This window comes from Prionailurus viverrinus, chromosome A3 (genome assembly GCF_022837055.1).
Source record: "Prionailurus viverrinus isolate Anna chromosome A3, UM_Priviv_1.0, whole genome shotgun sequence".
Lineage (NCBI taxonomy): Eukaryota > Metazoa > Chordata > Mammalia > Carnivora > Felidae > Prionailurus > Prionailurus viverrinus.
This window is the reverse complement of record NC_062563.1, coordinates 28,144,730-28,215,340: the sequence shown is the minus strand read 5'-3', so window position 1 is coordinate 28,215,340 and position 70,611 is coordinate 28,144,730. Positions and strand designations below refer to the sequence as shown.

General features: G+C 52.6%; 1 protein-coding gene across 1 annotated transcript; it reads left to right on the top strand.

The window, feature by feature from the left end:
- The first annotated feature begins 27,301 nt into the window (after window positions 1-27,301).
- On the top strand, window positions 27,302-64,078 carry RSPO4 (R-spondin 4). The gene is made up of 5 exons (XM_047853334.1): window positions 27,302-27,470; window positions 57,367-57,555; window positions 58,090-58,230; window positions 59,980-60,165; window positions 62,533-64,078. Exons 1-5 carry the CDS (start codon window positions 27,392-27,394, stop codon window positions 62,634-62,636), a joined length of 699 nt encoding a protein of 232 aa, XP_047709290.1. The 5' UTR covers window positions 27,302-27,391; the 3' UTR covers window positions 62,637-64,078.
- The last annotated feature ends 6,533 nt before the right edge of the window (window positions 64,079-70,611 follow it).

The following is a 70,611-nucleotide window of genomic DNA, read 5'->3' as shown; positions in this document are numbered from 1 at the left end:
AGTTTCTCTCTCCAAACATCAACGCCCACTCCGCTAGGCTCTGCCTCTCCTGGATACCTCCCTTCCTCTCTGCGGGCCTCAGTTTCCCTGGCTGCCATATGGGAGGATGGACCTTGGGTTGCCAACCTTTCTGTCCAGTCCAATATCCCAGAATCCACACTTCTCTGACTTGAAGCCCCCCCCCCCCCCCGCCCCAGGCGTTTAAAATTCCACGATTCTAAGCTGCCCGGATTTTACGACTGCAGAATTTGACAAGTCAATGACGGTGGGTTCCGAAGTGCTCTGACGTTAAGATTCGGTGGCTCTAATATCCTGCCCATGTAACATTCTATGATTCAAAAACGCTGAGCCTCAATGCTATTCGGCATCTGAAGCAGCACAGCGTCCTCCAGGGCCAGATGGCCTGGGTTTATCTACGGGCAGCTCTACCCCTCCTAAAACTGGGTCAATTACGTGAACTTCTGGTGCCTCAGTTTCCACATCTGCAAAGTAAGGAGCATGATGGTTACGGCCTCGTGGAGCAGTTGCGATAAATGTTTCACTCCTACTATTGTCCCAGGTTGGAAAGTCTCTATCCTCTCAAGAGTCTCAGGTGGGTGCTTCCGGGCCTCCAACGCTCCAGGGTTAAATGTTTCAAAGAATCTATCGTTCAATGGATTCAATGACGCGCTGGCTCTGGAGGCTGGACTTAGGTGTTTCGGTGTTCCTGCCCGATCATGAGATCATGAGGATGTATAGGGCAAGCTGAGGAGCCTGGCTGACTGGCCCAATCCTGGCACTCTTAGCCACCAACCCCAAAAGCATGACAAGCTTGGGATCCGCAAACCCTAAGAAGTCCCCATCTCTGCCCTCAGTACACACATTCCCTTGGAGATAACCTGACTTCCTGTACAAAGTTTCATTGACCCTGAAACCCAGCTGCCTGACATGTTGGGCACACTCAGCCAGGGCTCAGCCTATAGGAAGGCCATCTTCTCACTTCCCTCCAAGGTTCTCAGAGCTCAGGCCAACCAATCCCACTGCCTGTATCAGCCCCCACAAGCGCACAACCTGGCCACACCCTCTCCCCTCTGGGTCCCAGAGTCCTGACGTAAGACCCGAGGAAACTCAGCTCTAAGACCTCGGCTGAATCAGTTGGGCATGATACGAAAGGCAATGGGGAGCCCAGCCTAGCTCTGGAGAGAGAGGGTCTCCAGATGAAGGGCGTTCACTGTCTTCCAGTGGCTCCTATACCCTTTGCGTCTTGTCCTCACAGCTGCCAGGGGCTCCCGCCAACTACTGGCCACGAGTCCCTGCTGTGTTTCGGGGTTAGGTTATTTTTTCATTAAGTTTGCAATTATTAAAAAAATGCAAGTCAAATTGTGACATGCTGAGCTGGGCAGGCTGGAGGTTAAAGCTTTTTCCCTGCCTGCGGCCCACTGGGCCCCCACCCTGTTCTGGGGAAAGGGGAACATTTTCGGGAAAATAAACAAGGAGGCCTTGATGCTTTGGGGACTTTATGAACTTGACCCTACCCCCACTCCATACCCGACTCCATTAGCAGGGCTTGGTCGCTCTCCCTGTTAATTAAAGGGAAGACTGGTTTCCAGGGCAATTTCAGCTCTGGCCAGGCCTATGCCCACATCCTTGAGAGGGAGGCCATGGTGATAGGCTGGCTGGGTGGCTGGTGGCCTCAGAGGTAACAATTTGTCTCAGGATGGAATCCACTCCCCCGAATAAAGCGACTTTGTGTTCTCTCCCTTTCTCATAGCCCCCTGACCTCCAAGGAGAGAATTCTTAGAGGAGAAGCAGCTGTGATTCCCCAAGAGAGGGGGGCCGCCATGGTAGGCAACTCAAGACCACTGCCTGGGCCAGCCAAGACCCTCTCATCCCCCCTCAGCCTCCACCCGGCCTCGGAACTCCTGCTTTCTTGTAGAAACCTGTGCACTCACACAGTCCTTCCTTCATCCATTCGTTCATGTACCAGCTCTTTATTGAGCCTCTACTAATCCACCAGGCAACGGTGCTAGGCACTGGCCATATGGAAGTGAAAAAGAAAAACTCCCTCCCGCCATGGAGCTCACATTCCAGAAAGACACGAAAGATGAGTAAGTCGATGTAAAATCATCACCAGGCAGTCAGACGAGGACAACTAAAACAGAGATCGTAGGTAACAAGTGACGGGTGGGCACGAGTCTCTCTGAGGAGGTGATGTCTGAGCAGACACCTGCAGGCAGGGAGGGGCGAGCTGTGGGGACAGTGGGCACTCCTGCCATAGCAGAGACAGCCTGGCCTTGTGCCTCCACCCCTGTTTTCTATCTCTGGTCTTTTGCCAGGACTTCCTGGACTGCCTTTCTCTCCGCCTGTATTTCCTTTAATATGTGATTTGCTATTTTATTAAGTGAGTCAAATACATTTGTAAAAGCAGAACACAGAGCTGTCTGGGTTATAGCACAAGCTGGGATCCGCAAGCTTGACACGCTTCTTGACACGCTTCTGCTCAATATAATGGTGCCCTTACCATTTAAAACTCTCGAGAAATGGTATTTTTTTTTAGATGGCAGACAAAAGACATTTCTACTCCCCTTCTCTCGTTAAAAAAATTTTCCCTAAAACAGGAAACAGAAACAAAAACTCGGTCTTTGAGAAACCTGGGAGATAGTATAACCCTGAACCACAGTTTACAGAGAAGGGAAGTGGATAAAGAAATGGCCAGTGGCTTAGCAGAGAGGAAGAGAGTCAGACCTAAGTGCCTGGGTAGATGGTTGCTATGGGGATGGATAGCTGCAAAAAGGAACGAGTCGATTTGCCTGAAAGGCTCAAAAATTGCAGATACCAGCTATCACAGAAGGTGCTAGTGAGTGGGATTGCAGTGGGGGCGGGGAGGGGCTTGGGCTGGAAGTCCATACTGGGAGCAATGAACCCTCAGGTCCCTGACTCCTATTCAGCCCGGTCTGCAAATAGCCCCTGTCATATCCAGGGTGGGCCACTTCCGAGACAAAGACCTACAGATAAGATGATTTGAGAGAAGGGAGAATGCTCCACAGAGTGAGCCCAATAGCCTCTTGCTCACCCACTCCAGATGGAAGCCCACCAGTCCACCACCCCCACCCACAGCTTTCCAATCAGAGTGTTAATATGAGTGAGCAGCCAGGGATCACTCCACATGTAAAGAAATTTCCAACATGAAAGAGACCAAAGCAAACCATGGGGGCAGTGGGGGGGGGGGGGGGGAGGGACTTAGAGACGATGAAGGGAACAGAAGAAAACTGAAAAATAAGTCCTACGATTAATGTCCTTTGGGAGATGAAGATACTGCATCCATAAAACATGAACAGGATGTTATTAAAAAGGAACAGAATAAGGAAAATTAAAAGTACATGTAGTAGATTGCACAAATAGTCACAAGTTCCTCCCATCCCCCAATGCCCACCCTTTTGCCCTTCCGGAGATAGAGGCTCTTCTAGTTATCCACTGCTACATTAACAAACTACCCCCAAAATTAGTGGGCTAGTTTTGTGAATTGGAAACTCAGGGAGGGCTCAGCTGGGTGATGATTCTTCTCCAGCTGGTGTCCTCATATGACAATACCCAAAAAGAGAAAGAAAGTGGTGGGGGGGGAGGGGGATAAGTGTAGGTAGAGGGAAGAAACCCTTTCCCAGAAGCGTCTAGCATACTTCCCATCTTGTTTCATTGGCCAAAACTGGGTCACATGACCACTCCTTGCCACAAGGGAGTCCAGGAAAGTATCTGGAGTAGAGAATTCATTCCAGGCATGAGCACTGTCCAGTCTCTGGTCTTCCTTTAAAGATTTTGGGCAGCTCAGGGCAGCTGGGTGGCTGAGTCGGTTGAGCATTCAACTCCCGGTTTCAGCTCAGGTCATGATCTCACAGTTTGTGAGTTCGAGCCCTGCATCGGGCTCCACGCTGACGGCACGGAACTTGCTTGGGATTCTCTCTCTCTCTCGCTCTGCCCCTCCCCTGCTCACTCTCTCTGTCTCTCTCTCAAAATAAATAAATAAACGTAAAAAAATTTTTTTAAAGATTCTGGGCAGCTCAATCTTATATAGTTTGTTTTTCCTTTAGTAAGATTTTATATCCCCCTTCATAAGAATGGCCACCCTGCGTGTGCAGGGCTCCCTGCCAAGGCCTTCTGTACCCACTTCTCTTCAAATGGTATTATGTGGGTGCAGGGCTTTAAGGATGATTATCCTCATTTTATTGAGGAGGAAACAGAGGCCCAGCCAGACAAGAGTCCCGCCTGCCCAAAGTCAGATGACTAGTAAGTACCAGAGGGGGCATTTCAACTCAGTTCCATTCCCCTCCAGCCTCCTGTGTTTGGCCAGGGCCAAGGTTGCTCTCGTGCTCTAGCAGAGAGGTCAGGCTTCCTTGTGGCAGACCCCTCCCAGACCTCTGCAGTGTCCCCAGACAGTACTACTGTTAGAAGTGACGAAGGTAGTCGTCCAGATATGGACCCCAGATCTTCCCAGTAAATACTACCCGGCCACAGGGAAGGCCTGCCTCTGTCCCCACCCCTGGAGCCCCAGTATAGCCTCCTTGGAAACAGGGAGGGCGTATCCCTCCCCCTTTCAGATATGGCCAAGTTTGGGGGTCCAGGAGAGAGGCCAGTGGAATCCCATGGGGTCGGGGAGAGTCACCTTCATGAAGCGACCCGTCACTTCGTCAGACAGCATGAAGATAGACGCCCCCCCACCCCCACTGTCGCTGTGGTGTCTCCATGCTGTCCACCGTCTCGTGGGAGTGGCTCTCACCACCAGCATGGTCTGCCACGTGGAGACAGAGGCCAGCCCCCCAACCCAGAATTCAAACACTGGAAGCCCTCTGCAATCACCTTGCACGTGGGGCACCATCACCCCGAGTCTCCTTGTATGGATTCATCACCTTGTATGGATTCACTCATCCATTCCTTCCTTCATTCATCTCTCCAACAACTATTTTTTGAGTGCCTCACCTCAAAGAGCCTCTGAATTTTAGTGTAGCCCAATGTACCATTTGTGTTCTTCTAAAATAGTCCTTCTCTCCCAGGCTATGCCCTGTTCCTGGCCCCAGGACGACCATGGTGGTCTAGACCGCCTCGCAGAGCTGATGGTCAAGGGGAAGGAAGACTTTAAACAAGTAGTCCCATCAATAATACGCAGTTTGAGTGTGGTGACACTAAAGGGAACAGGGCGTAGGGACAAAACCAGGTGATCCTGGTTAATTTGGGGAGGTGTGGGAGGGTGACTCCCTATGAGCCCCTGGCATTCTTATTTTTGAAATCAAATTGTATCAGATATTTTTAAATGTACCCACACTAAATATATTTTTAGCCGTAAAATTACTTGAAAGGGTTTTTCTAATTTTACCTTTTGTAAGTATTAGCTGTGAACAATGTATTTAATTAACAATTGTTCAGGCTTAACGACAATTGGTCCACACCTCTAGGAGTTCTAGCACAGTGGAAAAAATAGGGTCCACAAGGGTTTTCAACTCCACCTTGAGCAGGATTTTATTTAAGCAGAGATCTGTGACTAAAACACTTTGGAAACTCTCCTCCTCCAGGGCCCCACGCATCAGGATTGGAGGGTTGGGGCCCAGTGGGAAAGGTGTTATAGGATAGTCTGGAGTGGTGGGGGTGGCACAGGGAGCCTGAAGCCAGCATGACTTGGGGGGTGGGAGGCAGGTTCAGCATCTGAGGGAGGTAAGGGGGCCTCTCCTGGGTTGGGGATGGGGGATGATTAGGGGCAGTAACCGTACAACTAGGGCTCACTCTCAGGACAGGCTGCGATCTTGGTCTGGGCCACCTCTACCTATAGCCACTGACAGCTAGAGCCTCCAGGGAGTGGAAGGAGGCATTCCTCTACCCTCCCCTGAAGCAAAGAATATGGGGGGGAGGGGAAGACTCTGGCTGCTATCAGGGAAGGCAGGCCAAGCCCATCCCTGGGCCTGAGACCCAGATGAACTTGAGAAAGGAACCTTCCTTGGAGATGCACGAGAAAGGGAGATTTTTTTTTTTTAATTTTTTTTTAACGTTTATTTATTTTTGAGACAGAGAGAGACAGAGCATGAACGGGGGAGGGGCAGAGAGAGAAGGGAGACACAGAATCGGAAGCAGGCTCCAGGCTCTGAGCCATCAGCCCAGAGCCCGACGCAGGGCTCGAACTCACGGACCGTGAGATCGTGACCTGAGCTGAAGTCGGACGCTTAACCAACTGAGCCACCCAGGCACCCCTCGGGAGATTTATTAAAAAAAAAAAAAAAAAAAAAAAAAAAAAAAAAAAGGTCATTATTATCATCATGGATCAAGAGCTATAGGGCTAAGCTTCAACCATTCAGTTAAAAAAAATTAATTCCCAAATGTAAGAAAAGAAAATCGAAAATTCAGTAAGAAGAAAAGCCAGTGGCTTCAAACACAGGAGCAAATGCTTCCCATCACTCCCAATTCAGAAACTCAGATTTTAAATGTATGACGGGTTTGACAAGGACAGGTGTTTAATGAGGACGGTAAAGTATATCCCTAAAAGTCAAAAATTAATTACAAAAGGAAAAGTAATAACTTCACAGTGGACACCACCTTAGCCAAGTGGTCAAAGTGAACACAAAGGGACAAGTTGACATCCTGTTCCTCTGCTGCCATGCACTAAGAAGGACACGGCACCACTTCTGGGGTATTCCCGACAAAAAGGCATAACCAGAGTCTAATTAGGAAGAAACATTTCACAAACCCAAATCAAGGGATGTGACATTCTGTAAAACAATGTATCTGTGTTCTTCAAAAATGTCAATGTCACGAATGACAAAGAAAGGTCCGGAACTGTTCGGGATTAAAGGAGAATAAAGAGACACAACAACTAATGCAATATGTGATCCTGGGCTCCATCCTGCAGTGGGGAAAAAAAAAATCTATAAAGGATATTATTGGGACAGTTGACAAAATTGGAATATAGACTGCGGCTCAGATGAAAAGTATGAGCTGGCCGGCCAGTGGGGAGCAGGCATTTTGCTACACCGGCTGGAATGTCAGGCCATTTGGCAATATCTACCCAGTTACAAACACACATCCCCTCTGCCCGATTCCTCTCCTAGGAATTTATTCTGCAAGTACACGTATTTGCAAATGACATCGGCATAAGGACAGGCACCGCAGCCTTCTGATAATAGCAAACGGCAGGAAACAACCTGAAAGGGAGCTGTATAATCTGTCTCCCACTGACCCAAGTGGAGACTTTGACCCCCTCACCCCAGAGGAGGACTCAGGGGCCCAGGAGGTCTAGGATGAACCCCCAGGCCTCCTAACCCCCAGGTGCCCCGCCTCCTTCACGCAGACCTTTTGTATTTTGCCCCAGCCTCCCTGACCTCCCACTACCCCATTCTCTCCCCACTCACGCCTCCTTGGTGTGGATTTCTGGGCAGCCACATGCGTCTTGGTTTGCACGCTTTCATCTTTTTTTTGGCTGCCCCTTTCACCGCCAAATCATAACGTACTGGCTCAGAATCTGAAACTAACACAGACCTGAGTTCAGCCTCCACTGCCCAAGTCACGACTCCTAAACCGGTGCCTGCAAACACTTGGCAAGGTGGGGCTCACCACGTGGAAGCTGCTGGTATCGTGGAAAATGAGCACCATCTGCCAAACCTCCAGCTCCCGTGAAAGCCTCGGCCAAAGCCCAAAGAAACCCCACAAAACAGGTCCCAGGCCTCCAGCCGCCTGCTCTGGGGTGAAGGGTCTGGAAGAGCAGCCTGCAGCGTGGTCATCAATCCTGTGCTCCAGTCTTACCTGCGAAACTGCCTCTTGTACTTGGTGAGCACACACTCTCTGTGTTTACTCATTTTAATTAATAAATTGTAATTATCCAACTCACCTATGTAGAATGTAAGTGATACATTCTCTTTGCAAATAGTTGAAATGTATGGAAATCTATCAATGAACACCTAAACAGAACGTTGCGTGAAAACAGCCAAACACAAAATTGTATCCACCTTATGATCCTGTTCACATAAAGTTCGAAACCAGGCAAAACTCACTTAAGATGATAAAGGGGATAGAACAGTGATAACTACCTTTGAGGGGATAGCCATCAGGGCTCCTGGGACGCTGGCCATATTCTCGTCCTTCATCTGAGTGTTGATGACAGGGATGGGTACAGTTTGTGGAAACTTTTCTCGACTGCCACGCTTATCCATGTGCATTTTAAATGTATCTTATACCAGATCCAGGCACATAGACACCCCAGGCACAAATAAAATCTCTAAGTAAGAATAGCTCTTTGCACGCCATGCCATTTTATTCTCTCCTTTAGATCACCACTGTTAAGTTTGGTGCTTCCTTCTGAAATATTTTTCTATTTGTTTATATTGATGGATTGATAGATGATAAATGGATGGGAGGGTAGGTGGATGGATGGATGGATGGATGGAAGGAAGGATAGATACATAGATGATAGCAAGTTAGAGTTTATGTTTTTCCCATGGACACTATACACTGTTTTTCTGTGACTGGCTATTTCCTTTCTGTCCTATGTCTTAGAGATTGGACCATATCATTATCAGAGATCTGATCTTGTTCTTTTTAAGAAGTACAGAGTATTCCATAGTGAGGACAGACCACAGCTTACTTAATCAGCGCTGTTGGGCATTTAGGTTTTTTTTTTTTTTCCAACGTTTGCGGTTTAAACAATGCTGTAAGGGACACTCTTCTACCCAGTCCTTTGGGAATTTGTATATTTCTATTGCGCGGACGCTAAAGGAGGAATTTCTGAGTCAGCGAATGCGCACTTAAAATTCTAATGAATGTTGCCAAATCACCTACCAAAAAAATGCTACACCAATTTACATGCTGTCCATTCATTTCTTTCACTCACTCTTATGCCTGATAAATATTTATGAGACACCTTCTCTGTGCTGGGCATGCGGTTCTAGGTTCTGGGGCTTCAGCAGGGAACAGGAGATAGTTCTCACCCTCATGGAACTAGCAGTCTGGTCAGGCAACAGCCCCAAACAAATAAACACATAAATATATAATACGTCAGGTGATGAGAGTCCCCTTTGCCCATTTTATGATGGAGTGCTTTGCCTTTTTCTTGTTGATTTATAGGAGCTTTCAATATTATGTATTTTAATCTTCTGACCTATATACGTGCAACTATTTTCTCCAGCCGGTCGCTAGTCTTTTATCTTTGCTCCTGATGTTTCAAAAAGTCCTAATTAATGATGGAGAGCCACAGAAATTTTATTTCAGGGTTCTGTTCTAGGAAAAGTGGTTTGGGTCTTCCCCCCACCCCACCCCACGAATCTATGTATCTTTGTATCTTTTTTTTCTTGCTTTGACTATAAGGAAGCTCAGAACAAACTGTTCTATTGGCTTCTAGCAACTGCCCAGAACCTCACAGCAGGATCCTGTAACCTGATCTCGACCCTGGGTTCCTGTTCTTTCCCTTCGCACAGGTTTGTTATCTATTTCTTTTTCTATCTTCTAGTTTGTAACACCTGTAAGCTGCCTAAAACCATTTTTTGCTTGCGGGTGGGGCGTAAATAAATGACTTCATTGCCTGCTCATAGCAGCCCATTTCACAGATGACAAAACTGAGGCCCAGAGGAGGGCAGCAACTTGAGCCAAAGCTGCATTGAGACAGCAGAGAAGGCCACTCAGCTTCTCCATGTTTGTGCTCCTTCCCTGCTGTTTGTTTCTAGAGAAGAGCCTTGTCTGATTTGCCGCCTGTATTAATCAGAAGTCTCTCAGTTGCCTGTGACAGAAATCCTGTGAAACGAGCAAAGGGGATGCGTTGATTCACGTGGAGGACGAATCCAGTGGGCTGCAGGTACGGCTGGATTCAGGCACGTAGACAGTATTGGCAAACCTCCCCCTACACTCAGCTTCACTTCTCTCTGTCTCTCTACTCGGTAGCATCATCCTTTCCTGCTCCACTCCATGTGGCGTAAATGCAACACCAGCAGCTCCAAGATCACATTCAGAGCCCAAAGAGGGAGACCCTCCCTGGAGCCTCAACAGAGAGAAAAGATTCCAACTGGTCCCGCCTGGAAAGCCCTTCTCCGGTAGCCAGGGTGACTGGCATCTTGACTGACAGCTCTACGAGGCTCCTGGAAGTGGAGAGGAGTGCCCCAGAGACAGAGGAAAGGGGGAAAGAAAATGTGGTGGGCAAACAGAGTCTGCACCGACCAATGCCTATTGTCCCGGGGAAACCGATCTCCCGATGGGGGAGGAAAGCGATGCTCGCCCCGAGAACAAATTAGCCCACGGGTGACTGGTCTTCCTTTAACAGAAACTCATCTTTTTTTTCCCCTCCCGCTCTTGAGCGCTCAGTGGCTTTGGGGGCTAACCTACCGTCGTCATTGCCAACCACAGCCTCTTTCGTGCCAGTCCTGACTGCATCCACTGGCTTTTGCCATTTCCACCTCCTGAATGCCCGCTTCTTAGCTTCTAACCAAATCCTAGCACCTCTTCCTTGGAGCCCCCAAGCCCAGGAGGTGCCTCCCTCTTCCGAACTTTCCACACCAACTTAAGACATTTTTACAGTAATGATTGTGGGCTTAGCTCCACGGGGAGAGACAAAGATCCACCCGGGGACGAAGGTGCGCCAGATTTGCCCCAAAATGCCATTTCAGACAGGCGGCTGGATGGTTTTTCTCGAAGGCTATAGTTCATGCTGGAGAAAGCAAACAGCACTCCTACTGTGCCCCCCAAGGTCGTTTGGGAGATGAAGTGAGAAGAGACATAGGAAGGGAAAGCAGTGAATATGTGAAGCTCTTTTTGTGTGTTCAGATCTCCCCAGATCTCTGCCAGGTTCGTATTAATTTACAGACATGGAAACTGGTGCTCAGAGAGGTAAGGTGGCTTCCCAAGGTCACACAGCCAGTGAGAGGTCTGCAGAACCCAGAGTTGAATTGTCCCACTGTCCTGTCTTCTTTCTGCCCGTTCCTTAATAGGCACCCCCCATTATTAAGTGACGACTCACACTACAGAAACGTCTCCTAATTAAATCTGAAAATAGGAAAAGCATTTGGAATCTACTCTGAGGAGGCTAGCCTTAGCAGAATTACTTCCATACCAAAAATTTGTTCTCCAGCTATGTAGCAGCTGGATTTTTTTTTCTTTCATTTCTTGATGCTGTCCATGGGTGGAAAATGTAAGATGACAGAAGATGACCAGTTTCTACCCTTCCCTTCCTTCCGCAGATGCCTCAAATCCTTTGTATAATAGGGACGTAGAAATGATTGATCAATCAATTAAGAAGCCTGATGACGAATTTAATTTTTTTTTTTTTTTACCAGATATGCTTGTTTGGGGGCAGTTATTGACCCAGAGTGGACACAGCAAAGTCCTGGACTCCGTCCCACAAAACGCAATGACAACCAGTGGGGTAGTTTGCTTTGTTTTACAGCCAACAGTCTGAGAACACATCTGTTGTCAGGCTCCAAGTCAGGCCACCAAAAAGTGTGGAGAAAAATATGGGCTCTTTCCCTTTCCTGCCATGTAGAGTTGTGATAAACTAAGCCGAGTCTGAATATTCCAGCTTCGTCTCCTTTAAGCTGTGGGCTCTAAAGGATGAGCCTTCCTAGAGCCTCTGTGGCCCCCATCCCTGGCACCCCCATCCATCCCTGGCCACCCTGTGGCCCCTTCCCCCGGAAGAGGAGAAATCACCCTATTATCGGGGAGATTCTGTTGGTCGACTCGCTTGAAATAAAACCAGTTAAGGGGTAAGGTGACCACAGGGCCTTATGCCATCTTGCTCTAACTGGCCTCTCCAACTTCCCTCACCCTAATTCAGCTCCACCAGCCTCCTTGCTGCTCCTCAGGGCTTTTGCACCGCTGTTCCCTCTGCCTGGAATGCTCTTCTCCCAAGTTGTCCCAGGGCCTCCTCCTTCACTTCCCTTCAGGGTTCTGCTTCAATGCTACCTTGTCAAAGAGGACTTCCTTGATGACCATCTTGCCTGGGTTACTCCCAACGTTGCTTCTTTGCCTGATTTTTCTTTGTAGCACTTACATCTCAGGTACAGTATGTATTTATTTGTTTGTTATCTGCCTCCCACAGCCAGAACGTGAACTCCATGAGGGTAGGGCTTGATCTGGCTCAAAGTTGTATCTCAGTCCCTGGAATAGTGATTGATGGGTGGCAGGGTCTTAGTAACAATTGAATAAATGGGTAGGTGGCAGGTGGATGGTGGATGGGAGGATATATGGATGGGAAGATGGTGGGTGGGTAGATGGGAAAATGGGTGGATGGGATAATAAACCGATGGGTTAATGGATGGATGGGAGAATCGGTCTATGGGTCAAAGGGTCAATGGGCCAATGGGTTGATGGGTTGATGGGTTGATGGGTCGATGGGTAGATGGTAGGTGAGAGGAAGGATAGATGGGAAAATGATGGGCTGGAGGATGGGAAGATGGGAAGATGAGAGGATGGAAGGATGGGTTGATGAGTCAGTGGACGGATGGAAGAATAGGTCCATGATTTGATGGGTCAATGGGTTGCAGGGTCAATGGATAGAGTGAAGAGAGCACTGGATTTGGAATCAGACAGACCTGGGTTTTTGTTCCAATCCTCTCCCCACTCCCCATGTGACCTCAATTGACTTACTCATGCTCTCTGATCCTCTATTCCTGCATCTGTAAAATACACAAACTATTTCTTTGCATCAAGCGTCTAGCAATGACTATGTACCAAGTGCCATGCCGAATGCCTTACAACACAATGTCCTTTAACCCTCTCAGCAATCCTGCAACAAGGAGGCTGAGGCCAAAGGAAAAGACATGACCTGACCGTGGACACGTGCCAGCAACATCCAAGCAGGAACTCAAGCGGTTCACCTGATACCAAGATCCAGGTATTTGTGAATATGGAGGGCTGAACAAAGGAGATTATTATTATTGTTGTTGTTAATCTTATTGATTGTTAGGGCTAGGACTTGACCAGGAAGTATCACTGCGGTACTTTGGAATACACTTGGGGGCCTTCCTACGGCTCTGGGGTCATCCTTTACACCTTGATCTTCCAAGAGGATCGCTGAGGGTGCACTGACTGGGTAAAATCAAGGGACATCAGCAGAAAGCATTGTTTCCTCTGACTTTGTCTTTAAGAGGGAGACCAGATAGTCAAGATAAGACTGAAACAGTGGACCTAGAAAAGAGGAGAGGTGGATGGCGAAAACACTGGGAAGGGAGGCTGGATCGGACCAGTGACTCACTTGACAGAGAATCTCGGAGACGGTGGAATCTACACGTGGATCTGGTAACTGGAGGGAGGATGGGGCCACATCCCCAGCAAGGGAAGGTCTAAATCAAGCCAAAATGATCCTGGATCTCCAGCCACAGATCATTCCCTGGAACTGTGTGACGATTCGGAGAGGCACCCCAATAGTTGGGAACAGGGCTTTGGAACCAGAGGGACCCGTGGTCCAGTCCTGGCTCCGTCTCTGACTCGGGCAAGTTGCGTCCTCTCCCTGAACTCTGATTTCCTCAGCTGAGAAATGTAGATAGTAGTCATTTCTGTCCCTCGAGGATGTTGTGAGAATCCAATGGGGCTCTGTGTAAAGAAGATAGATAGCACGGGGAACCAGCTGCCATGTTGTGAGGGGACTCAGGCAACCCTGTGGAGAGGAACCGAGATCCCAGCCAACAGCCAGCTCCAACTCTTGGCCAGGTCGGTGAGCCACCTTGGAGGCAGGTCCTCCAGTTCCAGACAGACCCTAGGGTGTGAGCGGTCCCAGCCGACATTTGCACTGCAACGTCCTGAGAGATCCTGAACCACTAAGGATTATTGGTGTTGTAAACCAAGGGTCAGTGAACTTTTTCTGTAAAAGTTCAGATAGTGAGTAGTTTCATCTTTGAGGGCCATGTGGTCTCTGTTGAAACTGTCTTGTCATTATAATGCAAAGTCAGCCACAGGCAGTACATAAATAAATGTGACCATGTTCCAATAAAACTTTATTTATAAGAACAAATGACAGCCCTCATTTGGTCCATAGTTTGCCAATCCCTGTTTTAAGCCACTAAAATAAATGAGTCATGTATTTCCCATGGTGCATACAAATAGTTGCTTTCTTTGTGGGGTTGATGGTCTTGCCTGGAATGCCGACCCCGTCTCCTGTACGTCTTCTCCATTGGATTGTTCAGACCTCGGGGCAAGGTGTATATTGACTGACTTCCACATCTCCACCTCTCCCAGCTCTTAGAGCCATGCACAAAGAAAATGCAAACCTGTTTTCTGGAGGAACAAACCAAGTAAAACTCAGGACAGTATTTATTCCACAAGCAGGGAGCAGACTCTTGAGGCTGCGGAAACATTCTGAGGATTAATGTAATCTGGAAGGCTTCCTGAAGGAGGTGGACTTGAGCTGAACCTTGAAAGGGAGGTATACCTCAGATGAAAATTAAGCAAAAGGACAATCATTTCAGAGCAGAGGGAACAGTGTGAGCAAAGAATGGAAGGGCAGGCACATGGTGAAGGGGTCGGTGCGGGCCTTGAATGCCGAGTGAGGGGCTCGGCTGTCATCTGGGAGACCAGGGCCTCTCAAACGGAGCCAGATGGGCTTTAACGATGGGCTCTGGGGAGAGAAGCTGTGACTTTCATAAAATTCTGTGACCCAGAGACAATGAAGACACTGGAGTAAGCTGAAGATTTATGTTTTATTTTAAACAGAAGGGGACATCTTGGTTTGCGTTCCCCCAAAAGTAGACACTGAGATGAGGAATCAAGCAAATGCTTGATTTGGGAGGTAATTCAGGGAAACACAATACAACACAGGGAAAGATGGGGAAGTGAGGCCTGGAAGGAGAGGAGGCCAAAATGATGCGTAATCCAGCAGGCTGCTGATGGGGGCTATGGGATCCAGTCCCAACGGGATCTCAACTGGCCACCTCTGGGAGACAGTGAAAAGCACCTGAGAGCAGGAAGCTGGCCCTTATCCACCAGCTCCCACGGGTCACTGGCTGAGGGGTGCTTGGCCCCTTTGATTCCCAGGCACCTCTAGCCTCGGTGGAGAGCTCAAGTGTCTGCAGGAGGCTCCTTGGGCATGGAAAGGTGAGTACTGAGGGAACAATGACGGCGAGTGACATAGGTGGGGTGTCACCTACAAAGTAACGGGTTAGAAAGAGTAATTGAGCGCCCAGGGCGGGGCAGGCACAGACTCTGACCTGAGACCCAAGGAAGTGGCTGCAGCAGACCCTGAGGCCCTAGTGTTGAGGCCGGGCTGGAGAAGGGGGACCGAGGGCCAGCCTGGCTCCACAGACCCAGGGAGGGGGTGGATGGGCCCCTCCCAGAGCGGGAAGCCAGGAGAGGAAGGGGCTGAGTCGGGCTGCAGACACCCTGGGCTTGAGAGGCCCACAGGACCTCCAGTGGGGCCGTCAGAGCTGGTAAAGGACTTGCCAGACAGCGGAGACGGAGGGAGGAGAACAGAGCCCAAAGGGACGCAGAAATGCAGCAGGGAGTTCAACAAGGAGTGGGAAGGGCGAGAGGAGTTTGCAAAGGAAGGGGGCGGGGAGGGGGGCGGGGAGGAGAGCGCCAACGGATTTGGGAGGGCAGCATTCGGAACTGATGCCTGTCGAGGGTGTAGCACCCGACCCTCAAGCTCTTGGGGGTGGACTTATTGGCTCTCAGATGCCTTTATATGGATTTATGTAAATGCCTGGGACGATGTGGCAGAGAAGTTCTACAGAATCCAGGCACCCAAGTGAGCATGGCTTCCCACCCCTTGCTGGGGGTGGGGGTCACTCTCTTCCAGTTCTTTGCACCCCGCCCCCCACCCGCCGCTAGCATGTCCCCTAACTGGCCCTCCTCACCAAACTCACAGCTGAACGCTGAGGCCAGCACAGGGCCCCGGGGCAGGAGGCCCAGCCGGTGCATACCAGGTCCCTGCTTTCAGGGGCACAGTCAGCAAGACCACAAATCACTGAGGCCAGTCCAGATCCTGGGAAACGTCCTAAAGGGAATGAAGCGAGGGAAGGGGATGGATGAAGGCGGGGGCGGGGGAGGGGGGGTTGACGGAAGGGTCAGGGGAGGCCTCTCTGAGGAGGTGACCTTGGAGAAGACAAGGATGAGCTCACCGCGGGAGATCTGGGGAGCGCTCCAGGCCGAGGGAACAGCAAATGCAAAGGCCCTGAGGTAGTAATGAGTGGGGAGTTGTGTTTGAAGAACAGGGAGGTGACCGGTGTGGAGTTTGGAGAAGAGATAGAGATAAGGGGCGGGGCCAAATCCTATGGGCCTTGAAGGCCGTGATAAGGGGAAAACAGGGGCGGGGGGTGGGCAGTCATGGCAGGTTTACAAGCTGGGGAAGGAGATGGCCTGATGCTCTTTATGTCAAGATCCCTTTGGCTTCTTCGGGTTGCGGGCAGACTGCAGGACAAAACCGGAGGACAATTTGGGAGGAGGCCTTTATATGCACGCAGGCATGAGATCCGGGGACTTGGATGAACAGGCAGTCACGGGGGTGTTAGAGACGAGGGGCTGGCTTTGAGAGCTATTTTGCTGGTGAAACGGACTGGGTGTGGTGATCGCCTTAGCAGACCTAGAAATACGAAGTCAAGGGCAAATTGGTTACTTGGGACCTGATCCCAGAAAGCAGCAGCAAGGAAGTGAAGGAAGACAGGGAAGAAAAAGAAGCAAATATAAGGGGTGGTGAGAATCAGGTTGGACAACAGGGTTTCCATGCCACTGGGAACCTGGAGAGTCCCACCCGAGGTGCCCGAGCTGGGGGCTTATCCACCAACTCCCAACATCCCTGGTTGAGAGTTGTTCCGGGGAGCATTAACTACCCTGAGGGCAGCTGGCCCCTGGGTCTGGGCCAGAAAGTGCCTGAAGGGTGAATGCCAAGCCGGTGTGGGCAGGGCACCCACTGAAGGAGCTAGAGAAGTGGGAAGGAGGAGACTTGGAAGCGAATACCTTGGCCAAGACCTCTCGGGAGCTGACCTGACAAATCAAGAGGGATTGGAGTGAGCAATGGGGGCCATTGGAGTGGGCAATGGGGGCCATACGGTAATGGGGGCCTGGTCCTAGGATTAAGGGACTGAGGGGCACCAGAGAGTTAGTGCTTCTCACTTCCTCCTTGGTCCAGTTTTGGCTGAGCAGCTGGGAATAAGGTGGGTGAGGACTTGGTGGGCGGGGGGAGGTCATGGGTCCTGAGGGTCCCTGGGCTGGGTGGCAGAGGCCAGAGAAGACAGGCGAACTGGAGGCAGTCAGATCTGTGTCCCCTCAGAGTGCCTTCCTGGGACCTCCTTTACCCCATCTGTGAAATGGGGCTGTTGGTAGGATTAAGGGAGAGAGTGTGGAAGGACCCAGAACTCTAGACTTTCTAATGCCAGGGTCCCATCTTGTCTCTCCCCTGTCCAATGCCCCTCAGTGGCTGCTGATGGCTTTCAGAGAGGGTGGAAACTCCCCCACCTTTCCCTGAACGAATAAGACTGCTCCCAAGGTGTCCCGGCCCAGCTCTCTGGCATCTGCCCTTTCCTACCCACCGCCTCCCATCCCCACGGGAAGACACATCCCTCACTCCCTCTGCTCCAGCCACTCTGCCTCCCTTCACTGCCTTGGCCCCACGTTCATTCCTGCCTCTGGGCCTTTGCATCTGCTGTTCCCGCAGCTGCCTGGAATGCTTTATCCAGATCTCCATACAACCCACTCCCTCACCTCCTTCAGGTCTTTGTTCAGTGTCCCCTCTCAGAGCAGCCCGTCCCCGCCCACCCTGGTCCAACCCCAGCTTTCTTCACTGCACTCACCGTCACCGACATCACGTTCCACTCACTCCTTGTCTCTCCCCTGGACCGTAAGCTCCAGGGGGGTCAGATCTGGACCTGGCGTACCATTGGTTGAGTCCAGGACATGGGGACCAGCGCTCAGTAAATATGTTGAACGAGTGAATGTTTAACCGCCACGAGCAGTTAAACAGGACTCAGCTCAGACGTCAGCTCTTACAGGCATCTTTCCGGCCCCTCGCCTGAGCTGCACAACCCCCCCTACTTGCCTGGATTTGAGAATTTCTCCGACTTTGTTATGGTTTCTGCTTTTTCTCTGTCTCCCCACCAGGCCATGAGGGCCTTGTGCCTTTAACGCTCAACTCAATTCATCAATTATCAACTGCTAAGGGTCAGAACCAAGATGGGGGACACGGGGCAGCGGGCCACCAAACTCTACCACCTTTCAGGGGACAAACAATTGCATGTAAATAATAACAACATCTATTCCGCGCACCTGCTCAGTGTCAGATCTGTGCCAGAGGCTCTGCGATCGCCTGGTCTTTTGATCTCCGCCGTCCTCCTTGGGCAAGTGGTATTGCCTCCATTTCATAGGTGAGAAAAGAGAGGCTCGGGGTTAAGGACGCACAGCAAGGAAGAGGCTCCGGGTCTTGGCGACTTCCAAAGTGGGAACGTGTGGAGGCCTGAACCTTGGCTCTTCTCCCCCACCTTTCTGCACTCAGTTCCCTTTCGCCCCGCCCCCATTGCTCCCTTTGTGTTGACCCAGAGCCAAGGCTGGCCCCACGCCCCACGCCCCTGCCCCGGGGCCCACCAGCGACCTGCCTGCCGGCCCTTCCTTATGAAAAACTTCTCTTTGTCCTTCCCTTCTCTCCCCCAGCCAATTACTGTGCGATCAACTTGGTTGTGGATGTATTTTGGAAATATTTTCACTGTTTTAAAAGTTTTTTCCTTTAAAAAAAAATTTAAAAAAAAAAAAAAAAGGGGAGCACCTGGGTGGCGCAGTCGGTTAAGCGTCCGACTTCAGCCAGGTCAGGATCTCGCGGTTCGTGAGTTCGAGCCCCGCGTCGGGCTCTGGGCTGATGGCTCGGAGCCTGGAGCCTGTTTCCGATTCTGTGTCTCCCTCTCTCTCTGCCCCTCCCCCGTTCATGCTCTGTCTCTCTCTGTCCCAAAAATAAATAAACGTTGAAAAAAAAATTTTTTTTTAAGTTTTTTCCTTTGAAAGAGGGCTCCAACTCCAACCGTGCAGGGGGAAGAAAAAACCCTACCCCAGAGGTCCAAGGATGCAAATGTAAAAACCAGAATCGACCGTATTAAAGAATCAGAACTGAAAACCTCCCAAATAATAGAACTCCCCAGAATTCTGGCCTCAGGAGGACATGGGTCTTTGAGGCTGCCCCAGGGTGGGGTTGGGGGCTTTGCAAACACAGAAAATGGGTATCTTCCTCCTGTGATAGGAAGTGCTCTAAGGGTGCCAAGAGAGTTCTCTTCTCCATCATTTCCTGGGCAACGGACTGAAGTCTGGGTACGACGGGCAGTTGGGTTCACACAGCAGATCCAGGATGGGCTGCAAGTAGACTGCAAGTGGGCTCCACGTGGGGCCAGAGCTAGCGCTCAGTATGGCTCCAGGATCATGAGTCAGTATGGAGCCAGGAGTATGACTCAGTCTACACCAAGGATCAGAGCTCAGTCTATCACAAGGTCCAGGGTTCAATCTAAGATCGGGATCTGGGCTTAGTCTGAAGCTAGAGTCTAGGCCTAGTATGAAACAACACTCATGGCCTGACTGAAACCCAGGTGTGGTTAGTGCGGGGCTCAGTCCACGAACAAGACGGGGATCAGAACCCTACTCAGGTCCAGGATTATATCTGGTCTAGGATCAGGGTCAAGTTTCAATGTGCGACTGGGACCAGGATTCATCTCGGGTCTCGAAACCACCAAAAAAAAGAAAGTCTACCGCCTCCTGAGACCATGGGTGAGCCACTGCACCTTCTAGGCCTCAGTTTCCTCTTCTGTGAGCTGGGGATAATCATAACCCCCATCCTGAAACCTTCCATAGTTAAATGTCAGGCCAAGTGAAATAGAGGATGTTAGCAAGCTTTGCAAGTGGTAGGGTGTTGGGCAGATGTTTATATAAACACCGCAGGGGAAACCCCAAAGAAGGCTGATCGTGGAAAAGCCCAAATGTCACTAAGCCTCCCACTCCACCTTCTACCCAAGTTTCTCTTCTGCCTGTAAAACTAATAATAGCTAACAGTTACACAGCAAGGCCTTGTGCTAGGCACTGTTGTAAGAACTTCACATATATTTAATTTAATCTTCAAACAACCCTACGAGGTAGGTACTGTATTATCCCTATTTTCAGAGGGGGAAACTGAGGCAGAGATCGGTTAAGTACTTTGCTTTGTCACCCTTAATATGTAGAAAGTCGGGGCGCCTGGGTGGCGCAGTCGGTTAAGCGTCCGACTTCAGCCAGGTCACGATCTCGCGGTCCGTGAGTTCGAGCTCCGCGTCGGGCTCTGGGCTGATGGCTCGGAGCCTGGAGCCTGTTTCCGATTCTGTGTCTCCCTCTCTCTCTGCCCCTCCCCCGTTCATGCTCTGTCTCTCTCTGTCCCAAAAATAAATACAAATGTTGAAAAAAAAATTTAAAAAAAAATATGTAGAAAGTCTCTGATTCGAACCTAGGCACTTTGGCTCCCAAGTCTATGCTGAGTGTAGGCACTGGGGGTGGGCGGGGGGGAACGGGGGACGGGTCTGGAAGATTCCTCATGGAGCAGACAGGGGTGAGAGATGCAAGTCAGCACCAGGCTGAGGGATGACCCATGGCCTTTCCCCAGGAGGTTGTCTCTCAGCAGACCCCACTCCCACAAGAGGACATAACAGGCTGGGGTTGGGGGGGAGGAGTTGGCGGGTGGCATTAAAGGCATTTCTTTAAATTTGTTTGTTTATGGAAAGAAATTTCAGGCCAGCTGCTGAAAACCTGTATTTTATGGGTAATTTTTCAATTTATTTCACACTGGTATTAAAAACAACAACCCAACCCACCGCGGAGGCTGTGATTCCCCTGGGGTTGGCGAGGGAGGGGCGGCTGGCTTAAAGCGGCTCCTTTGTTTGCCTGAACAACCCAGGGACAAGGCTGCCTGCCTTCCCTTGGGAAAAACCAGACGACGACGTGAAGAATGAAGACAGGGCATGATGCAGAGGGTGTGGTTTAACAGGAGAACAAGGTGAAGTTCAGCGGAGGAAGGTGGGGGGGGTGGTGGTGTTCAATGCCTGTCTTTTATAGATGATGAGCTTGAGACCCAGATAATGAAAATTGTTAGTAAGAACTTATTCTGGAGGAGACATTGCTTTCGCCGCCACTGCCTCATGGGTGGTCATGACAGTTAAGATACTGCCTTGGTTTGGGATTGCTGTGATGCAGACACTGAGACAAAGATCGGAGCTCAAGAAGTTTATTTGGGAATTGATCCTAGGAAGTGTGGGGCAGAGAATAAGCTGTGAAACAGGATGGGAGGATGGCCCAGGAAGGGCGGGTCATCAAGACAGGTACCGATGGGGACCACTGGAGCTCACCCCTGCTGGGCAGTTCTGGGAAACAGCATAGAACATGCCTCGGGCTATCCCACCTGTTAAAAGAGGGCTTTGGAGTAACTGTCCATCATCGGATATCTCCACTCTACTAATGAGTCTACCAGCAAGACTTTTTTTTTTTTTTTTCCCAGTCATTGTACTGTTCAGTTTTATACTTTCTCTTTGGCTCTTTTGAAAATAACTTCTATTTCTTTGTTGAGATTTTCTATGTTTTCCTTCTTGTCCAAAGAATTTATAATTTCTTGGCAAGGCGCTTCTTGGATGGTGGCTTTAAAGTCCTTGACTGATGAGCCCAATATCTGAATCATCCCGGTTTTGGTATTCGTTGATTGTCTTTTCTCATTCAAACTGTGGTTTTCTGGTTCTCAGTACGACAGGCAATTTTGTATATATCCTGGACCTTTGGGCTATTATATTAGGAGACTTCGGGTCCTGTTTAAGTCTTTTATTTCAGCAGGCAGTTTCACTTTTTAGGTGTAGCACGTAGATTCTCACCTACTTTTGGAGGCTGTAGTGGCAATGACCATTTTGTTTCCAGAGCTCTTGCATTTCTATTCTGGTCTGCTTTGTTCTTCTGGTGCTATTGGGGCTAGTATTAGCCTGATACCAAAATCAGACAAAAGACAGCGCAAGAATTATATATAGGTCAATGTCTTTCATTGATGCATGCAAAAATCCTTAAGAAAATATTATCAAGTAGAATTCAGCAACATACAAGAAGAATTATGCGCCATGGCCAAATGGGGTTTATTCCAGGGACAGAAGGTTAGTTCAATATTCAAAAATCAAGGTACTACATCAACAAGCTAAAGAAGAAAAATCACATGATTGTATCAATAGATGCCCCCCCCCAAAAAAAAAAGAAAAGAAAAAAGCATTTGACAAAATCCAACACCCATTTCTGATTGAAAACTCTCAGGAAAATAGCAATAGAGAGGAACTTCCTCAACTTGATAAAGAGTATCTACAAAAAACCTACAGCCAACATCACACCTAATGATGGAACACTGAATGAATGCTTGCACATTAAGACTAGGAACAAGGCAAGCATGTCTGCTCCCATCACTCTTATTCAGCATAGTGCTAGAAGTTCTAGCCAATGCAATAAAGCAGGAAAAAGAAATAAAAGGAACGTAAATCAGAAAGAAAGAAAGAATACTGTCCGTACTTACCGGAGACATGTTATCTTTGTTGGAAAACCCGAGAAATCTACAAAAATACTCCTAAAACTAATGATCAAGCTAGGAGGATACAAGATCAATACATAAAAATCAGTTGTATTTTTATGTACTAGGAATGAACACATGGGGTAACAAAATTGAAAACACAATACAGTGTACAATTCTTTTTAAAAAGGAAAGAAAAATTCTTAGGTGTAAATCAAATAGAACATATGTAGGACTTGAAAATGGCAAAACACTAATTCCATAAAGAATCAAAGAATATCTGAATAAATGGAGACGTATACCATGTTCATGGATTGGAAGACTCAACAAGGTTAAGATGCTAATTCTCCCCAAGTTGATATACATGTTTAATACAATTCTGATCAAATTCCCAGCAAGATTTTTTGGTAGGTATAGACAAAATTATTATAAAATTCATATTGAAAGGCAAAGGAACTAGAATAGCTAAAACAATTTTGAGAAAGAATAAGATGGATGAGATCCGTCTTCCCAACCTCAAAATTTCAGTAATCAGAACAGTAAGGTATTGGCAGACAGAACAACACACAGTCTGCAGAACAGATGAGTCAGAAATAGATTCACACAAATATGCCCAAATAATTTTTGACAAACAAGCAAAAGCAATTCAGTACAGGTAGGACAGCCTTTTCAACAAATCACACTGGAGCATTTGAACATCCATAGGCAAAAAAATGAACCTTGACGTAAATCTTATTCTTTATGCAAAAATTAATTTAAAATGGATCATGAACTTAAATGTAAAATGATATAACTTCTAGAAAAAAATAGGAGAATATCTTTGAGACTTGGGACTAGGCAGAACAAGAGGGCACAAGACTAGGCAAATGTCCTTAGACTTGGAAAGACTCTGGAAAGAAGATGAAGGGACAAATCATAAGCTGGGAGAAAATACTAGCAAACCACATATCCATCAAAGGACTTCCACATGGAATTAAAAAACCCTTAAAATGCAACAGTAAAACAAACAAAAAAAAATCCCAAACAGGGGCGCCTGGGTGGCGCAGTCGGTTAAGCGTCCGACTTCAGCCAGGTCACGATCTCGCGGTCCGTGAGTTCGAGCCCCGCGTCAGGCTCTGGGCTGATGGCTCGGAGCCTGGAGCCTGCTTCCGATTCTGTGTCTCCCTCTCTCTCTGCCCCTCCCCCGTTCATGCTCTGTCTCTCTCTGTCCCCAAAAAAAAAAAAAAAAAAAAAAAAAAGTTGAAAAAAAAAAAATCCCAAACAAAATTTGTGCAAAAGACATGCACAGACATTTTGCCAAAGAGGATATACAGAAACTTGTACACAAACATCCATAGCAGCTTTGGACTTAATAACCAAAATCTGGAAGTTATCCAAATGTTTTTCAAAGAGTGAACGGCTAAAGAAACTATAGTACATTCATCCCATGGAGTATTACTCGGCAGTAAAAAGCAACTGTTAATCATGTAACAAGTTGGGCAAATCTCAAGAAATTATGCTGAATAAAGAAAGCCAATCTCAAAAGGACACGGACTACATGACTCCATTATATAATATCCGTGTTACAATGTAATTATAGGAATGCGGAACAGATTGGTGGTGGTTAGGGGTTAAGGTGGAGGGGAGGAAGTGGTCCAGTGTGGCAGAAGGGCCAGACGTTCACCAAACTCTTATGGTTTTCCTCCTGAGCACGCAGCTAGACTACATTTCCCAGCCACCCTTGCAAGCAGGTGTGGCTACATGACCGAATTCTGGCCAGTGGGAGGTGGGGGGACATACTCTGTACCTCTTCTAGGTGACCTTCCATGCCTTGCCCCTTCTACAGGGAACTTTAAGCTGCATACCAAAAGCGCAGAGCAGAAGCTGGAATTAACCTGAGCCCTGGCTGTCCAAGGAGGAGAAGGATTTGCTCATCTGGAACACCCGATTATGCCTGTAATGTGTTGCAGCCATTATACTCGTCTTCATTTATTTGTGACGGTGTCCTGTCGTTCCTTAACCGATACCCCTGCTGTTCCTTAACTGATATACACCTCCTGGAATGTCATCAGCACCACCGGCCTCGATGTCCTCCCTGGGTGCTTGTGTTGGGGGAGAGCGACCAGATGGCAGGCCAGGATTCCCAGACAGCCCCCTACAGCTACAGAGACCCCAAGACCCTCTGAGCATCTCAGAGCAGGGTAGAGACCTGAATTCCGGCTCACAGAATCCTAGAAATATGGGATTGTCAAAGGATTGTAAAACTCTCAGGGAACACAAAATCCTGTCCATACCACTGAACAGATGGGGAAACTGAGCCCGTGAGAGCAGGAATGAATGAATCAGGGCATGAGTGAGCACTTGTTCGTCCATTCTTTTATCCACTGCACAAATACTTAGTAAGCACTTTATGCGTTAGGCACACAGGTAAAATAGAAGATTCCTGCCCTCATGGAACTTACAAACAAGCCAACGGCAAACATGAACAGGACTATGTACTCGGTACCGTGGAAGATAAGGCGAGATAAGGGGATAAAGGAAATGGGTGTTCTGCTTTATCTGGAGTGGTCGGAGAGGGCCTCTCTGAGGAGGTAGCCTTGAGCGGAGACAGGCCTGGGAGATATCTCAGGAAGGATTTTCCAGACTGAAGGAACAGCAAAAAGTTCTGCTGAGGACACATGGCAGAGTCTGAGAAACACGGGGAGGCTGAGTAGCTGGAGCAGAGGGGTTGGGAGGAGAAGGGGGGGAGGCTACAGCCTGCAGAGCCGTGCGGCTGTCTTGTAGCTGGGGCCTCCGCATGACCAACGCACACTGCTCTTCCCCAGCGCGGCTCACATGGGGGCTGTCCTGCTCTGGACTTTGAGGACTTCAGGACCAGGGGTGGTTGGGTAAGGGCTGACTTTCCAACTGCCTGACGTTTGATCTTCTAGGGTCACCTCATTTCTCCAAACACCTAATTCCACGTATAAACCGGGAGACTCCTGCATTGGGAGAACTCATTCATTCATTTATTCATTCGTTCGTTCTTCACGAACATGCTGACTCCTGCTCTGTGTCTACTGTGTGCTAGCATTCCAGGGCTCTGGGTATGACCTCATCTCTGGCCTCAAAGACTTGATGATTTAGAGAGAGAGACAGAGACATCAATAGTCACCACCTGGTGTGATCCAGGCTGTGATAAAGAGACGGTGGGAGCCTGGAGGAGGCACTGAACCTGGCCTGAGAGGCAGGGATGAGGGGCATATCCAGGGCGGGGTCCTGAATGAGTCAGTGAGGAAGGGGGATGGGAAGCTGGCCAACATTCCATGGAGAGGCCACCTATGAAAGGCTCAGAGGTGTGGGAGGCCTAGAGGCGTCGGTCAAATACTGCAAGGAGTTGAGATCTCTGGGATCAAAGACGTGAGGGGTGGGGGGATGGGGGACACTGAGATCAGAGAGATCAGAACAAGAGGGATTTGTAGGGTGAGGCAGAGGGGATCCATGCTGGAACGCCTGGACGCCCATCCCACCTCTGTCCTAGACTTGCCGGGCTGCCGGAGCTGCGCACCCCCAATCCCGAGGCCTCAGTGACCCCATCTGCGAAATAGAGCCATTTTGGTGGAACCACTCCAACATTCGGCCAAGATCCCAGGATGCCATCTGCCCGTGTCTGTGGAGCCCCACAGAAGCATGGCCAGTGCTGCCTCCCTCTGTAGATTTCCTTCCCCTTGACGTGCCTTCAAACGGCCTCATTGCACTGGGGACTCACTAGGATGGAGAGAAGGGGCTGGAGGCGACAAGCCACACACATAGGAAAAAGGAAGGACAGCTGTTCAGCAAGAGGCTGTCCAAGCGTGAGTTCCTCTGTGTCCTGAGCAGTGGCTAAGAGGGCAGGCGAGGGACCCAGACAGGGCCCTGACCTGCCTCGTGTGGCCTTAGGCAAATCGGTCAGCCTCTCTGACTTCTTTCCTCCCCTGTAAAGTGGGGCTAATCAGAACAGAACCTCACTGAGTTGCTCTGAAGATTATATTACGTGTCAAGGGCTGAGCACAACCCCAAGCACACAGGCCCCGAAACTGATAGCTACCATTAATAGCACGGGGGTTGTTTTCAGTGGGCGGGGCCACGGGAGGCAGGAGTGAGTGCGCTGTCTGTTGGGTAGGCGGAGGGGTCTGGCTCTGCAAGGGTTAAAACAGAACCCGCTGCTCCCAGTCCCGCAGATAAGGTTGGAGGAAACACAGTCCAGGTCCCCCAGACCCTTCACAAGTGAATTTATGAGGTCCTGGTCACTTCCAGGCAAAGATTAGGGGCTCCCCGCAGGCCGCGCAGGAAACATTCAGGGTCAGTGGCCAGAAGGGACGCAGGACTCTTGAAAGAGCAGAAAGGGCGCAGACCAGACGGCCGAGGGACGAGGCCACAGAGTTTGGGGGGCGGGGGGGGGGGAGGACGTGAGACAAAGACAGAAGAAGAGAGGAAGTGCAGGAGTGGCCCTGAAGGGCCAGGCGCAGGAGACAGGAGCCACCGAGAAGGAGAAGAGAGAAAATCGGCGGCAGGCGGGGAGTGGGGGGATCGCGACGTGCCCAGAGCACAAGGATGGGGGTCACTTGGCGGCCGCGCGTCTGTACCTGTGTCTGCCCGGCCGGCGGCGGCGGCGGGGCTGGGGAGAGGGGCAGTGCAGGGGGCGGAACGACGCCAGACCGCGGGCTGCGGGACCCGCCGACCTCCGGACCCCCGCCGGGCGACCCCCGCCCCCCGCCGCGCGCGCCTCCCGAGCGGGTTAACGCGCCGCCCCGCGCGCCGGCTCCTCCCCGCCGGGGCAGTGTCCGCGCTCCGCCGACGCCCTCACTCGACCTGGCGGCCGGCCCCTGGGCGGACGGCGCGTCCCTGGCGGCGGCACCGAACCCGCGCCCCGTGGATGCGCCCGCGCGCCCGGAGCAGCCGTCGGGCCTCCCGGGGAGCCCCCCGCGCGCCCGCCCCGACCAGGCTGCCCAGATGCGGGCGCCACTCTGCCTGTTGCTGCTCGTCGCCCACGCCGCGAACATGATCCCCCCGAACCGAAGGAAGAAGCAAGGTACCAGGGGCAGCGGGCAGGGTGGCAGGTCGCCCACAGCGGGGCCGACAGGGAGACGGCCCTTGGGACAGCTGCATGGTGCCCGGCGCTCTGGGCCACTAACTCCTCCGCGTAGCCGTCAGGCCCGCTTTACAGATGGGGAGACTGAGGTTCCAGGGTACCTGTTGAGCCAGCTGGCCCAAGGAGAATCTCCCAGGAAGGAAGGGGCTGGTAGGGCTCTCTCACTGACCCGTTCCCCGTAGTTGCAACATTGCTGAAAAGAAGGAGGGTGGCTCTGCGCAGAGATAGGAAGCCCAGGATACCGGGACTACGGGACAGAATTTCGGGCTTAGAAGCCATGCCTGGTATCCGTGCTGAGCCAGGAGAAGACATACAGCCCTGGGCCAGGAGTCCAGATGCCCGGACTCAGCCCCAGCGTTGACCCTGACTCTCGCATCCCCTCGGGGAAGGCAGTGATTCTCAGTGGGCTCCCCCTCTGGTAAGGACATGAGCTTTGTGAATTCGAGATCTGAGACCTGAGTTCAAGTCCATTGGTTCTGGGATGACCTGGAAGAAGTCCCAGAGCCTCCCCGCCGCACCACCCCCCCCCAGGTTTTTCCATCTTGACCTCCTAGGAACACTAGGAAGATAACCCAAGGTTCAGACTCTAAGTGTACCTGGGGCACAGAGGGGACCCTTGCATCCTCACTGCGAGAGTCAGAACGTCCTCAGGAGGTGGGTTTGAGGCCGTCCCTGCAGAGTGGGGGTCGGCAGAGCCGGTGGGGCTGAGGAAGGCAAGCAGGCAAGCCTCCTCCTGAGCTGGTGCCGGTCGGAACCAACCTTGGAATGCCCGCCATGGCGCCAAGGCTGTCCTTCATTAAGGGAATCCCCACTGCCTCCTCATGAGAACACCCATGCCATTTTATAAAGCCGAGGCCAAGGCTCAGACAGGTTAGGTAACCTTGCTAAGTTGTCCAGCAGGTGAGTGGAAGATCAAGTGTCTTTCTTCCCAGCTGTGGTGTTAGGTCTCAGGAAGGCTACATGGGAGTAAGAAAGAGAGTCTGCCCTCTAGGGGCTTCTCATCCACTTGGGGAAAAAGCCCTGCCTGGACCCAGTGACTGCTGGAGCGGAGCAGGAAGCAGACGGGCTACGGGAGAACTGGGAGCTGGGATTGGGGGGAGCAGGGAGACTGGCCCAAAGGGCTCCAATCTCGGGTGTCACTGAATGGAGGGACCCAGGGGGAGGAGAAGTGGGTGGGCTTCAGGGTAAGCCGGGGGAAGTTTGGGACCTCGTGGTCCTGTGTGGATGGCCCTTGTATAGTGGTTGATCCCATGGATTCTGGAGTCAGCCTGCCCGGGTCCAAATCCCAGCTTCCCCAGTGACCAGCTGAGTGATCTCGGGGAAGTCACTTTACCTCTCTGAGCCTGGGTTTACCCACCTGAGGTTCTTTTAGAAAATCTCTAAGATTTTTCTCAGTGTTAAAGCAGACCAAAGACATGAAAAAGAGAAACTTTCTCCTCATTGACTCCTCTTGAAAATAGGCATAATGGGGCACCTGGGTGGCGCAGTCGGTTAAGCGTCCGACTTCAGCCAGGTCACGATCTCGCGGTCCGTGAGTTCGAGCCCCGCGTCGGGCTCTGGGCTGATGGCTCGGAGCCTGGAGCCTGTTTCCGATTCTGTGTCTCCCTCTCTCTCTGCCCCTCCCCCGTTCATGCTCTGTCTCTCTCTGTCCCAAAAATAAATAAATGTTGAAAAAAAAATTAAAAAAAAAAAGAAAATAGGCATAGTAATCTGAAGTATCTAACTCACCAGGCAGCTATGGGTAAGACTGAGTGAATTGGGGAGTATGTGAAGGGAGTAGCCAAGTACACAGGCTCCTAGTGGGCATTTGCAACACATCTTCATTTCCTGCCCATGATGTCCCTGGCTATGGGAGGTGCTTTTTATCTGGATGGGGATTCAGAGAGGAAAACTGACTCGTCCAAGGTTGCACAGCAGGTAAGCAGCAAAGCAGGCTCGAATCCCGATCCATCTGACAGGGTGTCGCCTGAGCTGTGTTGGTCTTCCCTCTCAGAGCCTCAGTTTCCCCATCTGAAGAAGAGCTGGTTTAGATCTTTGAGATGTTTCACAGTCCGAAAAAGACAGAGACAGACAGACAGACACAGCACACACACACACACACACACACACACACACACACAGAATAAAGAAAAAGAAAACTTCCAATCCCTTTCCCCGTCACCAGTCGCTTGGTGAGGACGTTGGGCATGGCAGCCCCTGACGCTGCCCCAGTTTGTCAAGGGGGCTCTCGGCGCCCCTCCCGGAAGCGGTTGATGTCTTGCGTAGGGGCCACAAACATGCCCCATCCAGCATCTCCAGAGAGAGGCTTGTGGCTCCACTTGTCAGTCAGGTGCCCCGGATTTCAGTCCCACTCTGGACCCCTTTGTACTGTGTGACCTTGGGCGCGTGGACTCCCCCACTCCTGCCTACAGCCTCAGTTTCCCCACTGGCCCTGGGGTGGGGGTTGGGGGGTAGGAAAACCTTTCCCGAAGCATATTACGCAAGGGGGTCATAGGAATCCTGGCCAAATAGGTTTGGGAAACGCTTAGTTTTGCAGATTTCTTGACTGCAGGACTTACCAGAGCATTCATGGTGAAGCAGTGGGACGAGGCCTCAGGATCCCAAACTAATTATGCAGCAGAGGCCATTTTTCGTCAGATAGCTGCTTGGAAGATTCCACGGGACACCGCTGAGAGTCTTACCCGCTTCGACATTTTCCTCTAACTTTAGCAGGAGAGTGCGTCCCGAAGGCACCTGGGTGTTGGTTGTGCTTCATTCATCGGTTCCTTCACTTGTTCATTCAACAAGTTCCACAAGCTCTGTGTTGAGAAACTTGGAGATGCCAAGGTGTAGAGACCCTGGGCTGCCCTTGAGCAACTGCCGGGGTGGAGGGATGTCCCTCTCCTGACTTCCCCAGCCTCCCCTCCGTGCCAGAGTCCTTAGCCTCTGCCTCCGGCCTGCTCTGCAAGGCCCAGCAGCAGCCCCCCCTCGGGGCCTGACACCCGCACACCCCTGCTTCCTCCAGCTCTGGCGTCACTGTTTTGTTTTTTTTTTGATGAAACCCAATTTTTCTGTTTCTAAGACAAGCAAGAATGAAAGGCAAGGCTTGAGAAAGGTTCTTGGATCTCGAGTGTCTCTTACAAAACAACATGTTGATTAATTAAGTGTAAATGAATCAGAACCAGATGGAAACATTTCTCTGGAAACATGCTGGGGTGTCCTGGCAATGGGACAGTCAGGGAGTGTGAGGGGGCTCTGGTCTGCACCCCCCAACCGCGATATGGAGCTTCATTTAGGCAATGAGGAGAAGACAGGCTGTGACTGACTTCCCTGATGTCCAAGGCTTGCTGGGGAGGGGGCCTGGTGGAGGTGAGAGTTTCCTCCATGTTTGCAGGGTGATTTTAAGATCCTTCTAGACCTGAGGCAGCCAGGGGCAGAGGGAATTCAGGGAATTCAGCTCTGGAATTCAGATAGCCCTGGGTTCAAATCCTGAGCCCTTTCCTACCCTACCATGCCTTCTCCGATCTATGATTCCACATCTGTGAAATGGGAAGTTATACCAGTTGGAAAGATTCACCGCAGTCCCAGAGGGAAGGTGTCCGGAAGCATACAGTAGGTGCCGCATAAAGATTCTCCTCCTTCCCCCCTCCCATTCTACAGCAGGGTGGGATGCTCTCTGGACTTGGGGTAAGGGCATCTCACGTGGGTTGAACCTCACGTCTGCCCTTGTCCCTGCTGTGAGCCTTTCTCTTCATCTGTCAAAAGACTGTGACAGCGCTGACATGGGGGGGGGGAGGGGGAGGATGATCGTACTCGTTCTCTGTAAATTGCAGAGCCCTGCGTGGACAGCCAGGCAGACAGCACTATCCCCTGTGCATAGCAGAGATGCTGAGACCCGGCAAGCAGGTGCCCGGGGCAGTGGCAGAGACGGGGAAGGACCCAGGTTTCTTGTCTCCAGGGCTGGGCCAGGGCTGGACCCAGAACAAGGTGCATCCCCCCCCTAAATGCTGGCATCCGGGTGATGCCAGGTAAAGATGCATGTCAGGGGCGACTCTGGAAGGGGAACTAGTTGCTAAAGGACGGGGAGAGGGCTGCTAACCGCACCTGGAGGGGTCGGGAAGGCGCTGCGTATTGACAGAGTCCTACACAAGACAAGTCATTTTGGCCCCTTTGGGTCTGGGTGTCTTCATAAAAATATGGCTGGTTGGTTGAGGCCAGGAAATCAGGATGCTTGGCACATAGTAAGCACTCAATAAGTTTGGCTCCGCTCACATGCCGTCTCCCTCCGCAGCCGGTTCTGGAGCCCACACTGGGCTCGTAGGAGATGCTGCTTTCACCTCGCGGGCTCCCCCACGCTTGGGGGGGATCCACCTCCCTCTCCAGGGATGGAAACCGCCTAGCTACCACCCAGTCACCAAAGGAGAGCCCTGAGGCCACTTAGCGAGGGCTGGCCATGTGCCAGGAGCTCCACACACGGGGAATCCTCACCGTGGCACTGCCTGGTGTTCTACCCATTTTCCAGACAAAGGAACTGAGGCTCACAAAGGGGCAGTGACCTGCCCAGGAACTCCCAACATGTGGGATGCGGACCCAGGGTTTGGGGGCTCCAAAGCCTGTGCCCAGAAGTACAAATGGGGTCTGCTGATGGCTTGCAAGGTGGAGGTCTCCGAGAGGAGCCTTGTCACGGGTGGGACTTAACCGTTTCTCCATCCATTTTTCCATCTAGTGGGAAAACGGACGCTTGCTTTAATACAAAGTTTTCAAACTGAGATTTACAAGCCAGCAGCGGATCAGGGAGATCCATTTATTAAGTACAGCCAGCATTTTTGAACGGTACAGCGAGGGACCAGAACAGAACGGTATAGAATGTAGAGGGCCGGAGAGTAAACATTTTAGGCTTTGCTGGCCACATTTGACCTGTCACCTACTGTCCTTTGTTGTTGTTGTTGTAGTAAACCATTCTTAGCTCACAGGCCGTGCAAATGCAGGCTGAGGGCCAGCTTTGGCCCACAGGCTATAGTTCGCTAACCTTAGAAAATACCAGAATGTGTTGCGAGGGTTAAAATTAAATATTATTTTGGGAAGTGCGTTTCAGGCTACATGCACATGCGAACGTGTGTCTGAGTAGGTGAGCGCACTTGCTCATGTGCCCATAGATGTGGGTTACGTGCGAGAGTGTGTGTGTTTGTACTAGCGTGTGTATTCTGCGTGCTGTGCATGAACGGATATACAGCTGTCATGTTTACCATTGTCGAGGAAGTGTGGCGGCTGCTGGGTCAGCTGAGCCCAGTGTGGTCCCCATCAGTCTCTCCGAGATGGGTTCTAGGAGGATCCTTACGGCACAGATGGGGACACTAAGGCCCGGGAGGGGGGGTCACATAGCAGGTGCACCCAGCGAGTCTGGCCGCGGAGCTACAAATGCAACACCAAATCGCCTCAATGAGCAGCAACCGCCCCTGACACATTTTGCAGGTCATGTGGCCCTGAATCCGGTGGCTGCGTCCTTCCCAAGGCCTGTGGCTTTTAGTCTCAGAAGGTGGAATGATCGGTCAGGGCCCTGAATTTCCTCCTGCGTCAGACACCCCTGGGCAGCCAGTGGGTGTCAGATACTGCGTGGGCCTTTCTCGCTGACCCTGCCGGGTGGATGTGGTTGCATCCTCTGCCCTTACAGAAGAGGAAGGCTGCTTCAGGGAGGGAGCCTGCTTTGTCCAAGGTCACAGAGGATATGGATGTGTGGCCTGGGTCTTCCAGACTCCAGACCCACCGGAGCAAATCCGGGCTACGACAGACTTCTCTGGAAAGCCCATCCAATGCCAGTAACCATCCTCTTGTTCACACGGCACTTTACAGTTTGCAGAGAATTCCGCTTGCCTTCTCTCTCTGGAGTTCTGGAGAAGGGTGATTCAATCATGGCATGCTGGGGCCGAAAAGGCCGACTGAGACCTCTGAGACCGACCCCTGGGCAAATACGGAGGCTCAATCAGGGCAGCACGTCACCCACGGTCACCCAGCTGGGGCTGGAAGTGAGGGTGCAGTCGAGACTGGGGAGGAGGGGAGGGCGGCTGTGGAGAGGCAGAGGAAGGCAGCCTGTTCTGGAGCCTGAAGGTCCTGGCGTAGGGCCTCTGAGAGCATCAGTTTCCCTGGGTGGCTTGGCTGGGCTGGGTCTTCTGTGCCTTTCTCCCAGATCTCGGGTAAACGTCAGATGAGGAGTGGACTCAAGCGCGCCAAGGCTGTTGGCGGAGGCTTCTTAATAACGAGGGGCCAGCCCAGGACCGGGAGCCTCATATGGGCCCCTGGAGTTACCTGTGTGCCACATAGGTCCGTGGCTTGGCTGTGTCGTTCCTTCCGAGGGAGCCGGCCGAGACCTGGGCGGGACTGAGAGCCATCCCTGCTTCAAGGGCAGACCTTCCCTTAGAACCTCAGGCCACGGACGCCGTCAGTACACAGAGCGGCCCCAGGCTCCGTAAACACCCAGGATCACGCTTCTCACCTGTATTTCCACACACATACAGGTTCCTAAAAACATATATATATGTATTTTTTTCTTTAAAAATACTTAACTCTCAGGGCGCCTGGGTGGCTCAGTTGGTTAAGTGTCTGACGGTTGGTTTCTGCTCAGGTGCATGAGTTCGAGCCCCGCGTTGGGCTCTGTGTTGATGGACCGCACGGAGCCTGCTTGGGATTCTCTCTCTCTCTCTCTCTCTCTCTCTTTCTCTGTCTCTGCCCCACCCCCCACCTCTCAAAATAAATAAATAAGGGGCGCCTGGGTGGCTCAGTCGGTTGAGCGTCTGACTTCGGCTCAGGTCACGATCTCGCAGTTCGTGAGTTCAAACTCCGCGTCCGGCTCTGTGCTGACAGCTCAGAGCCTGGAACCTGCTTCGGATTCTGTGTCCCCCTCCTTCTGCCCCTTGCCTGCTCATGCTGTTTCTCTCTGTCTCTCAAAACTGAATAAACGTTAAAAAAAAATTAAAATAAATAAATATAAAATTTAAGAATGAATAAATAAATAAATAAATAAATAAATAAACTAAAAAGAAAAATACTTAACTTTTGCTGACATCAAAGGTTTCAAAAAGTCTGTTTTTGATCTGGTTTTACGTTCAAGCGTTAACTCAATGCCAGGTGCCGTTACCTGTATTATTTTATTTGATTTAACAAGACCAGGCCCTGTTCTAAGTACTTTATATATATGAACTGATTAAGTTTTCTTAATAAACCTACATGAGGTGGGCCCCGTTATGATCCCTGTCCTACAGATGAGAAAACTGAGGCACAGAGAGGTCAAGTAACTTACCCAAGGCCACACAGCCGAGGCTCAAATCCTGCCCGGTCCCAGAGCCCGAGCTCAGTCATTTCTCGGCCTCCCAGGTTTGCTCTGAGGACTCTTGTCCATATTTGGCAAAGGAGGAAACTGAAGAGAGAGTGTATGCATACATAGAGTGTATGCAATTGCCATTTTTATAGGTCAAAACCGGCCCCACGTTAGCAATTTCATATGCTTCAGTCCAGTAGCTTGGCAAAGTAAGTTTGGCAAAACCAGGATTGAAACCCAGACAATTAATTCCAAAGCTTGGGTGCATAACCAGCCCGCCAGGCCTTCTCCCAGTTCAGCCACACAATAGCCCGTGAGGCGGTTTGATCCTATTATTCTACAGAGGAGGCCCTCCAAGCTCAGAGAGGGCAGTTGACTTGCCAAGGGCACAGAGCCAGGACGGGGAGAAGCTGGGATGTGTCTCCAGGTCCCCAGGGGCCGGAACCTCCTATCTTGGCCCCGTGCAGCAGGCGGTGCTACTCAGACACACGCCCTCGGCCCCAACCTCGGGGATCCCCCCCCCCCCGGGTCCCACAGGGAACGGTCCGGTTCCCACCGCTGACAAACTCGTCTTGGGCACAGCGGCTTCGGGCCGGGCCACCCCCTCCTGCCCCGGGACGATTTCTTGGAGTCATGCCGTGTGATTCATAGAGCCCCCGCTCTGCCATCCATGGTGGAGGCTCCAGCGCGCCACGGTGGTGGGGGTTCTGTCTCACCAGCTCAAAAGAAAGGCATTCCCAAGCCGGGGGGACCCAGACCGCATGGGGAAAACCACTCCCTTTCGCCAGAAGCCTCCACTTTCCCTGAAGTCCAACAGCGGTGCCCACATCCGCCGGGGCTGAGACACGCAGAGAAGGAAGGTCACGACTGCCCTTCAGGAGCGTGCTCTGGTGTTGGCAGGCAGGCACAGCTGTCCCTAGCAAGTCCCAGATGAGCAGCGGGTGGCCAACAGGCTGTCACGAAGGCCATGGGCTCTGCCACTCACTGGCTAAGTGACCTTGGGCAGTTCACCTCTCCCTTCTGCGCGTCTGTTGGCTAACTTGCAAAGTAGGGCATTCCTAGCAAATAGGGGGTGCTCTTAAGAGTTCCAGCACCAGGCAGGGAGGATGGGATTGGGGCTGGACGTTCATGGGCTCAGCTCCCACCTCTGCTACTGCCTTGCTTGGGTGAAAATATTCCACTCCCGGGTCTCAGTGCCGTGTATCAGTACAATGGGGACACTGATAGCATCTACATCATATGGTTGTCTTAAGGATTAACATTATGCACGCAACCCACCTGGGAGATAGTAGGTGCTCAATAAATGGTGACACCCGTCCTGCACCGTGAGGGGTTGGCTCTTTCCAGATCAAGTAACTCTGGACTTTCCAGAGTCCAGAGCTGTCCAGCCTGGTGTCAGACACGCCCCGGCCTGCGTTTGAAAGTCCTCAGGAGACCTGACTTGTCAAAAGAAGGTCACTTGGAGGAGCCCAGATTCAAAGGAGATGGTGGTCCTAAGTGCTGTGTGACTGTCGCACAGTGACTACCGTCTCTGAGCCTCTGTTTACTCCTCTGTGAAATCCGACTCCAGAGGACGGCAGTGAGGCTGGGAGGATGTGTGCGTGTGTGTGCGTGGTGCTGGCACGTTATAAATGTATAAATGATGTGATGGCTATTTGTGGATGAGGCCGTCGCGGGGCCCGACGTCCTACCCTGTACCCAACGCAGGCTGGAAAAACCCAGTCAGATGCTGTCTTTTGGACATGCTTTTCCTTCCTCCTGCCCCCGTCCCTCCCTTCTGGCAGCTCCCTAATTCATAGCACATTATCCGCACCAGCCGTGCAAAATCCTGCCTTTGCTTTCCATTTTATTTTTCTTGCTTTCTTTTTTAAATTGTTACAAATTGCTGGTTTTTTATTTTACTCTTTTTTTTTAATTTTTTTTTAACGTTTATTTATTTTTGAGACAGAGAGAGACAGAGCATGAATGGGGGAGGGGCAGAGAGAGGGAGACACAGAATCTGAAACAGGCTCCAGGCTCTGAGCAGTCAGCACAGAGCCCGACGCGGGGCTCGAACTCACAGACCGCGAGATCGTGACCTGAGCCGGAGTCGGACGCTCAACCGACTGAGCCACCCAGGCGCCCCAATTATTTTACTCTTACGTTTGTTTCACTTCTTTAAACTTTGTTCTCTTTCATCCCACGTAGACAGTTTAATTTTATTTTTAAATTTTTCGCTAATTACTCCAGGGAAGAGAAAAAATAAATAAAGTTTTCACCATTATGAATTGCAGTGTTTCCTTTTAATTAACAGAATTTTGATGTATTTACGCTTACGTTAAAAGTGCACTTTAGGGGCGCCTGGGTGGCGCAGTCGGTTAAGCGTCCGACTTCAGCCAGGTCACGATCTCGCGGTCCGTGAGTTCGAGCCCCGCGTCGGGCTCTGGGCTGATGGCTCAGAGCCTGGAGCCTGTTTCCGATTCTGTGTCTCCCTCTCTCTCTGCCCCTCCCCCGTTCATGCTCTGTCTCTCTCTGTCCCAAAAATAAATAAACGTTGAAAAAAAAAAAATTAAAAAAAAAAAAAAAAAGTGCACTTTAAATTTTGCTTTTACATTTTGTTTTTCTTAGTTATTTTCATCTTATTGTTTTAGTTTAAAAATGCGACTTATTTTATATTTCTGTCAGTTTTAAGTATTTGTATTTGATTTTCATTCCCCTTGTTTCCTCTTATTTCATTCCTCTTGGCTTTTTATTTTGTTTGGTTTTGTTTTTCAATTTTTATTTTATTTTTATTTTTATTTATTTATTTTTTTTTAACATTTTTATTTATTTTTGAGACAGAGAGAGACAGAGCATGAATGGGGGAGGGGCAGAGAGAGAGGGAGACACAGAATCGGAAGCAGGCTCCAGGCTCTGAGCCATCAGCCCAGAGCCCGACGCGGGGCTCAAACTCACGGACCGCGAGATCGTGACCTGAGCCGAAGTCGGACGCTTAACCGACTGAGCCACCCAGGCGCCCCAATTTTTATTTTATTTTTATTTGGTCCACTTTTTTATTGCGTTTCCTGAATATTTTTCATCACTTTGTAGGACTCACGGTGTTACCTGTATGTTGACCCCATGTTGGTTTTGACATTGAAAATATCTCTCATCAGTCCGACACCCATCTGCTAACTTTGTATGTCCTTTGGAGTTTAGAAATCATTACCCATGATACTGTTCATGTGGTCAAAGCCCACGAGCTTTTTGGGGAAGGGGGTTGTCTTCTGCCTTCTGGTCTGGGCTTTTTAATCTTAATCTTAGAAAATGTCCTTATAAGGGGCACGTGGCTGGCTCAATGTGCGATTCTTGATCTCGGGGTTGTGAGTTCGAGCCCCACGTTGGGCATAGGTTATTTAAAAAGAAAATCTAGGGGCGCCTGGGTGGCGCAGTCGGTTAAGCGTCCGACTTCAGCCAGGTCACGATCTCGCGGTCCGTGAGTTCGAGCCCCGCGTCGGGCTCTGGGCTGATGGCTCAGAGCCTGGAGCCTGTTTCCGATTCTGTGTCTCCCTCTCTCTCTGCCCCTCCCCTGTTCATGCTCTGTCTCTCTCTGTCCCAAAAATAAATAAACATTGAAAAAAAAAATTTAAAAAGAAAATCTAAAAAAAAAGAAAGAGAGAGAGAGAGAGAAGAAAAGAAAAGAGAAAAGAAAAAAGAAAAGAAAAGAAAAGAAAAGAAAAGAAAAGAAAAGAAAAGAAAAGAAAAGAAAATGTCCTTATAAGAAAGTCTCATTAGAAGGGTGTGAGCCCTCGGCTCTCCATCCCTCAAGCGGGCCACCGTTCCGTGACCCATGCCTTCCGTGACAACATGCGGGCCTCGGCCCCTCCCCAGCACACTATTGGAATTCTCAAATGCAGGGGATGCTTCTCGGTTCACCCTCGTCCCTGAATGTCCCCTCGGTCACTGCATTCCAGCTGGCACTTGCTGGTAGCCGGACCCTGCCCTTGGGGGCCCCAGACTGATGGAGGTGTCAGGCCCACCAGAGCGGGTCTTAGTGTGTGAGTAGGACAGGTGACAGTGAAGTTGGCTTGAAGGGCATCCCGAGGGGTGTCAGAATCCTCCCCACGGGGCTGAGCAGCCCCAGCCCGAGGCAGGCATTTTCTCAGGGCTGTTTTGGCTAAAGGGCTACAGTTTATGGATCATCTTATTGTCTAGCATCAACACCCAAAACCACCAACAACAACAGGAGGAAAAAGAATACAAACACTCAGGACATTTGTATGCAAAGCTGACTTTAAGGCAGGTCCTCTCTTCTGCCTGGAATAAATCTCCCCCTGTCTGGCCTCACAAACAGTTCAGGGCCCCTCTTGGGCTGACCTTGGGCCCTGACAGACGTATGGCTTTCAAGGGCTGTCCTCTGCTTTTGGAGAGCCACGGGGCAGAAGTCACCAGGGAAGCATGCCCCCAGCAGTTAGGGGCTGAGACTCTGGGTTGCCTCCTTGCCGTGAGTTCGTGGGGCAACACTTCATCTCTCTGAGCCTCAGCGTTCTCTTCCAAGAAAATGGGGAACGTGTAGCCCCAGCTTGTAGAGCCATAGTGGCCTTGAAGTGATCTACCACAAGGACCAGGGTGGCACGGGTCCCTGCCTGCTGCAGAGACTCAGCCACCATGAGCCGGCCTCTGCCCGCTTGGTAGTCCCGGTCCCTTCGAGGGCCTGCCAGAGCTCACAGTGATCACCGTCCCCTGGCTCCGCTGCCCTTCCTGGTTCCAGACCTTAGTTCTGGTTTTAACTGGGCAAGGAGTATGGTTCCCATTTTGCAGATGAGCAGACTGAGGCCCACTGACTGGGGATGTCAAATATTCAGGCCTGTGCAAGCCCAGGTTCCTCAGACCGCCTGGGTTGCAGTTTAGTGGAGACAGTGCCTCGGGACCACGAGAGAGTCAGAGCCGAGGCCGTCGATGGCCCCATTTCTGGGGACATTCTGCCACCCCCCCACCACGCGCTGGGCCGGTTTGCCCTCTTCCGTTCAGTTCCTCCCCACTGGCATCGTACGGTTTATTGAGCACCTACTGAGTGCCGGGTGCTTTGTGTGCACCACTCACATCCTTAGGAGATGGGTACCCATTTTACAGAAGAGGAAAATAGGACCCAGATGGGGGAAGTCAGTTACCCAGATTCGCACAGCCCTCATAGAGCCTGGATTGGAACCCAGGCTGGGGCTCCAAAGAGCTCTTTTTCACTGTGCCCGGGATTGTCAGCTAAACCCAGGACAGAGCATAAGGATATGTTTGGCTCCCATTTAATGAGTGCTTGGCAGGTAGGCGGGCACGCAGCCAGGTGCCCTGCAGGCTATCACCTGCCGTTACCCTCCAGGCAACCCTTGGAGAGCATCATTCTGTATTGCAGATGAGACACTGAGGCCCCGAGGGTCAAAGGACCCCTTCCCCGGCCAAGGTGGCAAAGCTAGGATTCAGCCGGGAGCCTCGTATACCCTGGAGAAGGAGTGTCACCTACACCAGCAAGGCCCCAGCCATCCTCAGCCCCCGGGGCAGCAGTGAGTAGCCTGGGCCTAGCCTCCCAGGTCAGGTGCCGAGGACCAGACCATACACAAGGCCAGACGGAGCGGACCAGGTGGCCGGAGGCTCTGTGGCCGACTAGCCAAAGGCACCTGTCCCGTAATCAGGACTCCAGCCCTGCCCTCTGGTGACCAAGCGGGTGACTCTGAAGGTGCCTGCCTCTCTCCGGGCCTCAGGGTGCGATCTGTACAATGGGGTTAGTGCCCTCATGCTATACCCTTGAAACTTTAAAAGACCCTGCCCAAACCCCCTCCTCCAAAGAGAGGTGTGGGTGACTTCAATCTTCTACAGTGTCCGTATCCTGTAGGTCACAAATAATACTTCCTTCTTGTTTTAATCTTCATTTTGAAAAGTAGTTGGGGCCCCCCGGGTGGCTCAGTCGGTTGAGCGTCCGGCTTCGGCTCAGGTCACGATCTCACGGTTTGTGGGTTCGAGCCCCGCGTCGGGCTCTGTGCCGACAGCTCAGAGCCTGGAGCCTGCTTCGGATTCTGCGTCTCCCTCTCTCTCTCTGCTCCTCCCCCACTCATGCTCTGTCTCTCCCTCTGCTTCAAAAATAAATAAAAACATTAAAAAAAAAATTTTTTTTTTGAAGTATTAGTGAGGTAAGCTAGCTCTCCATGTGGTTTCTGGCTCATTTGTCTTTCTCCTTTGAGTTACTGGTAATATCTTTGCCCGTTTTCCCACTTTAGTTGTTCCTGTTTTTCTTATCGATTTCTAGGAGTTCCTTGTATATTAAGAATGATGATCCTTGGCCTCCTCTGTGTGTAAGTGGCTTAATGATCAGACTGAACATGTGACAGAGGGTTGCAAATATGGCATGTGCTTTCTCTCTCTCTAGTTCTCTGTTGTATCTCTAAAACCCAGTCCCGAATTATCTGGGCAGATCTCAAAGCTTTCCGGTATTAAAAAACCCAGCCCGGTGCTACATTTTAAAAACATAGGTCTAATTTTCTTCTTCCCCCTCCCTGACGTGGCTCCTGAGTCCATTGACCTGCCCTGTGGGGAGATGTGCCGTGCCCTCTCCCTCCCTCCCCCTCTGCACGTTGGGGGGCAGAATACAGGGGGTAGGCACAGGGACAGTGGTCTCTACGGCCTCTTCGGTCTCTGGTGCTGATGTAGCCTCATAACACTCAGCACTGAGTGAACTTGGGGCCTCATCACCAGCGAGCAGAGGGGCAGGGGGGCAGGTCTGAACGTTCCTATGCCCCGCTTCATGCCCCCGCCATGGGACAGATGTCATAACTGTGGCGGGGTGTGATTTATCAGGGGGGAGGAGCATGGGCTCTTCTTCTCCTGATTTTCCAACCTCCCTCACCACCCCGTGGCGCCCCCACAGCCTCTTGGCTCTTTGGGTTGGGAATCCAGAGCTTGGATCAAGCTCACCTGCCTCCGTCAGTCGCTTAGGCAGACAACTGGCCCAACGGTGGCAGTGCGGTCTTCCCCGGGCCTGCGCTGGCCCCTTAGGCACTCCCCTCCTTCTGGGTGGAAATGAGGCTGGTCCGTAAGTGTGTGTTCCATCGGGGGATGAAACGCCATTTCCACGATCCTCAGGCGCCCCCCAAACTGTGAGTGGTTCCCCTGCCACCCCAGCTGGGTCGAGGGAGGTGGGGAAGTGCGGGACAACCCTTCTTGGATTCTCTTCAGAAATCCGTTTATCGGGCGCCTGGGTGGCGCAGTCGGTTAAGCGTCCGACTTCAGCCAGGTCACGATCTCGCGGTCCGTGAGTTCGAGCCCCGCGTCGGGCTCCGGGCTGATGGCTCAGAGCCTGGAGCCTGTTTCCGATTCTGTGTCTCCCTCTCTCTCTGCCCCTCCCCCGTTCATGCTCTGTCTCTCTCTGTCCCAAAAATAAATAAACGTTGAAAAAAAAAAAAATTTTTAAAAAAAAGAAATCCGTTTATACAGGCTGGGGAGGCGGTGGCGGCAGAGGGGGGGGGGGATGCCAAGATACCTCTCCCCCCTCTCACCAAGCCCTGGAGGGGGTGTCAGGTCCCAGTTGCATACCCACGAGGCAGCTCTCTTTAGAACACAGCGGCAGGGGAGGGGAGGCCTCAGACGGTTTCCACCCTTTGTCACAAGCTTGGGAGCAGCAAGTCCCGTTCCTTCATTCATTCAACAAACGTTTACAGAGCACCCGGCGTACCCAGCACTGTGCGTAACACTGGGAGCGGGGATGAGTAAGACAGAGAGCCTGGGAAGTCTACCTTCCAATCTAGAATCGTTCTGTGCATCGTTCTAAAATGTTTCCACAGGTCTGTGATTTGTCTCCTTTTTTTTTTTTTTTAATGTTTATTTATTTTTGAGACAGAGACAGAGCATGAACAGGGGAGGGGCAGAGAGAGAGGGAGACACAGAATCGGAAACAGGCTCCAGGCTCTGAGCTGTCAGCACAGAGCCAAACGTGGGGCTTGAACCCACAAACTGAGATCATGACCTGAGCCGAAGTCAGACGCTTAACTGACTGAGCCACCCAGGTGCCCCTCCTTTTTTTTTTTTTTGAATGTAATGTTTTTATTTATTTTTGAAGGAGAGAGAGAGACAGAGCATGAGCGGGGGAGGAGCAGAGAGGGAGGGAGCCACAGAATCCGAAACAGGCTCCAGGCTCTGAGCTGCCAGCACCGAGCTGACGCAGGGCTCGAACTCAAGAACCGTGAGATCATGGGCTGAGCCGAAGTCAGAGGCTTAACGGACTGAGCCACCCAGGCGCCCCTCTGTGATTTGTCTTTTAACTTTAATAAGTCGAACAAAAGCAAATGAGATGGGGTTTTTTGTTTCCTGTTTTACCCTTATGTTCCTGGAGTCTAGGAAAGGGTGTGGTACCTCATAGGTATTTAAGAAATGCCTGTCAGATGGATGGATGTGTAAATGCATACTGGACCCTTCCACACAATGGGTTTTGACAGATGGAGAAACTGAGGCTCAGAAACAGGGAGGGACTTGCCCTAGGACCCAAAGATCTGAGGCAGGAGGCTACATCTGGGGCTCTCTCCCTCCTGCTAGGATTCGAGAGGGGAAGGGAGCCTGTGGGAAGAGACCAGACCCAGAATTGGGTCCGCGAAGATGCTTAGCGCTTGCCTGGAGGCCCAGACTGGATTCTCGACTCTGTCACCCCTCGGAACCTCCTGATCCCCAGGGGGCTGCTGGTTGAGAGGGGCTGGGGCTGTCGCTGGAACCCTGACAGCCCTGACTTTTAGGGCTGGTCCCCTTCCCTGGTGCTTACTGGCAGTGGGGCCCCAGGATTTCTCTGTGCTGAGCGCTGATCATCTACCCAAGGCTTCCTTGGGCTTAATTTTATGAGGTGAGGAGGGAGTCTATGTTGGGCCTGTTCTGAGGGCTAGATTCTCCCTAATACTCAATAACAGCCACCAGTTACTAGGACTGCCTGGCCTTAAATCGCAGCTTGCCGCTCATCAGCTGTGTGATTCTGGGCACCTCACTTACCTTCTCTGTGCCTTAACTTCTTTGTCTGTAAGGGAAGATACTAACACCTCACCGGGTTATGGAGACAGAGTCTGGCCATGTAGGGGCTCCACGCTGCTCACAGACGTCCCGCTGCCACACGTCTACCGTCTGCCCGACACGGGTTTACAGATGGGGAAACTGAGGCCCAGAGAGGTTGGTTTGAGGTTTGAACCCAGGCTGTCTGCTGGCTGCTGTGCCACCTCTCCTGCCGCCACTGGAACTGTGGGACTTTGGGGCTCGAAGGTCCTTAGAGATGGTCCAAGCCCTCAGGGACTGCCTCCAGGAAGGGGCGAAGGGACCCAAAAGGACCGGGTTCAAGATCCTCACTCTCACACCCATCCAGATTTCAACCCAAGCAGCTCTATTCTTTCCTGCCCTGTTAACTGAATGCCCATATCTCATCTCCTTCTGGGAAAAAGAAGGCTTTCGTAGAGGAAAATATTTTGAAAGCCCCTTATCAAGACCAATCCTTTCGTTTTCTGCTGGGGAAACTGAGGCGTGGGGCGAGGAGGAACTCTGCCAAGATCATACACGGAGTCTGAGTCCACGCCGAGATGGGTACCACGGCCCTGGTTCCTAGCCCTGTGCTCTATGCCTCCCAGGACTTCAACAGGACAAAGTAAAGGAGGTTGCTTATGTCAAACCTGGTACCTTTCTCCAGTGAATCTTAGGAATCCAGGCTTTCTAGTTCCTCTTAGAAAGTTTCCCCTACCTTCCCTGGAATCCTGGCACTCACATCCTCCCCGGGGCTTGCGGGAGGCTCCTGGTTTAGCCCAGTGGGCATTGCCCCCTACCCACGGCATATGGCATCGGGGTGCCCGTATTGGCTGGACATGTCCCACCAGAGTCCTAACTGCTGCAGACGTCCTCCTACTCAGCCAGAGCTGAAGTTTTATAGCCTCTCAAAGAGCCAGGAGGGGCCTCCGCAAATAAAGAGCAACGGGGAATCATAAGCTCCCCAGGGGAGGGAAAGGGTTAGGGTTGATTGAACCCCAGTTCTGCCAGCTACTTTATACGCAGGTCTCAGGGTACTTTAGAGCAGCCAAGTAGGTTTAGAGAGGATCAGAGAGGCAAGAGACCTGCCCAAGGTCACACAGCAAACCATACAGAACCAGAACTGGAGGGAGCCAGGAGCTGTCTGAGTCCACTCCCCACCCTACAAGTACTGAGCACCTACTGTATACCAGGCATCTACTCTGCCAGGTACTAGGGCTATGGCCGTGAGCAAGCCAGAAACGCACCCACTTCAGGGAGACTCCGTTCATGGGAAGGGTCGTGAGATTTCTTGAGGACCTACTCTGCGCCCTTTTGAGCAGAATGCATTTGACCCTCAAAATATCCCAATGAGCTAACTACAGAAGAAGAAACCGAGGCACGGAGTATTCCAGCAGCATGTTGCAGGCCACCCACCACAACAAACCGCCAGTCCCTGTAGCTGGAAAAGAAAAGGAACCGTTTTCTCAATACTTTTTCCCAAAAGAATGGCAACCGCATCTACTTGACAATTTTGTGACAGTCTCACACGTAGGACAATCGCGAGACAAGTTCTTACACAGTTTCACATACTTGACAACATTACGACACCTTCACACCCAAGACGGTTTTGTGACAGTTCCGTAGGCAGAGTGATTTGCTGACAGTTTTACAGTCAGAGCAACTCCATGATGATTCTATGCATGGATGGTGGGGTGCTGACCTCTGGGGAGATGTGGGTCCCAGGGAAGCCACCTGGAACATAGGACTGTCTCTGCCTGGTCCCGGTCTCAGCCGGCTGCTCCCACCCCCAGTGCTGCTTGCTGAGTGATGCAGGATCCAATAACAATCCTTTTTTCTTTCTTTCTTTTTTTTGCAAGTGATTGTAAAATGATGATGTTTCTGAAGGTCACTAGCGCTGCTTTGGGCTGCTCGGCTCCCACAGGGCTCCCCCAGGAACACAAGTGTGGCCGCCCTTAGCGAGTGGTTAATGGAGGGCAGAATACATCTGCTGGGTCCAGGGAGGGTCGTTAAGGGATAGGGAAGCGGAGATTTGGTTCGATGAGAGTTGGGAGGCCGGGCACGAGCAGACCGCTCTGGACTGTGTCCACCCCCCTCCCCCCTACCTGGCAGGAGGGCCAGGCAGGGCTGGCCCAGGGTGAGGATTTCATGCTTCACCCCCGAGCACTGGAATCCTTTTGATGTGCATTTCACCTGCCGGCACACACCCCTCATTGTCCCAGCAGCACGCGCGCGCACGCGCGCGCGCGCGCGCACACACACACACACACACACACACAGGCGCTCCACACATACAACCCCAGCCCCTCCCCTTCCTGCCTGGCTGAGCTTTGTAGGGACTGTCCCCAACTCAGGCCACTTGGGAAAGCCCTCCAATGAGTGCTAAGAGGAGCTGGGTTGCCCCTCCCAAATATTACCCCCACCCCTCAGCCACCATCAAGGCCGCTGGGGCAAGGTAGCACTGTCTGGGGACTCTGTTGAGCTCTGCTGCTTACACTGGTTGGCCTAAGAGCCTCAGTGTCCTCACCTGTATAATGAGGGGTGAGAACAGCACCAACCCCCTTGGTTCTTAAGATGAGGTCAAGGACCAGCACCATCCACGTCCCTGGGGAGCTTTGCAGGAAAGCAGAATCTCAGACCCCACCCAGACCTTTGGCATCAAAATCTACACTTGAACCCAAGATCCCTGGGCACTTCTGTGTGCAGCATCAGTGTTTGGGAAGCCCTGGCTGACCTCGCAGTGTGGATTTTGAAGACCATCACAGTCTTTAAACCAACCCCCCTATATTGAGAGGTGGTGATGCCCTCTGCTTTTGATAAGCAGCCCCGGATGATTCTATGTGGATTTAAATCTGAGGATCACCAGGGGCTGGGAAAGAACAGATGTGGGTGTGAATCCTGGCTCCCTTACCTTCCTCCGTCCTGTCTTCCCCCGCCCATGTAAGCCAACGAATTCCTTCTGGATTCTGACCTGGGGGGAGGGGAGCAGAGCACTTCCCTACCTCCCAAAGCCCTGGTGGGGACAGCAAGAGAAACTCCCAGAGAGAATTTGGAAGGGACGGGGAGACAGGCATTTGCTCCCTGGTTGACCGCACACGTGCTAACCTGTTCTGTGTCACGGGGGTGAGCATGGCAAAGGGGGGGAATGAATGAGACGTGCAGAAGGGGCGGGCTCAGTCCCTGGACAGCCTGCACTTGTGTGGCCAGGGCCAACTTCCTGCCTCAGTCAAGGTCAAATGGACGTGGAAGGCGGCAGTGGCCTTAGCACAGCACTGGAAACTTAGCAAAGACCATAGTAGGGGGACGTGTTATTCATTGTGGAGGATTAAAGGGGGGGGTGGGAGAGCCTGGCACCCGGGAGGAGGTGTGGCCTTAAGATGAAGCCTTCGGGTTCTGCAGTCGCCCTGCTTGGGTCTGGCTGTCCGCTCCACCTCTTACTAAGTGACCTCGGACAAGCAGCAGCGGTGCCCTGAACCTCAGTTTCCTCGTCTCTGAAGTGGGTATGATGATCGCACTTAAATGCCTTTTGCAGCATCCCCACATGGAACGGTGAGCAGCCACGAGAAAGAATAAGGCAGAGAGGTGCAACATTGGCCAGGATAGCTCGGATGAGCAGAAGCAAGGTGCTGACTCGTCTGTGGGCGGCGCTGGGGTTTATCCCCGCCCTCCTGGGGCTCACCCTTCAATGGAGGAAAAGAGACCCCATCAGCTTCCTTTGCGATACATGAGCCTGGTCCTCCCACCCAGACTGCAGGCTCCCTGAGAACAGGTGCAAGGCAAGGGCGACTTGAAGAAGACTCCAGACTAGGCGCCAGCCCTCAAGGGAGCACCTTGGGTGCCTCCCAGGCATCTCGCATAAATCAAGTAACAAAATAGCGCTCATCCGTCTGCCCTGAGTCGTGCTGAGCACTTTGCGTGGATGAGCTCACGTCACGCCGACAAGTGCCTGGGAGCTGGTTGCCGCCATTGTCCCCATTTTGCAGGAGACTGAGGTTCCGAGTAGTGAAGCCACTTGCCCAAGATCACCCAGCCAGGAAGCGGTGGTTGTCAGGCTCCAAAGCCAAGCGCACCTCAACATTCTGCTGAGTGTGTGGCCCTCTGGGTCCCCCCTGGGTACTGAGAAGAGGCCAGTGGGCTGGAGACCTTTAGCCCTGCACCCCGTGGGCGACTACAAGCTGGGAGTCATCTCCAGGGTCCATCCCTTGCCGGGATGGTGCAATCTGCCCTCCAGGCAGGGATGTGCCGCGGGGCTCCTCTGAGCCAGCTTCCAGCAGCGGCGACTGCCTCCCATATGTGGTGGCCGGAGTGGACAGGCGGGAGCCCACATGTTGTTTATTTCCTTTGGTCATCGGTGACATGTGTCCCCCACTTGCCAGGCAGGGATCAGAGGACGCAGTGCCCAGCGCTGTCTGCATGGGGCCCCCCTACAATGGTCTGGATCCTCCCCTGGGACAGAGCAGGACTGACCCAGGGTGGGGACTGGCCCTCCTCAGGTTGCACTGCCTCGGGGCAGGGGGTGGCATTCTCTTTCCACCCCCATCCTTCTCACCCCCAGGGAGAGCTTCAGGACAGCTGTGTTAAATCCTCTGTTGACCACGACACATGATGTTCTCATGCAAGACACAGTTCTCCGGGCACACCCCAGTTAGGAAGAAACTCTACCCCCAAAAATGTTGACATCAAAATAAAACGTTCTGCACTGATTGCCCAAGCAAGTCCCGAATCACAAACAGCCACGAACGCATGGTAGGCGGTGATAGTGATATTCCTGAGTCGCTCATCGGTGTCAGGGTTTCTCAGGGCCTCATGACATTCACTGTAAGCTCAGCCAGTCTGATGCCTGTTTTGCAGGTGGGGAAACTGAAGCACAGAGAGGCTCAAGGACACCTGGGCAAGGATAAGGGGCAGAACTGGGATTTGAACCCACAGAGTCTGGCTCTTAACCCTACTCCAGTCTTCAAGCAGCGCCCGCATCCCCTGGGAACCTGTTAGCGATGCACGTTCTCAAGCCCTGCCCAGATCTGCTGCATCTACAACTCTGGGGGAGGCTCAGCCATCTGTGCTTTAATTTTTAAAATCTTTTAAAATGTTTTATTTATTTTTGAGAGAGAGAGAGAGAGAGATACAGAATCCGAAGCAGGCTCCAGGCTCTGAGCTCTCAGCACAGAGCCCAACGCAGGGCTCGAACCCACGAACCGCAAGATCATGACCTGAGCTGAAGTTAGACGCTTAACTGACTGAGCCACCCAGGCACCCCAGCCACCTGTCCTTTCATAAGTCCAAGGTGACTCTGATGCATGCCCAGGTTTGGGAACCCCTGCTCTACATTGCCTTCTAGCATCAGTGAGTGAAGTGGGTATAACATAAACAGAAGCTCAAGGATGATAACCCAGAGCAGCTGACCTTTGCCCTCAGCGGCAGGGGTAAGTAAAGGAAATGGTGGGCCAGAGTGGCGAGCCTGTGTCCCATCTAGGTAACTTCAACCGAGTATTGCCTTGAGGGAATGCAGGCACAGTGTTGGCAGATAGGCTGGCTTTTTCCAGAGAAGTCCAAATTCCCGCTTTTTATGTGAAATCTGATTTTTTAAATGTTAGCAATCTATTCAAATTAGGGTGGGGTTTTTTTGGGTTTTGTTTTGTTTTTTAAGTGTGGGGCTGGAGTTCTTGACTTGGGTACTGAGGGTGTTTCAGACTCGCTGTGGGCTGCTGAGGACATAAGCCTGCCTGGGAGGGCACGTAACTTTCAGGGTCGTACATGTCACCCTGTGCCTTTTGGCCCCTTCCAGGAAAGCTCTGCAGGCTGAAGGTGGGTGGGAGGCATGATATCGCAGAGGTGACTTTGACTCCACTTGAAATTCCCAAATGGAAAAAAAATATGGAGATCACTTGCAAATGTTGAGCCATTGACTCCTCTTGCAACAGGGCGCCTGGGGGTGTTCTCAGGATGCGGTCACCCCGAGATTGGGAACCCTTGTTGGAAGACACAGGTCACTGCCTGATCCCCACAGAAAGGATAAAATTGCCCTTTGCCCAAGACCAAAGCTGCCTCCTCACGTCTGCCCTGAGCTCCTCACCTTCCAGACCATCTCCCTGGACCCTGCTGTTCACCAACCCCTCTGGTCTCCGTCTGCCCACCTGTGAGAGGGAGGCGGGTCCAAATGTGGACTGACATCCCACCCTGGGCCCGTGACAGTGAGGGAACCGGAAAGGAACTTACACTTAATAAAGAAGCACCTACTACGTGCCAGGCGCTTGCTGGTTTGTTTGCACACACCTCCTAGCAAGGCCCATGAGGGTAGGAATTGCCACCACAGATTTTCAGATGGAGAAACTGAGGCCCACAGATGATGGAGCGTCTGTGCCCAAGGTCACTCCATGAGTGGTGAAGCCAGGATTGGAACCTGGGCACCTGCACCCTAACACACGTCCTTAGCTTTTTGAGGGCACAAAACTGGTCATGGCTTCAATATAACAACAATGGCTACCGTTTATGGGGGGCGGGGGCTGCTATGTGCTGAGCTCAAAGCCAAGTGGTTTTCATGGACCACCTCCCTCAATCACAAGAACCCTGCAAGATAAGCATCATCACCCCCATTTACATGAGAATAACTGAGCTCAGAGTTAAAGCGCTTTGCCCCCAGTCACACAGCTGTCCTCCAAAGCTCATAACCATTGAGCCCCTAGCACTGGACCTGACAGAGTCACATTGGTTGGATGCACGGACAAATGAATGAATGGATCACCCAAGCCTGGGCTCACGCATGCGCTCAGAGTTGTTACTAGCCTGCGTCTCTCGGTAAACTGCCAAGCCCGATGTCATCCATTTTGTTGTCATTTTCTCGGGGAAAGACGAAGGGACTCACATGTCATTCGAAACCCCTCCAACTGCTGGAGGAAAACAGGGCCATGCATTTTGGGCCTGGTGTTTTGGCTGGGAGAGGATGGCTGTGATCATGGGAGACAGTTGATACAGGAACTCACTGAGGTGTCATCCTCTCTGAGGCCCCCCCCCCAAAAACCCAGGGGGTGTTGCAAGTTGAGCTCAAATGCTTTCATTTAGAAATGTGCGTCTGAGCTGGGAGAGGCCAGTGATGAAGTCCAGGATCCGGATAGCTGAGGTGTGGAAGAATCCAGGGGCTTTCAAAGTGTGCTCCCTAGAACCCGAGGGCCTGTGGGGAGCCATGGCAGTCAGGCTGGGTGGCCGGCGGTCCAGGCCCCTTGGCCTTGCTGAAGCAAAGCAGCTTCGCCATGGTCTGTTGAGCCCCACATACCTGGTGAGCTGCATCGTTCTGATTGTGAGTTGACAGGAGGAGAGCTAGCTCAGGTAAAAAGCTATGGAGCTTGGAGCTTGGAGCTATGGGCTGAGCCCAGCCTTGAGGGAGCTGGAACCTGGGCTCAGATGATAGTCAGAAACTCTGTCTTTTGGGGCCCGTGAGGTTTCTGGTTGCTTTTCTCTCTCTGCAGGCGATGCGTTTCTCTCTGTCTCTCTCCCTGCTTCTGTATTAGTCAGGAGTCTCCGTTGCAAGCGACGGAAAACCTAACTCAAAGTGGCTCGAGAAAAGAAGAGAATTTATGGACTCTCCCCCCACCCCTTCCAGGGGTGAAGCCACATGCACAGACAGTCCCTTGGGTCTGCTGCTGCTTTGTGGCCTCCACCCTCAGGACACCCTCCCGTCATGTGGTGCCCACCAGCTCTGGTCTCCATCTTCCCAAATCCCAACAGAGAGGAAAAGAAAATGCACGCACATGCACACACACATACACACACACACACACACCTGTTAACACCCCCACCCCCACCCCCCAAAAAAATCTCAAGCCTAGCTCTTGTCGAGACACGTGCCTATGTCCGAACCAACCACTGTAGTCAAGGGCACCCAGTGTGGTGATTGCCCAAGTCTGGATTAAGTGCGTCTGGGTGGAGAGACTCTATGTGAACCTCAAAGTCAGAGAGTGTGGAGGGATGGGGTCTCTATTAGCAAAGAGAGGGGCCACAGATGCTAGTGCCCGCCAAAGCTTCTCACACTTGGGCACTGCCTTGCCCTCCTGCGAATGTCCTCAGGTCAAGAGGCCAGCCCAGACCATTTTCTGGTGGCCCAACGTCAAAATTCTCAAGAGAGGTGGTCTAATGGGCCCAGCTAGGAAGAGCTGTCAGTCCTTCCACCACTGGCCAGGGGACAGGGTCATGCAATCCAAGCTTGGTTGCCAGGTCTGCTTCTCAGGGAAAGGCAACTGTGAGCAGGAAAGACACATCCAGAACGCCTATCACATTTATTTTGGACTTACTGTAATGCACATTCCTGGGCTCAGACCAAGCCTCCCTGGGGATTCTTACACACAGTCAAGTTTAAGAACTATCAAGTTTGGGTCTTTCTAAAGCAGCATGGTACAAATTCTAGTTGTCATCACTTATGATTCATAGCATTATCTTGTCTCTACAGCCATGACCTTGGGGAGGGGAGAAATAGCATTGCTCTTTTCAACACGTTCTAGAGATGTGATGAAAAGCCACAGACCATCAGAATTTAAAGTCATTACAACATAGAGGCACTAGAGGGCATCCTAGCCAACCACCAGGACCAAGGATGCAGGAGGAGGCAGAATCACCTGGGGTTGAAAGATGCTAGTGACATCTGTCCCCTATGTGCGCACCCATGTGCGTGTGCGCACACACACACACACACACACACACACACACACACCCTCCGAGGTCAGGGGAGCGTCCTTATCAGGTTCTTTTGTCTTCGGTATGTCAAGATATCACTCTACAAATAGTGCTGTAGCTCTAATTGGGGCTTATTTGCTGCTGGGCTGCCTGACCTTGGGGAAGGCTCCACCCCTTCTGGCCTCAGGATCCCCAGTGAAACTGCAGGGGTCAGGCGAATGATCCCGAAGCTCTTCCCAGAGACTGGAAGAAGTTTTACTTTGCCCGTCTGCCACTTCTGTGGGCTTCAGCCCTTCCACCAGGCTGTGAGGTCCCATAACGGCAGGGGGCATGTGTGGCTTGTCCCCGAGGCCCCGGGCTCTGCCTGACAGAGTGGATCCCTGAACAAAATGCTCCAAGAGGGCAGCGGGGGCTGACTGCCGTGGGTCCCTGCCTCCACTGATTCTGCAGGACCCTGAGAGTGACTCTCGCCTCTTTGAGCCTGTTTCCTCCCCTGCATTGTGGACAAGGACCCCCAAGTTGGGGTGTGAGTATGTCCACACGCTCAGTGTGCAGGAAATACGATTTTGTTTTTCTGTAACTGAACATAACTTCTAATTTGAACTCCTGTTCTGCCAAGCGGCAGAGATCGCCTCAAGCCGATTGAGGGTCCCTTTGCCCTTTGTTGGTGGGGCTGCATCTCAGGTCCAGCGGCATTTCATAGCATCAAAGCACTGGGGAGAGGTACCCTGGTCTCCACTGACGTCACTCTGTGACCACCTGCATGGTTGATGAAAAGCCCACATCATCAGTCGTTTATCATGCAGTCCTCATGGCTTAACCAAGAGGATTGACACTTTCCTCCCTCTCCCAAACGAGAATGTGAGGTAGACTGCCCTGGGCTAGTATGGCCTCGCCGTGGTCTCTCTGCCAGGTCCCTCTGACGCCTGCACCTGCCCTGGCTCCTGCCTCCAAGTCTGCAGTCCCCGCAGGCCGGCAAAGAAGGGGAGGAGAATAGAGCAGCTCTTCTTTGCAGGTCCTTTGGCCGGTGGCACAGGACACTCCCACTGGAAGCCCATTGGTCAGAACTTAGATGTATCATCCCATACCACTGCAAAGGAGCCTGGGAAATGTAGTCTTTATTCTCGGAAGACATTAATTCGCTAAACAGGAGGGTTCCGTTACTGAGGAGGAGGGAGAATGAACATGGGGGGAGGGAGGACAACTCGCATAGCTCTCATGGCTGCAGGTCTCCACGGCTCTCAGAACTTCTGTCACCGTCCCCTGCCCAAGGCCTCAGCTTGAGGATGGGCCAGGGCTTGGGGAAGGAAGCTGGGAGGGGTAGGATTAGATGTCCTCTCCCCCCTTTTCCCTCCCCCAACCCCCACACACAACAGAGGCTAAACATTTTTTAAAGTATATTTTTATTGTAAAGTAGCTCAACCCTACAGGCAAAAATAAAAAACCTAATGGACATTTGTACACCTGCCAGCCACTTGTAGCAAACATTGCCATTTTCGTATTTGTTTCAGATTTTCAGAAATTACATACTACAGATTCAAGAGAAGTCTCCAGCCTTCTTCCCGAATCCCCTTTCCCACTTCTCACCTCACCTCGGAGGAGGAGCCACATTCTGAATTCAGTGTTTCATCGGTCCCCTGTGTCTTTTACTCTTAATACTAATTAATACTAATTAAGTATTAAGAGTATTGCTTTGCAGAGTTTGGAACTTGCTACGAATGGTCTCTTCCTGCGCGATTCATTATGTTCATTATGCCGTTTGCTTTCTTTGCTCTCAGCATCGTCTTTGAAATGTATCCATAATGACAGCTACAACTCAGCCTCAGGCATTTATCATGGGTCCTGGGTGTGGAATGTGGCGAGCGTATATGGCTGCGTGCCAGCTGTGTTTCTCTCTTCTTTTGATACACGGGTTTTTGCAACTGTTTACTATTCAGTGATGCTGCGGTGAACATCTCTGTTCATGTCTCTCTGGGCACAGACACCAGAGTCTCTCTGTGTCAGTGGTTCTGAGAGCATAGTCAGGGACCAGCAGCAACAGAGTAGCATCACCTGGAACCAGTTAGAAATACAAATTCTCAGCATCCCCTCGCCCCCCCCCCCCCCCCCCCCCCGCCCAGATCTACTGAATCAGACACTCAGGGTGGAACCCAGCGCCGTGTGTTGTAACAAGCCCCCTCCAAGAGGCTGGTACAAGAATTTGAGAAGCTCTGCTCTAGGGTTTAGACCACAAGTCAAGCGGCTGTGTTCGGCAAAGGCACATCCTCAAATGTTCTAGATGCTGCTGGATTTTTCTCCAGCGTTTACACTCCTATCAGAACGGAAAGTTTCCTTTCAACCTTGCCAGCCCTTTGTATTATCAGAATTTAACTTGTCTCCCGTTGGGCGGGAGGTGTGGGCTCTGTTCGTTTTTTTCAGCTGAAGTTCTCTCTCTGGCCCCGGGGGTTCCCTCTTACGACATCACACCTTCTCTCCGCCCCCAGGTTCCTGCGGGTCTACAGCTTTGGAAACACGCCAACCTTGACTCTGCTCTTCCCAGGGACATTAGCGAGGGTTCTCAGTTGTAAGCCACAGCAAGGGGACTTAGCAGCAGGATGTGGGGGGCTCCCAGAATCCAGGCAGCTGGAGATCAGGCTGGGAGAAATGCAGGATCCACACCACAGCGGGAAGGAGGGGAGGCAGAAAGGCCCCAGGGTGGTCTGGGCAGTCAGCTCGCTTCTACCTGGACCCTTATCCCCACGCATGTTCCTTACTCTCTTTGTTCGACTCCCAGGACTCGGGGTCATGGGAATGAGTATCTGATTGGTCAATGCCCAGTCACTGCCAACTTGAAGAAGGGCTTGGCCTCCTTGGTTTTTGTTCCAGGGGGACACCGGGATTGGCCCTTCTCCAGGTTCTCTCACACAATGGGGAATTCCTCTAAAAGGCAGGTCGGGCCCCAACAGAAAGCGGGGGCAGAGCTGGAAAGTCAAGAACATCCCGTGCTGAGTGGCCATGGGCTCAGTGAGCCAAGGTGTGTAACTGGTGTATTAAGCAGTCTGACCTTAAACGGGGTATAAACGTGGAACAGTGTAATGTGTCCCCAGGGCACCTGGGTGGCTCAGGCAGAAAAGCATCCAATTTCGGCTCAGGTCACGATCTCGCAGTTTGTGAGTTCGAGCCCCACGGCGGGCTCTGTGCTGACAGCTCGGAGCCTGGAGCCTGCTTCAGATTCTGTGTCTCCCTCTCTCACTGCCCCTCCCCCAGCTCACGCTCTGTCTCTCTCTCCAAAACGAATAAACATTAAAAAATATATATATATTTAATGTGTTCCCAATCACCTCGAAGAAGCTGCTTGATCCTTCGCGACACCTGGTCACTTTCTGCCTCTCCTCGGCTCCTGCCTTCCATGATTTCCCTTGCTGCCTCTTACTGGGACACTTGCCATCAACCAGCCTGCCTGGCTAAGGCAACCGCAAGAGCACCGAAGCCTGGGTACTTCTAAGGGGCCCTTGCCGCCGAGAAGCCCCTTGTGCCTGCCATGAGGGATGTGCAAGCTCTTTCACTGCTGCCCACCCACTCAGCCCTGCCCTTCTCTCCCTTGGCCTCTTTTCTCTGCTCAGAGAGGCCTGGAAAGGGGCAGATCTGCAGGGCTCCAACACAAGCGAGTGTCCCCCCGGGGCATGAGAAGCTGGTCACCTCTTTTTGCAGACACCCCGTCTCTGTGAGGAGCACCCTGCATCTCTCCTCATTTGGTTTTGGGGGTTGGGAACAGAAGGAAAGCCACAGCAATCCCCCCCCCCCCCAGGCTGACAATTCCAGTCTCCTATGAGCCCCTCTTTCTAAGTGGTCAGCTTTGGGGCGCCTGGGTGGCGCAGTCGGTTAAGCGTCCGGCTTCAGCCAGGTCACGATCTCGCGGTCCGTGAGTTCGAGCCCCGCGTCGGGCTCTGGGCTGATGGCTCGGAGCCTGGAGCCTGTTTCCGATTCTGTGTCTCCCTCTCTCTCTGCCCCTCCCCCGTTCATGCTCTGTCTCTCTCTGTCCCAAAAGTAAATAAATGTTGAAAAAAAAAAAAATTTAAGTGGTCAGCTTAATCAGGTGATGGCCAGGATAGCAAGGACCCTCCTCCCCCCCCCCCCCCCAACCATGAGCCTGGGAGAGGCTCTTTCTAGAGTATTCTCCATCTCCTTCTTCCCAGCTTTGGGTCTGGTTGCTGATTCTGGGGCGACAAAAATTTTCTTTCCTCAACTTGCTACGCTTGATGATGTTGGGAGCCCTTGATGGTGGTGACAGGCAGGAACGGAGTATTGTTCCGACGGCAGCAGGGGGCCGAGGGTCTCCCCCACCCCCACATGCACGTGCACCCCACCCCCCACACGCTCAAAAATACACACCATTTCCCTGAAGGTTAAGTTTGTCTGTGAGTTATAGACAACTCCAGATAACAATGGTTTAAACAAAAGAGACATTGATTTCTCTCTCTTGTAAGTCGGCACAGGCAGTCCAGGGCTCGCACAACAGTTCTACCTTCCTCGGGGACTCAGGCTCTTTTGCTTTTCCTGCTCTGCCATCCCCAACACGTGGTTCCTACTTCATGGTCCAGAATGGCTGCTTGAGTTCCGGCCATCATGTTCACGTTCCAACAACAGGAAGGACGAGGGGGTGACACGGGGCCCGCCCGTGCTTGTTAAGGCAGCTTTTGCGAGGTTGCGCGCGTTGCTCTCCCTTATACCCCAGTGGCCAGATTGGGGTCACGTGATCATACCTGGCCGTGGGGAAAATGTCGTTCGTCTGGGTGGCCGTGTGTTCAGTTAATACGCTCCGCGAGGCAGTCTGAGCTGCTCACCTACGTGGTTTGACTCTCTCTCTCTCTCTCTCCCCCTCCCCCTCACCTCCCACCCCGGCCTGGCTGGCAGCGGGCACTGGTCCGGGGGGCAACTGCACGGGCTGCGTCATCTGCTCCGAGGAGAATGGCTGTTCCACGTGCCAGCAGAGGTTGTTCCTGTTCATCCGCCGGGAAGGTATCCGCCAGTACGGCAAGTGTGTGCATGACTGTCCCTCTGGCTACTTCGGCGTCCGCGGCCAGGAGTTCAACAGGTGCAAAAGTACGTGGTTCCTCCCTTGTCCTGTGCTCGTGCTGGGCCCCTGAGGCCTCCGGCCCATATCCACCTCCCCCCACCGCGACACGGCCCCACCCCCCCAACCCTAACCCCCCCCCCCCCCCCCCCATACACACACAGACACACGGCCACAGGGCAAGTGGTTTGTGCCTGAGCCCAGACTCTGGGATTTCAGGCGGGGTTTCGGGCTGACTCCGAAGCCGCAAGCAAGTCAGTGTCCTGTCTGGTCTCAGCGCTAAGGGGGCAGGGAACCTTCGCCTCCACCCTATGCGCTGTGTGGCCTTGGGCGTGTTACCTCGCGCCCTCTGGACCTAGCTCAAACGAGAAAAGGAGTCCTAAGTCCTGACTCTGCTTTGCATGGCGACCCGGGACAAACCATGGCCATCTTCGAGCTTTGATGGAAATGGGGCAGAAAGTCCGCACTCCCAGCCTAGATTTGCTATGTGACGACATCAGACGAGCCGCTTGCCCTCTCCGAGGGCAGCCGCCCTCACCGCGGTGACCTTGGCTCTGTTGCAGAGTGTGGGGCCACGTGTGAGAGCTGCTTCAGCCAGGACTTCTGCATCCGGTGCAAGCGGCGGTTTTACCTGTACAAGGGGAAGTGTCTGCCCACCTGCCCGCTGGGCACCGCGGCCCAGCCCAGCACGCGGGAGTGCCAGGGTGAGTGGGGGCCTCCTCGCCCCGCCTGCTTCCCTGCAGGGCCCGGTGCCGGGCGGGGCGTCAGGAGAGCCGGAAGAACCTTAAGAGAATGTCGCGTGGTGATTGGAGGCCCAACAGGTGACGTCAGGCACACAGAGGGAGCCTCCAGTACCCTCACTGTGACTTGCCGTTATTACCGACAGCGGCTTCGCTGTCCTTGCCAGGGGGAGGCAGCAGAGGTCACGAGAAGAGTACTGCCGAGGAATAAGCCCCGGGTTCACATCCTTTTCACTTCTCCCCTTCGCCCCTCCCTGAGCCTGGCTAACCTACCCACCCCTACTTCAAGCTTCAGGTCAGGAGTCACCTCCTCCAGGAAGTCTTCCAGCTCCCCCCAGGCCCCTGGGGCCCATGCCTCCTCTGGGCTCCGGCACCTGCCTGTGCTTCCTCCCGTTACCGCAGGAGCACCCTGCCCTTCCCGCCCGACTTTTCTAGGCGGTGAACTCTGGGAGGCAGAGCCAGTGCTGCCACTCAGCCCCTAGCACAGCATGAGGCACACAGTAGGTGCTCAGTCCCTGCTGGTCAAATCAACACATCTAACAAAAGGACCGTTGTTCTCAGGCCTGGAGACCTGGCTTCTGGGCCCGATTGGGTCTGAAACGCTTACAGTGTTCTGATGTTGAACCCCCTTCTCTGTTCCTTTAGCGGGCCCCTTACCTACTCAAGGCCTCAGTGGCCTCATCTGCAAAATGGGGGTATCCCATAGCTGCCCTGTTCTTTGCCTACTTCTCAGGGGCTCTTAAAAGAATCAAATGTGAACAAATATATAATATATATATTTATATATATTTATGATGTATATATATTTATACGTATTTATAATGTATATGTTTATATTTATAAGTAAATATAAATATATAAATATATACTTATAAATATATATTTATATTAATAAATATATATTTATATACATTTATAATATATATTTATAATATATTTCTATTATATGTTTTTATATTTTATATATTTATATATTTATATTTATTATAGAAATATATAAATATATTATAAATATATAAAATATAAAAAATACATATGTTCACATTTGATTCATATATATACGATATGATTTGATATATATGTACATATATATATATGGGTTTTTTTAAAGTTGTTTCCTACTGAGAACGTTCATGTCCCATCACCTCATTTTCCCTCACAACAGCACTGCACGGCTTCCACCTTCCACAGCCCATCAAAGGCACATGATCAAGGTCGAAGCAGTGTCTCTGCCCTGAGGGCCTCCCAGCAGACCTTCTGGCCTCTTCGCCTGGCCCTCCTCCTCCCAGCCTTCACCCTGCCCCTGCTCTAGCTGCCATCCCTCAGACACGGTCTGCCAGGCCCCCAGGGCTGTGCACACCTACCCTCATGGCGCTTCCTTCCGGTTCCACTGGATCACCTCCTCTCCCTTTAGCCCCTCTGTCATCTCCTGGGGGAAGTCTTCCCCTCTAAAGCCAGTGGTCACCCCCCACCCCCTTCCCCCCCGCCGCATCTGGCCTGGGCATGCTTTAGTCTAGCGCCCATCCCGGGCTCTCATAAATAGATATTTAAGTGTCTCCCCTCTGCTCCTTGTGAGAGCTTGCAAACCCCTTGCATGTGGAGACGGCGTTCGGGGAACGGGACCCCTCAGACCCTGCCCTTGGATCTGAAGGACACTCACTGCCAGCTGACCAGAACTGTCTATCTGTCTGTCTGTCTGTCTCCACCCAACAGAAGAATGTGAGCTGGGCCCCTGGGGCAGCTGGAGCCCCTGCATGCACAACGGGAAGACCTGTGGCTCGGCCTGGGGCCTGGAGACCCGGGTGCGGGAGGCCGGCCGGGCCGGGAGGGACGAGGCAGACACCTGCCAGGTGCTGTCCGAGTCACGGAAATGTCCCATCCAGAGGCCCTGCCCAGCAGGTGAGCACCAGGCCGGCATTCGGGGCTGCAGTGGGCAGGGCCCACGGGGGACTTTGAGCAGCTGGGGACATCGCCTGCCCAAAAGTCCAAGAGTAGCCATGCCTTCCCATGGGCTAAGCATCGCCCGCCCTGGTGTCCTTCCTGGCTGGGGTCAGTCCCAGCTATTAAAGCCACTGACTTAAAGAGAAGAGAGGCCGCGGAGGGTGGTAGGTACGACGTGAACAGTGAGTAGCAATAATGCGCAGGGGGCCAGCATTAACTGTGCATCTGCTATTGCCGTGGGCAGTGTGCTAATTCTCCACCTTCGGGTCATTTAATCTGCACCATGATGTGGAATCGTTACCATCCCCCTTCAACAGATGAGGAGATCGGGGCCCAGAGAGGTTGTCACTTGCCTCAGGGTCATGCAGCTAGGAAAGTGTGGACCTGGGATCCAAACGTAGGTCTGTGTGCAAAGAGGAATCTAGAGTCACGCTTCAGTGTAAGGAACCCGGAGCCAGGTCACGGGGGCGGGGGGGGGGGGCACACAGCTGGCATGTGGTGGGGCCAGGACTCGAGCCCAGGGACGCGCCTGGTTTCAGGAGCACTTGTAGTCTGGGTTGGGAGTGCAGACAGCAGAGCTGGGCGGCCGGGGACGGAGGGTGAGGTTGAGAGGGGACTGGGGAAACTAAGACCCCAGGCCCCCAAAAACACCCACGCGGACAGACGGAAAGTTCTCTACAGCACCTGTCACGGCACATGATTGCTGGTGGTGATTGGCAATGGAGGGACAGAGAGAGAGGAAGTGTCTTCCCATAGGTGATGATGATGATGATGATGATGATGAATGAAGAATGAATGACAGCAGCAAACATTCATGCGCTGGGCCCTGTGGTCAGTGCTCTGTAAACCGATGCCTTTCGTCCTCACGACAACCCTACTGTGAGCTATTTGCATCCTCCGGGGCTCAGCTCAAAGTCCCCTCCGCAGAGAGGCCCTCCACGACTGCCCCTGCCGAGAGACACCACCCGTGTCTGGGACCGCCATCCCGTGGTGTCACAGCGCTTACTTCCTCCCAAAATGATGGTGCACACTCTTGTGCTGCCTTGTTTAGTGTCTGTCTTCCTTACTAGAATGCGATCCCCGGTGAAAGCCGAGTCTTTGTCCGCCTTGTTCACGGCTGCCTCTCCAGGGCCTAGAACAGGGCCTGGCACACAGTAGGTGCTCAGTTAACATTTGTTGAGGAGTGGATGGGTGGGTGGATGGGAGGAAGGTGGGCCCATATCAGGCAGGCAGAGGGAAGGGCTGGGGACCCCACACCACTCACCCCAGCCTCCTACCTTCAAAGCTGGCACAGCCACTCAGGCAGTGGCCACCCTTCATCCCCCAGATGCTTATGTCATTTCAGCTGACACAGCCAGCCCCGGAGTTTAGAGTGGGAGCCTGGCCTAAGCAACCCCTAAGGGTTCAGGAGTGGGTGAAGGGAGGCCCAGAGGTGGACAGCCTCATCTAAGAGGATGACCCAGGATCTGCCCTGAGGGGTGAGTGGAGGCAGGAAGGCTGGGGGGAGAAGGTGTGGTCTTTTCCTCCACGTGAGCCGGGAGCCACTTGAAAGTGACACCAGGAAGTCCAACCCAGACTATGTCACCAGCCAAGCAAGGTCCCTGTTGGGCCCCAGTCACTTTATCTGAGTAATGGGACGAATCAGATGTTTGTGCCAGAAACTCATCCCTGCCGCAGGGTTGGGGGACTGGGGGTACAGTGGGGTCAAGGTTCCCAGGTAGGTCTGGGGTTTGCAGGCCAGGCCACCCCTCCCCACAGCACGGACTGTCATATGGGGGCGGTGGGGCCGCGCCTGCTCCCACACCTGCGGGACGTGGCTGCATGGAGGGGTGCTGGCTGAATGCTACTGTCCTCGTCGTCTGAGGCCAGAGCTGGGGCCCCGAAGGTGAGTCGGGGAGCTGGTGCCGGGACCCGGGCAAAAGGTATGGAGTCTCCAGCTTGGAGCCTTGTAAACTGCGAAGTGAGTGCCCCCAGGAGGGTCACAGGCAACCCCCCGCGAGGCCACCCTAAGTCCTGACTGGCCCCCTCGCCCCATGCGAACCTCTGGGCCTGGCCAGGCCAGATGCCCAGCATGGTGGGGGCGGGGGTGCCCTCAGCCAGTCAGTGCCCCTCCTCACCCGCTAGGGAAGTGGGAGCAGTGCTCCATGTCGGGTAGGTTCCCCCGCAGTCCACACTCCAAAGTGGAGTGATGGTAAGGTCAGCACCCAAAGGTGGTTCTGATCCCCGCTCCGGGGGAGTGGGGGGCCCGCCCTCATCTGGCAGGATGGAGGGGCCTCCCGGGGCCCCGAATGGCCTCGGAAACAACACCCTGTGCTCTCGGTGCAGAGAAGAGCCCCAGCCAGAAGAAGGGCCGGAGAGACGGGCGCCCGCGCAAGGACAGGAGGCTGGACCGCACGCTGGACGTGAGGCCCCGCCAGCCGGCCGCCTGAGGAGCCCCAGAGCTGCAGCCCCCAGCGCCCCGCGCCTCCCATTCCAGCCCTTTCCACCGCGGTTGCTGCTGCTGCTTTGTCCTTGCCTCTCCCCACCCTCTGTCCCTGTGTCCTTCCACCTTTCCTGTTTCTCTTTCTGATACTCCTTCATCTCTCTTCCTCTCCTCCCTCCCTCTAATCCTCTCCCTTCTTACTCATTTCCCTTTTATCTACCTGCCTTTCTTTTCCTTTTCTGCTGCTTTCCTTCCTGTTCTTCACCGTGCCCTCTGTGTCTCTTCTCTCTCTCCCTCTCTCTCTCTCTCACACACACGCACGCACACGCACACACACTTTGAGAGACCGACCGTCTGTGCCTTGCTCCCCAGATGCTCTATCTACTTCTTAAAGAAAGCAAACCACTTTTTCTAGGCCTTACCCTGACCTTGTCCTGACCCTTTCTAGGCCTTACCCTGGCCAGCTTCGCAGAGAAGGGGTTTCCAAGGGCAGGGCCCAGGTCGCAGTACAGGCAGGCTGCTTGTGTCCGGACAGCCCCGCTTCTGCTCCAGAGGAGACCCCAGAACCCAGGGCTGTGAGTGCCCCCTGCTCAGGCCAACCCCTGGAGGCCATTTCCACGGCCCTTGGTCACCAGCTCGCATAGGAAGCCCCAGAAGAGGCCATCAAAGCTGAAAGGAATTTTGAGATTATCCAGGCGGCTCTGTTCCCCACCCTGGAGCCCCCTGTTGTACTCATGGGGAAACTGAGGCCCAAGAAGGGACTTGCCCAAGGTCACCCAGGGAACCCAGGTGCTAGACTTTTTACTTACTGGCTGCCCTGCAGGGCACAACTCTGGGGGCCTTTGGAGAGGAGATGAAGGAAGGAGCAAGGGAAGGGGCAGGAGCGAGGGAAGATTCTCCACTCCCCCACGCCACCACTGAACCCTGCGCACTCATACTTCACTGTGACAACCTCACACACCCGGCAGGAAGAACATTGGCGGGGGGGGCGGGGGGTCTCCAGTTAGACCTAGCTGAGAAGTGGGTTTGTTCTCACTGCCTGTCATTCCACCATCATGGTACCAACCTCCTCCTCCTTGGCCTCCCGGATTCTCCAGAAGGGGGGCTCCCAGCTTGCCCTGGCATTACCTGCTGGCCTGAACTGAGAAGGTCCAGCAGCTAGGAGCTTTGAGGGTCTGGGGTGGCCTGGGGACGGGGTGTGTGCAGGCTGGAAGAGAGGCTGAAAGGGACAAAGTAGCACTCCCCCACCCCACAAGAGTGTCCACCTGCAGGCTTCCCTCTGCCTGGCACACGCTCTGAACACCCCCCCCCCCCCCAAGGCCCGCCCTCACTCCTAGCTCCCCTCCTCCTCCCTGAGGACAGCCACAGCCCTTCCTTGCCTGGCCAGACTACCAGCTTCTCTTCTGCAAAGTTTGTGCCTTTGACATGCTCTATTGTCATTGTTTCAAGATCCCGACTTTTTTTTTTTTTTTTTTTTTTTAATAAAGAGAAAAGAAAAAAGAAATTTGCAAGTGCTTCTTGGGCATCAGGCGGGTGTTACAAAACCATGATGCTGATGAGTTTGGAGTAGCCGAATCTAAACCATGTGGGGCGGTCTTCCCTGGAATGCACAGAGGGCCTGGGTGTGTGGGGGACGGAGGGGGGGCTGAAAGGAGAGAAGGGGCCCACAGTCCCCCAGGCTCCTCTCAAGAAGGAGGCTTAGCCACAGACAGAAGACAGTAGCACTGTCGGCTCCCACCCCCAGCACCTCTCGGCCCCATGAATCACAGGAGGGGCCGAGGAGGCCCAGGAGGCACGACCATCCTAAGGAGCCATCTCAATCCCCTGGGCTGCTGGTGAGAGTGGCTTTAGCACTGGGGGCCCAGGTTCAAGTCCCAGCCTGCCACCAGCCGTCCGTGGGCTTTAGGCCAAGTCATTTTTTCTTTCTGGGCCTCAGCCCCACCCCCACCCCCACCCAATCTGATGGATGCTGAGGGGGCCTGACCAGATAGAAGCCGTTGCCCCAATAGGAGTGGCCCAACAGCATCTTCTGGAGCGCTCTTTGTAAAAATTCAGATTCCAGGGCCGTACCCCAGGCCTACCAGTCTCCAACAAGTTCGGCGGCAGACAGTGGGAGCCAACGACCCCATTCCAGGACAAGCTCAGCCGAAAGGGTGGCTCTCGGGTGACTTAGAATCCCAGCTGCCATTTTGATTCTGAAAGCGGGGCTCAGCAACGTGGTTCTTCGGAGTCTCACATGTGTATCTCTCCTCTATACAGTTTTCTGGTGAGATTTGAATTCTAGGATGCCAGAGGCTATTCCGCAGAGAAAACAAGGCTTGGCCCGAGCGGAGGAGTTGCTGTTCAGCCCTCCGGAGCGCCCAGCTCCGCCACGCTGCACCGGCCACCCCCAGAGCCCGCTCCGCAGGCGGACTCCCCACCCGGGAGCTCACGGTGTCCCGGTTCCCTCGGACCCGCACCACGGCCCTGCCTGTCATTCCCACCTCCTGTCCCTAGAGGGCGCCGCCCAACCAGGAACAGCGCTGCAGGCGCACTTGCAGCCAGGCACTTTTTAGAAACAGGGGGACGCAAGGCTTTTCTCTTCTATAGGGCCAGTGGGCAGGAGGGCGGGGGGGGGGGGGGGGGTGGATGACAGGGGGAGGCCGCCTCCCGCCTCAGGCTGGACGACAACAGACAACAGTTGCAATGGTGAAACCATTCACAGCAGTGAAGGCCCAGGGCTCGGACCCTCCCTCGCATAGAGGGGACAGGGATTCATCCTACAGCGGTAATGGAGACTGTAGCAGTTCCTGACCTCCCGGCCTCCAGCCCCCAGGGACTCGGGGAGTTCTATTTCTCCCATGTTCACGTATGGGAGGATTTCAGACCATCCTGTGCGGCCCATCAGACTCAGGAAATGTGCATGCTTCTGAGAACAAAAGCAGCAGTAGTGACACTGACGATGAATGATCGGAATGTCTTAAACGTAATTAACACGACCCAGGGCTTTGGGGGCAGTATCTTCTTTCCTTTGCTTTTCTCTCTTCGATGTAGATCACCTTTCTGACTTCCTCCTGTGTGCGTGCCTTTCCGCGTCATCTCCTGCCGCTTCACAGCAGCCTGCAAGCTAACTTACAGAAGAGGAAACTGAGGCTCGAGTTAAAGTCGCTAAAAATTTACCAGTCTCACCTCGCCATCATTTCAGTAAATATGCACCAAGGCGCTGCTGTGTGCCTGGGACTGTGCTGGGTGCTGGTGATAAAGACCCAAGACCTTGTCCCTGGAGCTTTCCAGTCTGTACTCAAGTCAGTTACAATGGCGTGACAGGGCTGCACATCGCGCCACCCCCCCCCCCCCCACCAGGCGACAGGATCTGGGAGGAGGGACAGCAAATGCGTCTACACAGCCCAAGGAGCTCCTCCTCCAGCACCTCCTCCAGGGCCAGATGGACAGGCTGGGAACGGAAGCCGGACACGGGTCTGGAGGGGGCCCAGCTCCGGGAAACAGGCTGTGCAAATGCCTGGAGCAGAAGCTGTTCGTGGAGGTGCCGACCCCAGAATGTGCAAGCTTCCTAGGCCCCCGACCCTGGGATCCAAGGACTCAGCCCTGGGGTCTCTTGATTCTCCACCTTGCCCTCCAACTGCCAGCCTTCCCCATAGTCTTCCATTCAACTGGACACTCACCACCCACAAGGCCGAATAGATCAGCCAGCCAGACCCGGGACTGAAGAAGCCAGCTCGGAAGTGACTCCTGCAGCCCTTAGCTGCACAGGCTGCCTAGCTAAGGCCCCAGCGGAGAGAATCTGCCCTCTCTGAACTCCTGATCCTCAGGACGCACAAGCATAATAAAATGGTTGCTGCTTTCTGTGCCTGAGGTTTGGAAGCTTTGTTTTGCAGCAACAGACAACTGGAATGGGGGTGAAGAGGGGTGAGGCAGGGAAGAGCCTCGCAGGAAGGCCAGAAATTTCACCTGCGGGCCACTGACCAGCTCTGAGCCCTTAGGCAAGATCCTGTCCATCTCTCTGTGCCTCAGTTTCCTCCTCTGTAAAAGGGGACAAGAAGAGTATCTCTCATGGTGTCACTACAAGGTTTAAATAAGCTCCAATAATACATGGGAGTTTATACACGCAGTAAGTCCTCAATAAAGGTTTTTATTCCAATGCCTATTTCGTTTATTCATTCAACAACCATCTCCCAAGCACTAAGTCAGGGCCAGGAGCTGTGTCAGGCATTTACCATTAAAAACTTAAATTCATCCTCCAGCTCACCCTCGGAAGTAGCTTTTATTATTTATTTTTAATTTTTTTTTCATGTTTATTTAATTTTGAGAGAGAAGGACGGAGCAGGAGTCGGGGAGGGGCAGAGAGAGAGGGAGACACAGAATCGGAAACAGGCTCCAGGCTCCGAGCTGTCGGCACAGAGCCCGACGCGGGGCTCGAACTCACGAACCGTGAGATGGTGACCTGAGCCGAAGCTGGCGCTTAACCGAATGAGCCACCCGGGCGCCCCAGGTAGATTTTATTATTATCCCTACTTTTTGTACGCGAGAAATCCAAGGCTCAGAAAGGAAGTAATGGAGTGGGAACTCAAAACCTCGCCTTCCACCAGGTGGCCACTTCCTGCGGGGCGCCAATGGGGTGCGCCCCACTCAGCCCAGGAAGAGGAGTGTCACGAAAGAGATGCGTCCAGATCTCCACTGCTCTTCTGGGCAGTATTGCTCCTGTAACAGCAAAAAAGCCTCATCTGGAAAAGGGACTCCAAATGGCTCTTACACACATGCCAGAAGAGATGGCCAGCTTCGTTCAAATGAAATGACAATAAAATCACCCAGAGCTATCATTTGGGACCTATCTGATTGGCAAAGGGCCGGAATGGGAAGCCGCAGGGCTTGGCCAGGCTGTGGGTGAGCCCGCGCTCTCTCCTGCCTTCCTAGGGGGAGGGACATGGCCCAGCCACTATGGAAGATGAGTTGATGACATCTATCAGAATGACAATGCACTCCTCCCCTGACTCAGCGGCGACCCACTTCCAAGGATGTGTAAAAACACAAGCATACGTGCCTCACAGCTGTTCCCTGCGGCCTGCGTGTGATCACAAAAAACGGGACACAACCCAAACCTCTGTAGGAGACCCTCTTAAGGTATAATCGGCCAGCACTCAGTGGCACACCAGGCCGCTGAGAAAGGATCCCGAGGAAGTGTTTGATGTACTGACACAGGGCAATTGCCCACATGCATTATTAACGGACAAAAGCAAGTTGCAGAAGTTGCGTGGGGGCCGGGACTGGAGCAGGCGGAAGGAGACTGGCTTTTCTCTTTTGCTCCTTTGGATTTGCAAGACACGGGAATATACTACCAAGTCCCCAAAATGAAAATGAAACTAAAATACTTTGGAGACAGTCACACTAGGTAAATGGGTCTTTAAATCCCCTGAGTACACATTCACATGGCTTTGCATCAACTCCAAAATGAAGCTTTTTTTTTTTTTTCCAACAGGATCTCGGAGACACGGCCTTGAGCTCAAGGAGGGAGGCCCAGTGGGGTGTCCTCGCTGCCTGCCAAAGAGCAGGGGTGCGGCTTCCGGGGTGAGCCACTGCGCGGGGTCCCACAGCGTTCTTCCGCCTGTTCACGCAGGCGCTACGTCTACTCCCTACGCAAACCTAGCGCGAAGTTTTGCTGAGACGCTGTCCAGTAGTCTCCTTGACTCCAAATCGTATCTGTTCTGCAGCATAGATGTTCCTCCTCCAGGAAGCCTTACCTGATCCACTGTGTTTTCCCAGTCGAGCTCCCTTCCTCGTGTGACTCAGTCCTCCTCCCTCCTTCCACGCCCTTTGTTCGATACCTCGGGGAGGGGCCTGGGTGCTATAACTCTTGTGGCCATGAGAGGGCAGCATTGCCCAGGGAGCCCGCAGCACCAGGCTGGAGACCACCCTGCTGGCCCAGGGCTCACTGCAAAGCCCCACTGGGTGCCAGATCCCACTCTGCGCACTCTGCTTCCTTTAGCTCATTGGAGGAAGGCACCACCGTGGCTGCCTTCTGTCATCCCCATTTTGTCTTCTTCCCCCCCCCCTTTTTTTTAGACTGTGGGTGTCAAGAGAGTTGAGTTCTTCATTCTCCATCCGGGCAAGCCCCTCTTTTGCTTTATTGAATTTCGCTCTTTTTTTGTTGAATGTTTTTGTTTATTTTTGAGACAAGCTGGGGGGACAGGAACCGAAGCGGGCTCCATGCTGGCCGCAGAGGGCCCCGATGCGGGGCCCAAACTCACGAGTGGTGAGATCGTGACCTGAGCCGAAGTCAGATGCTTAGCGGACTGAGCCACCCAGGCGCCCCTATTTAATTTCTCTCTTGATGCCCCTACTCGTCTCTGCCCCCAACCCCCCCCCCCTCCGCACACCCACCCTCACTAACTCTGTGTTCTTTAATGTTCTTTAAGGTTTGCATGTTTTTATGTCCAGAAATGATTCGGGGGGCAGGGGTGGCTCAGTCAGTTAAGCGTCCAACTCTTGGTTTCGGCTCAGGTCATGACGTCACTGCTTTGTGGGTTCGAGCCCCACATCGGGCTCTTCGCTGGCAGTGGGGGGGGCAGACTTGGGGTTCTCTCTCTCTCTCCTCTCTCTCTGCCCCGTCCCCCACTTGCACTGTCTCTCTCTCAAAATAAATAAACGTATACTGTTTAAAAATTTAAAAAAAAATTGTTTTTAATTAAAAAAAAACTGTGTGTGTGTGCTACCGATTTCCTCCCGTCCCCTTCCCCCTCACCCACGCGGTGTTTCTTAGATCTAGCTCTCCTGCTCCTGCCCCCGCCGAGGCTCGCTTACCCTGACCTTAGACGCGACTGTCCACTGCTCCCTTCCTCCGACCGCGTCACGGTAATCACTGCCTCTTAGGGCCGCCTTCCTGGGCCTGCGGTAGAATTTCTCTGGGCTACTTACGCAGGGAGAGGGTGGCGGGGTCACTGGCATGCTCCTGCTTTAGGTCCAGCAGAACACAGAACTCCCGCCTCCCACACCCTTTTGCTAACCCCGGGAAGCCCCCTGGCTTTCTCGTTTTTTTTGCCAGCTCCGTGGGGGCACGTAAAGGAGGAGCGCTTTCGCTATTGAACTTAATTTCCTCCGGTGACCACTGAGAGCGTAGGAGCCTCGACTCACCCTTTTGTCTGCGATGTTCTCCCCCATTTTACTGTGACGCAACCGAGGCTGAGGCCGAGGTCCAGGTGGTAGGAGGTACAGCCCTCCCCTTGACCTGCCCCTCTGATGACAATGATGGGTTCGTTTTCTGCGGAGTTAATGACTTTGCCGGCTGGCTCTTTCGTGTTCTCAGGGCAGTGGCTTTGTTAACCAGACAACATGCAAGGGGGGGGGGGGGGAGGTGTGAGGACCTGGGAGCCTTCACAAAGGGGATTCAGGAAGGGTGAGCCTCATTGCTGGAGGCAATGGAGGAGCCTCAGGATGGCCAACCGGCCCAGTGACATTGGTGACCAGAGAAGAGGAAGCAGGAGGCCAGGAGACACCGGGAACAAGGTGACATCTCTACCCCTCATGGCCACAAGACCCTACCAAGTCGGCCCCTGCTCTGTCTTCTGTCCTGTCTTCCTTGCCCCCTCCAGCCACGCTGGCCTCATCTGTTCCTGAAATCTCCTTCTGGCCCCAGGTCCTTGGCACTTGCTATCCCTAACCCTCTGCCCAGAGTGCTCTCCCTGTCGATCTAGATCGCCACTGGCTGCTTCCTTCTCTTTCTCTTAGTTCCACAGAGGCCTTCCCTGACAATCTTATCTAAACAGTACAGGCCGCCCCAAGGCACTCGCTGCTTAGTCCCTGTTCAAATGTTTCTTCATAGCCCTTATGGTGATTTGAGATGATCTTGCTTGGAGATGAGGGTGATCCAGCTGTGATGTCTGTCACCCCATCAGTCTCCAGGGTGGATTGGGCAGATGGGACTGGCTAGGCCAGCGTCCCCTTCCTCCCTCACTGCTCCGTGTGTGTCCCTCTTGAAGCTGCAAGCTGGG

What these genes read in the sequence shown, in the direction of transcription:
- RSPO4 (XM_047853334.1), top strand. Translation starts at nt 27,392, where the DNA reads ATGCGGGCGCCACTCTGCCTGTTGCTGCTCGTCGCCCACGCCGCGAAC. An exon ending in GGAGTTCAACAGGTGCAAAA is followed by an intron (nt 57,556 to 58,089) that starts GTACGTGGTTCC and finishes GCTCTGTTGCAG; the next exon opens with AGTGTGGGGCCACGTGTGAG. An exon ending in CCAGAGGCCCTGCCCAGCAG is followed by an intron (nt 60,166 to 62,532) that starts GTGAGCACCAGG and finishes CTCTCGGTGCAG; the next exon opens with AGAAGAGCCCCAGCCAGAAG.